Genomic DNA, 72,089 nt, shown 5'->3' on the forward strand with positions numbered 1-72,089 from the left:
CCAATCTGTCCCCTCCGGGTCCTGGTTCGACGGGCAACCCGAGTCCTTTTATCGGTTTACCCCCTCTGGGAGTACCGCTGAACTCTGTGTCTGTTGCTGCGTCCGGCCCTAGTGAAGCTGATATCACCTCACGTTTTTCCGGTTGCTGTATTATATATAATGAATACAGCCACGGATCCGGTATCCGTCTTTGCGCCTGTTCTGGGTAGTGATTAATGCTACCCGGTTCTCACAATGTCCTTTTTCTCTATCCCTCTTCTCCTCAGGCCGGTGATTTAGGCCTGGTAACAGTCACAGGGCTGTTAGAGATTCAACTGTATGACCTCTCACTTTCAGCTCCTTGGCCCAACTGCCATTTCTTCTCTCAGACCAGAATGGATCAAGGGGAGTCTCTGGAGCTCCCCCTTCTGGCCGGAGGTGGTAGTGCAGTCTTGCTATTTTAGTATTTGTACTTACTGTCAGTAACTATTTTTGTGGCAAATACCCCTAGGGGTGCCACATTCCCCCTTAGTTAAGAACAGTACTCCGGGACTGTGGGACAATAACATTTTGAAATAACAATTAATATGTACAGAGTCTTAAAAATGAAAAGTTACAAAAACCACTCAAGGAAACAAAAATAGAGTTCTGTAAAAAGTCACTTCAAATAGCGTCCATTAATACAGTTCTATCCTTGAAGGTATTAGGAAAGGCACTGTACTTAGTGTCCAGGAATTTAGTTCCATTTTTCCAACGGAGTTATCAATATAAAGTCTAAAGAAAGTTCAAAAAGAGCAAAAAGCAAAGTTCAAAAAGCAGTCTTTCCGAAGCTTTGATTTAGTGCCTCCGGGCTGATAAAAAGTTCAAGAATATGCAATAAGTTCATACAGACAAGTCTCTGTAGGCACTGGGCTTAAACGTTGCAGACTGATAACAATGACTATACTACATTTTCTGTTTAACTATATACGGCATAACATATATACAATTCACATTATGAGCTTTATAGTTGGTAATCTGCATACCTGGCCGGTAATTGACCCTGGGTACTACGCTGTGATCTACGTAATAGCGGTGTCTCTTCATGTGGTGTACTACTGTCTACTGCGGATGTAGTATCTGCCCGCTCTGCTAAAGATAATTCCACGACTATGGAGTTGGCAAGTCCACCGTGAATGGGATTACTCTGACCAGGAATCTGTTCTTCCTGGCCTGGAACCTCCTGTAGTACGGGGTCAGCCTCTTCCTGTCTTGGGACTTCTGGTATTGGGTTCGGTGTTGGGTAAAAGGCCACCATGGGAACCACTACTGCACCATGGTATGTTAGTAGGGTTTTGGGAAAGTCTCCTATACAGGTGTGATACACTTCCTCTTCTTTTTCCTTTACTGGTTGAACCTGTATGGGTTGAATAACTTCTGGTTCTGGCTGGACAACGTCTGGCTCTTTCAATGCTTCCGGACATAATTTAAGATTGTCTCTTGACACTAGTACAGATGTTAAGCCTCCGTTTTTGCTAATGAGACACATTTTAGGATTATCCACTCTTGTTGGTAAAACTGTGTAGGGTACGGCTTCCCACTGATTGTCCAGTTTATTGGTTCGACGATTTCTCTTGAGCACTTGGTCACCCGGTCTTAATGGGGTCGCTAGAGCATTCTGGTTGAAAGTTCGCTCTTGTCTTTCTCTAGTTTGCTGAAGGCTTCTTTCCACACTCTCTTGCACTTGGCGATACTGCTTTTGCCGTATGATATCCCAATTGGAGTCTTGAACTTCTGCGTCTGGTTTCAGAATTCCCATTTCTAGATCGATTGGTAATTGGCCGGGTCTTGCACGCATAAGGTAAGCTGGGGTGCAGTTGGTGGAGCTCACCGGGACATGATTATACAGATCCACCAAGTCAGGCAATTTCTCTGGCCATTGATTCCTTTCTGTCTCAGGTAAAGTCTTTAGTAGGTCTATTACAATATGGTTCATCTTCTCGCATAAGCCGTTTGTTTGTGGATGATAGGCCGTCGTCCGGATCTTTTTGCAACCATACATATTACAGAATTCTCTGAAGATCTCTGATTCAAAGGCTGTACCTTGGTCGGTGAGAACCTGTTCCGGATATCCATGGGGTCTACAAAAGTACGTTTGGAAAGCTTTGGCTGCTGTTTTTGCTGTCAGATCTTTTACGGGTACTACTACCAAGAAACGTGAATAATGGTCCACGATGGTCAAGGCATAGACATAGCCGGACCGGCTTGGTGTCAACTTCACGTGGTCCATGGCTACAAGTTCAAGTGGTTGTTTGGTGATTATGGGCTGCAGTGGTGCTCTTTGGTTCTTTTGATCGTTTCTTCTGAGGTTGCACGGGCCACAATTTCTGCACCACTGTTCGATTGATTTTCTCATCCCGACCCAATAAAATCTTTCTCTTAGAAGTACTTCTAACTTTTTCCAACCGAAGTGACCAGCACCATTATGGTAAGCTTCGAGGACCATCTTCACATCTTGTTTAGGCACAATAATCTGCCAAACCAATTCATGTGTTTTCGGATTGGTGTATCTTCTACAGAGCTTCCCTTGATACAGGAACATTTTGCCTCTCTCTTTCCAGAGTTGATGCGTCTCTTCTGGGGCATCCTCATCGGGATATGCACTTTGCTCAGCCAACAGTTCCTTCACCAACTTCACAGCCGGATTGCTGTCTTGGGTGTCAGCCCATCTATGGTGTGCTAACGGATTAAAATTCACCTCTTGTTGTTTCTGATAGGTACTTGACTGATGATGTTTTGCCTTGGGACGATGGAAGGCTGGTAGTTCAATTTCTTCAAGCTCCCCCGTTTCCTCTTCTACATCTCTCAAGTGTGGCATCCGGGATAGGGCATCGGCATTTCCATTCTTGCGACCTGCTCGATACTTGATTATGAAGTTGTAATTAGATAACCGGGCTATCCATCGCTGTTCTAACGCACCTAATTTGGCTGTGTCCAGGTGGGTCAACGGATTGTTGTCAGTATAGACAATAAATTTTGCAGCGGCCAGATAGTGTTTGAAACGCTCCGTCACAGCCCAAACTACTGCCAGTAGTTCCAATTTGAAGGAGCTGTAATTTTCTGAATTTCTTTCAGTAGGCCAGAGCTTTCTACTTGCAAAGGCGATGACTTTCTCCCGACCTTCTTGCTTTTGTGACAGCACCGCTCCTAGTCCCACATTACTGGCATCGGTGTAGAGGATGAAAGGTTTATGGTAATCTGGGTATGCCAGAACCTCTTCTCCGGTTAGTGCCTTCTTTAGTTGTTCAAAGGAGTCTTCCCTTTCGTCGTTCCACTGAAAAGGAGGGTTTCGGTTTGAAGGTTTCTTCGTCTGCCCTACCAAGGTGTCTTGCAAGGGTGCTGCCAACTTGGTAAATCCTTTTATAAATCTGCGATAGTAACCCACCAATCCCAGGAATTGTCTCACTTCTTTTGCGCTGGTAGGTCTTGGCCAATCCCTTATGGCGCTTATTTTCTCGGGATCTGGTGCTACTCCCTCCGAACTCACGATGTGTCCCAGGTACTGTACCTTTGGCTTGAGAAGGTGACATTTGGATGGCTTGACTTTCATGCCATACCTGGATAAGGCTTCGAACACTTCTGCCAGGTCTATTAAGTGTTGTTCGTAAGTCTTTGAGTAGACGATCACATCATCTAGGTACAGGAGGACGGTCTCGAAGTTCTTGTGTCCGAGGCAGCATTCCATCAGCCGCTGGAAGGTACCGGATGCGTTGCAGAGTCCGAACGGCATGCGATTAAATTCACATAGACCCATTGGTGTGGTGAATGCCGTCTTTTCCTTATCTCTCTCAGCCACAGGGACTTGCCAATACCCGCTTGTTAAGTCTAAGGTGGAAAAATAATTAGCAGATTTCAAAGCAGTTAAGGACTCTTCTATCCTAGGCAAGGGGTAGGCGTCTTTATGGGTGATGTTATTAATCTTCCGGTAGTCTACGCACATTCTCATGGTTCCGTCCTTTTTTTTGACAATCACTAGAGGGGCCGCCCAGGGGCTACAGCTGTCTCTTATTACCCCGGCCTGTTTCATTTCCCTCAGCATATCTTTTGCACATTGATAGTGAGCGGGCGGTATGGGTCTATATCTTTCTTTTATTGGGGGATGGTCACCTGTGGGGATTGTGTGTTCTACCCCTTCTATCCGTCCGAAGTCCAATGGGTGTTTACTGAAGACTTGTTCATATTCCGTCACTAGCCTATACACCCCTTGTTTTTGATGGGTAGGTGTTGAATTTATGCCCACGTGTAGCTGTTGGCACCAATCCTCAATTTCTCCATCTGAGCCATTGCCTTCCACCTGACAGGTTGGTTCTAAGGGCTCAATGGTTGTGATGGCATTGTTGTCAACAGTATATAGCTTTGCCATTGTAGCATACCTTGGCAAAGTGACCTCTTCCTCTCCACAGTTCAAAAGTCGTACCGGTACTCGTCCCCGGTGTACCTCGACTATCCCTCGTGCTGTGAGTATAGTGGGCCTGCTGTCGGTGTACACTGGTTCTATTAAGGCTTGATAATCTCGTCCCTTAGTACCAATGGCTGCTCTACACCATACCAGCATTTCTGTTTTTGGTGGGATTACAATAGACGTTGCATCACTTACCCTCACACTGCCGATTTCTCCACCTGCAACTTCTACCTGTTGCCTTAACATCAATACTTTTATTTCCCTCCGGAGAACTTTCTGCTGGCAGGATTGGGCAGTTTCAGCAATTTGCTGTAAGACAGAAATGACTTCGGAAAAGCAGTTCTCTAACACATTCATTCCTATCAATACAGTTGGTTCACAGTTCCGCCGGTCAACATCAACAACAATTATACCCTGTTTCTTCAGTTCTACTTTACCAATCTTTATGGTCATCTCCCTGAATCCTAGTTTCGGTACCAACTTACCATTACTGGCCCATATATCTAGTTCAACATCAGAGGGCCCTTTATCAATATTTGCATCAGCCCAGTACCTCTTATAAAGGATATACGGTATAGATGAAATCTGGGAACCTGTGTCCAGCAAAGCGTTGAGGGGAATTCCGTCCAGCACGATAGGGATAATGGGTCGTCCTCCGATGTACCTGTCGTGCCAGGGTGTTGGGCCTTGAAAGTTCATCCCTGCGAAGCGGCCCGCATTCCCAGGGGATTCCCGTTTAAATCACAATCTCGTGCAAAGTGGCCCGGCTGCTGGCAACGGCGGCAAATGGGCTGTCCATCCGGTTGGTAGCGGTCGCGGGGTCGTCCTCTCCATGTCCGGTATCTCCGGGGTCTCATCCATGGAACATCCTCTCTACAGTTTGCCAACTCCATCTTGTGTCCTCTCATCTCCTGCATGGTTTTAGCCATTGAAGCAACAACATCAGCTAAAGAGTCAAGCTTTTGTTGAAGAGCCTCATTAGTACTGGGCCCCAGGGGCTTAGCAATGGCCCCAGACATAGCTGATGTCACTGGCACTCCCTGTTGTTGAGGTGCCTCTGCCATGGGTTGCGCAGGATCCTGATCCCGAGGTGCCTCTGCCAGCTGGAGACGTATAGCGCTCTCCTTTAATTGGGCAAATGTCAATTCAGGGTTCTTAAAAACAAGCATGCTCACATGCCCCCGGTGAGAAGGGGTGTAGAGTCCCTCAATAAATTGATCTCTTAGCAGTTTATCCGCTCCGGTGTTAAAAATGGGTTCAGCCAGTGTAAGTGATTTAAGGGCTTCCTGCAGGTTTAAGGCAAAGTCTCTCACGCCCTCATTAGCTTTTTGTTTGCAATTAAAGAATCGTATTTTAGCTTTGCTGCTGGCCGTGGTTTCAAATGTAGCTTTTAATCCAGCAAATATGCGTTCAACAGTGCCTTTTAGATCAGCTGCCCATGCTGTGACTTCTCGCTTAGCATGGCCACTTAACTGCATCATCAGGAGACTAACACGCTGAACTTCACCCACAGGGAACATGTCAAAATGGGCCAGCATCTTTTCTCTGAAATCGTCAAGGGTATTAGGCTCACCTTCATACATTGGAAGCCATGGGCCACCCGGGGTATATGGCATCAGTATCGGCATGATGGGTGCCACTCCTTGCACCGCTGCGCTGCCGGACTCTCTATTGACACTCTGTTTTTCAGCTGCATTAGCGTTGCCGGGTGCTGCGGCGTCTCCGTGCTGCGACATACTGTGCCCCCTTAGTTCTGATGTCAGAGCGCTCAGCTTGGTGCCGCCCACAATGACACGCCCCCTGCTGCTCCCACCCACCGCGCTCTGTAATGGCGGATTCTGAAGTTTTTCAGTTAGACTGGGGCTCAGGTGATGGCGTAGCTCAATTAACAGTCTCGTGCCTAACGGTTATGAAGTGATTACCTCAGGGGATGGCGGCCATCTTTACTCCATTATAACCAATGGGGAAAAGTCACTTTCAATAGTTTTCAATGGGGAATGGATTTTTCTTTAATAAAGTCAATTTTCAAGATTTTTCATCCCAGTTTTCACAGTTTTGGGCTCCAATCACGGCACACAATACCCGGTATACGGGCTGGCTAGATCCTGTTCGTGACGCCAATTGTGACGCCCAGGAGACCGGGATACCCAGCACCGGACCAATGGAGTCTGTCTCTTGAGGGGGATGTCACGGGTGGCTTGACCCGGTGCTGTGGCCTCAGGCAATGCACAGTGTAAGGGGTATCATGAGGGGACAGGCACTTACTTGATCAGCAGCAGGTTCTCCCAGCGGTGACGATCCCAATCCTGGATAGATGGCTATTGTCCAAATGAAAGACTGAGGCACTGAAACGTTTAACCAGTTTACTTTAACATAAAAGGATTTACAACCAGTCCTGTCACCGGAGTCTGTATGGGAACTCTGAGTTACTTTGACCCTGCCGGGGTCTTCGCCTCTTATTGTGCGCAATTTCTGTGTGGCCCTGCTGCTGTATGTGAACTGGCTGCCGGCCCAATCTGTCCCCTCCGGGTCCTGGTTCGACGGGCAACCCGAGTCCTTTTATCGGTTTACCCCCTCTGGGAGTACCGCTGAACTCTGTGTCTGTTGCTGCGTCCGGCCCTAGTGAAGCTGATATCACCTCACGTTTTTCCGGTTGCTGTATTATATATAATGAATACAGCCACGGATCCGGTATCCGTCTTTGCGCCTGTTCTGGGTAGTGATTAATGCTACCCGGTTCTCACAATGTCCTTTTTCTCTATCCCTCTTCTCCTCAGGCCGGTGATTTAGGCCTGGTAACAGTCACAGGGCTGTTAGAGATTCAACTGTATGACCTCTCACTTTCAGCTCCTTGGCCCAACTGCCATTTCTTCTCTCAGACCAGAATGGATCAAGGGGAGTCTCTGGAGCTCCCCCTTCTGGCCGGAGGTGGTAGTGCAGTCTTGCTATTTTAGTATTTGTACTTACTGTCAGTAACTATTTTTGTGGCAAATACCCCTAGGGGTGCCACAAGTACCTGAGCATGTCACCCCTGACCTCCACCTCCAATGAGAGGTCTTACATTGGGCATGCTCAGAAGGGAAAAAGCAGGACTTCGTGCCAAAGATGTCTGCTCGCTGCTGACCAGTACTGGCTACAATGGCTCAGCCTGGGAAAGCAGCAGAAACCATCCGCACAGTATCAGGCATAGCCAGACGCTGGGACCGAAGTCTCCGCTGAGCAGGCTTCACTGCGGCTGGAGAAGAATGGGAGACCGCAGTGGAGGTGGTTCGAGATTCCCCTTGTGCAGAGGCGGGAACTCGACCCCTAACAGGGCCTGAGAGGACCGTGGGGAGTCCACGGTGTGCACCCCAAGGAGAGATGGTAACCCAAAAGGGGTGGAGTCCCAAAAGGGGCAGTGACCCAAACAGGGATGGTTGCCCCAAAAAAGGGTGGTGACCCACACAGGGATGGTTGCTCAAAATGGGGTGGTGATCCAAATAGGGGTAGTGGACCAAAAAGGGCCTGTGGCAAATATGCCGAGGGACTGTTGCCAGGAGCATTGGTCGAACAGCGCGTGTCTGGTATCCTGTATCAGTTATACATCTGACAAGACATCACAAAGGTTCTCGGTGGAAGTCAATGGAGAAAGTGTGTCGGACTTCTAGACTTAGGGAGCCCGGTGAGCGCCACACTCCCTGTCTATCTGATCCCCAGAAGGAAGATGGACATCCACTGCATCCATGGTGTCCCTAGGGACTATCCAATGTCCAGGATCATTGAGACACCCAAGATTTTTATCAGCCATGACATCCCTGTAGTCCTGGACTTGCTCTACCCTATTGTAATAGGCCGGGACTTTAAATGGTTTTGGGACTTGTGGGAGGAGGTAGCGCCCCCTAAGATCGATGTCCCAGAGTTAGGGGTAACCGGGGAAAAGTGTCGGTCTCACCAACTTGGGGACTTAGAGGTGACCAACAGTGTGACCGTTAAAAACGGGGTAGTTCCAGGAAAGGGGTCCGACACCTGTTTATGTGGGGACTTGTTCCAGGGTGAAAAGCGGTGACTCCCATTCAGACTGTGACACAAGGGAAAAAGAGTGCGGCAAGGTAGACTCGAGTACAAATGGAAAGTCTTCCTCTTGTTGCCGGGGACACGCCGGCCGCAGAAAGGCAGGACAGTCTAGACCTTGAGAAGAGGGGTGAAGACAGGGTGAGGGGCAAACAAGGTTAATGTCCTTGATAAGGAGGTCACTTTACCACTGACAAACCCCAGCACAGAGGTAGTCGATGATGTGCGGAAAATAAAACTGACCCAGGGTGGTGGTAGGGATCCAACAGCTAAAATCGAAGTTGGAGAAGAACTCCGATGAAAAACAGAGAGCCTGCAGGAGCTGTCCGAATCGACCGCTGCCACCTGACAATTTGATCCTCTCATCGACAAACTGACAAAGGAAATGTACACGTGGGAAGAGCGAGTCGACCGTTTCTGCCAGGAGAAAAAGAGCACAACGAGGTCTGTCAACAGCTGGTGAACGAGAGGTTGAAGGTGTCAAGTATGGAAGCCGCCAACTCTGCGCAGCTGGATCAGGTGCGTCCCATGGAGTTTAAGCTTTCAGCAGCCAAGGCTCAGCTCGGAGAGAAGGAAGCGCAGGGGCAGAAGTTGCTTCATACCATCAGCTCCACCGAGAAGCTGCACTCTGCTCGGCAGGAAGACACAGAACACGTGTCTCAGCTGAAAATGACCTGCTGCAACAAAGCACAGGAGTTCTAGGACCTCGCCAAAAAAGTTTTCTCATGAGAAGCAAAAAGTGGAAGATTTACAGGCCGAATTAAAGCGTTTGAAAAAAACAGAAAACCGAGGACATCGTGTCTTTGGAGTAAAAAATATAGTTCTTACCGATAACGGTATTTCTCTGAGCCCATGACGGCACCACGGAGAGAGGGGATCCGCCCACCAAGGACAGGAAACCTACGGATAAAAAGGCGGTACCACTCTCCTGCATCAGTTGTTTTACATAGAGAATGATGGGAGACTACTAAAACATTTGTAAATTTTAACTGTTTATTATAACAAGATACCGCGTGTTTAAAGACTATGAATAGACTATGGCACTAATTTGATGTGCACACCCATAAGTGAAGGGAGGGAATGTACGGGTGCCGTCATGGGCTCAGAGAAATACCGTTATCGGTAAGAACTATATTTTTCTCTGATCGCCCATGACGGCACCACGGAGAGAATTGCATAGATAGTACATTCAGGGAGGGACCACTGCCTCCAGAACCCTTTTACCGAAAGTAAGGTCTGAAGAGGAGATTAGGTCCAATCTATAGTGCCTATAGAATGTGGATGGTGAAGACCAGGTAGCAGCTCTACATATCTGGTCTATGGAAGCTCCGGCCTTCTCGCCCAGGAAGTCGCTACTGCCCTTGTTGAGTGAGCCTTAACCTCCCCGGGAACGGACATCCCACTTGCCGAGTATGAGAGACTGATGGCGTCCGTGATCCATCTTGCTATGGTGGCTTTGGATGCTTTTTTCCCCTTCCGGGGACCCTGGAAACACACAAACAGAGAGGGATCCTCCCTACTCTCTCTAGTGGCTTCTAGGTAATGTGAGAGACACCTTTTTACATCTAGTGTATGTAATGTTTGCTCCTCCTTATTTTTAGGGTTGGGACAGAAGGAGGGGAGAGATATCTCTTGGGACCTGTGAAATTTTGAAGCCACTTTCGGTAGATATGCTGGGTCTGTTTTTAAAATGACTCTATCCTCTAGAAATTGTGTGTAGGGAGGATTAGCTGAGAGAGCCTGTAAGTCGCTAACCCTACGGGCAGAAGTGAGGGCGACTAACAGAGCAGTTTTTAGAGATAGATTTTTCAGTGAAGCTTCGCGTAATGGTTCAAATGGAGTACTAGTCAGGGCTTTAAGGACCAAGTTTAAGTCCCATTGAGGAACAACTTTTACTGGAAGAGGCCTCGATCTTCCTGCTGCCCTAATAAATCTAGAAACCCATCTGTTTGAAGCTAAGTCAAAATTGAATAGGGCTCCCAAAGCTGCCACATGAACTTTTAAGGTACTAGTGGCTAACCCCATCTCCAACCCATTTTGTAGGAACTCCTTGTCACCTCCTCCACGCACCCTTGAGGCCTACTAGCCCCCAGCGGTGGTGCCTCGGGTCACCACCCCAGCCGAGGCAGAGGGACCCCAGCTGCCTGAATCAGACTGGTTGGCCCCGGAATTCCAACGCTGACTGGTAAGTCCGTAGGTCTCCCATCAAGGACAGGAAACCAACTGATGCAGAAGAGTGGTACCGCCTTTTTATCCGTAGGTTTCCTGTCCTTGGTGGGCGGATCCCCTCTCTCCGTGGTGCCGTCATGGGCGATCAGAGAAAAATAAGTTCAATGCAAAAAGAGAGGACACAAAGGGAACAAGCCCTCCAGGAACTGTCCGCAGACTTGGAGGAGAAGAACGCATTTATCAGAGAGGCCCATGAGAAGCATCAGCAGGAGCTTCTCCAGACAGAGGACAAGTGGCACTGCCTGGCAGGGAAGCGGGATAAAGTTCTCCGAGAGCTCAAGATCGAGCAGGAGGCTAAGGCCCAGCTCCAGAAATAAGTGGATGGCCGCAAAAACGAGTTCTTCACTCTACAGAATGAACTGTCGCGCTCTCTCGATCTCATCACAATGAAGGAGAGTGACCTGGAGTGACTGACCAAAGAAGAGGCCTCCAGGGAGGAAGAACTCTAGCAGGGAAAATGCCATGCAGACGGCCTCACAAGGGAGGTCGACGTATTAGAAAACCGCTCTGACTCTCAGGATGAGAAGATCAAACACTATATGCAAGGAGGTGAGACTTCGCTCTTCCAGTGCATGGTAGAGGTACCCGAGAATGTCCAGGAAGCTTGTGCCAGTGAGGCCGTGCATGAGGCATTTAGAAAGGCAGTGGAAGTGTGTAGAGTGAACTGGGCGCCAGAGTCAAAGCAGTTATACTGTCCACTAGGGAAGTCACGGTGAAGCGGGTGGCTATCCCAAGTGACATGCACCTACATGGTCTTTGCACGAAACGTTGGATCTTGAGGAATGAGGAAGCCGCTTGACATCTGGAGCATGCAAAGAAAGCTCAAGGTCGGTTGGAATTGGTGGAGGGCATCGTTCAGGTGCCCAGGAATCTGGTGAAAAAAATCATTGGAAGACTTGGAAAAATAATGCAGGAGATCGTCGATAACCCTGGTGTGGCGAGTATGAGGATTCTGGCTGATGACCAAGCCCAGGTAGCTGGTGAAGATGGGACGGTTCCATTCTTCGTTATAGGATCCATGGAGAGCCTTAAGAATATCCTAGTACTCCTTGAATATCGCATAGCGTACTTAACAGAAGTAGAGCAGCTAAGACGTGACAGGTGGCAGATCAATAAACAGCTGCAAGAAATGCGAAGAAGATGGCTGCCACTTTGAACCCGAGGTCTGGAGAGACGAAGGGGTTCCCTAAAGGATGGAATAGTTAGAAGCAGTGACTCCTCTGTTAGCTCAAGGCTGAGTGCCCTAGGCAGGAGACCCTGTGGGATATGTGGGAACAGAGTCAGACTTCAGTCCCAGGGACTGTGCACTGCACGCAGGTCTCCTGGGAGAGTGCTTACGGCACGTGCATTCCCTGCTTCTTAAAAAGGATGTAAGCATGCTTCTAAAAATGCCCCCAGCCAATGGATGGAGACCATGTACAGGTCCTTCTCAAAAAATTAGCATATAGTGTTAAATTTCATTATTTACCATAATGTAATGATTACAATTAAACTTTCATATATTATAGATTCATTATCCACCAACTGAAATTTGTCAGGTCTTTTATTGTTTTAATACTGATGATTTTGGCATACAACTCCTGATAACCCAAAAAACCTGTCTCAATAAATTAGCATATTTCACCCATCCAATCAAATAAAAGTGTTTTTTAATAACAAACAAAAAAACCAACAAATAATAATGTTCAGTTATGCACTCAATACTTGGTCGGGAATCCTTTGGCAGAAATGACTGCTTCAATGCGGCGTGGCATGGAGGCAATCAGCCTGTGACACTGCTGAGATGTTATGGAGGCCCAGGATGCTTCAATAGCGGCCTTAAGCTCATCCAGAGTGTTGGGTCTTGCGTCTCTCAACTTTCTCTTCACAATATCCCACAGATTCTCTATGGGGTTCAGGTCAGGAGAGTTGGCAGGCCAATTGAGCACAGTAATACCATGGTCAGTAAACCATTTACCAGTGGTTTTGGCACTGTGAGCAGGTGCCAGGTCGTGCTGAAAAATGAAATCTTCATCTCCATAAAGCATTTCAGCCGATGGAAGCATGAAGTGCTCCAAAATCTCCTGATAGCTAGCTGCATTGACCCTGCCCTTGATGAAACACAGTGGACCAACACCAGCAGCTGACATGGCACCCCACACCATCACTGACTGTGGGTACTTGACACTGGACTTCAGGCATTTTGGCATTTCCTTCTCCCCAGTCTTCCTCCAGACTCTGGCACCTTGATTTCCGAATGACATGCAAAATTTGCTTTCATCAGAAAAAAGTACTTGGGACCACTTAGCAACAGTCCAGTGCTGCTTCTCTGTAGCTCAAAAGTGGCTTTACCTGGGGAATGCGGCACCTGTAGCCCATTTCCTGCACACGCCTGTGCACGGTGGCTCTGGATGTTTCCACACCAGACTCAGTCCACTGCTTCCTCAGGTTCCCCAAGGTCTGGAATCGGTCCCTCTCCACAATCTTCCTCAGGGTCCGGTCTCCTCTTCTCGTTGTACAGCGTTTTCTGCCACATTGTTTCCTTCCAACAGACTTACCATTGAGGTGCCTTGATACAGCACTCTGGGAACAGCCTATTTGTTGAGAAATTTCTTTCTGGGTCTTACCCTCTTGCTTGAGAGTGTCAATGATGGCCTTCTTGACATCTGTCAGGTCGCTAGTCTTACCCATGATGGGGGTTTTGAGTAATGAAGCAGGCAGGGAGTTTATAAAAGCCTCAGGTATCTTTTGCATGTGTTTAGAGTTAATTAGTTGATTCAGAAGATTAGGGTAATAGGTCGTTTAGAGAACCTTTTCTTGATATGCTAATTTATTGAGACAGGTTTTTTGGGTTATCAGGAGTTGTATGCCAAAATCATCAGTATTAAAACAATAAAAGACCTGACAAATTTCAGTTGGTGGATAATGAATCTATAATATATGAAAGTTTAATTGTAATCATTACATTATGGTAAATAATGAAATTTAACACTATATGCTAATTTTTTGAGAAGGACCTGTATTTTAGGCAACTTTCCCAAAAGGCACACTTCAGTATCCTCTGTGTTACCGGTTTCCTCATTGTATCGGTGTTCTCTGAATCCGATCCAGTCTGTACCTAATCCTGCCTTCCCTCTCTGAACCTGACCCAGTTTGCCCTGCCTGTACCTGACCCTGCCTGCCCTATCTGAACTGGTTCCTGTCCGTGCTGCATCTACCAAGTCGAGAACCTGGTCCACCTTGTCAGCACCCATCACCGAACACCAACCTGTCCCAGTAGCCCAGGAAAGGGTTGGCATACTAAGGCATGCAGGCCATGCTTTTGTAAATAAAAAAACATTGAAAACAAAAAAATTGTGTGAAGACAAAAGTGGAGCAAATCGAGTATTAGATCACAAACATGGCTGTCCCCGTTGCTAGTACCCAGAAAGAAGCGGACAACCTCAAGACCATCCTCATGTTTAATACAGGTATATAGAGATTCAACATCCGCTGTTAAGATAATATCCAAAAGTCGTTGTATAACTTCCGGCTGTCTTGACAACTATGGTCTCCAAGCAATTGCAGATAGGGTGAGTGAGGGAGAGAGATCCCCCTCACAAATTGCTAAATGTCACAACCGCTTTTGATGACAGTCTTTGAAAAGGTTAAACAGCCAGGGGCAGGGCTGGATTCGGCCTTGAGCCTCTCATTTTCCAATTATTATTGCTTAGACCATCAGGGTTGGAGAACCACGATGACCTTTTCTGCAGCCCCAGCATTTCCTATGTGAAGTAAATGCATTATAAAATTCATCACAAGGGGTTGACTGCGTTCCAGACCACCAATGTAAAACTGGAAAAGCAGTTGTGAGAATCAACATGTTCATTATCACCTAACATCACAGCAGCACCAAAAAGAAGCAGCTCCAGCCGTCACATAATGGGTGAGTCAATTGTTTGACCAATTATAGCAGGGTCATTATCAAGTTGATAATTTTCTGTGGCACCCGAATGATGGTATAAATATCCAAATGGCCCCTGGCAAAAAAAAAGGTTCCCCACCCCTGCTTTATATAATGCAATAGTATTGTAGTATACAATGTATATCTCCTTCTCCTTTGAAGTTCATTAGCTAGCTGAGCTTCAGAGGGGTAAAAGGATGGCAGCGATGGGGGCTTTAGGCAGGTAGTAATCAGCACCTCATAATTGCATCGCAAGGTGCTGGTAAGTGGGAGCAGCGGTGCGGGTTCCATTTAAATGAAACCGTCAGATTTATATTTGGCATTTAAATAGTTAATATCCCTGAACAATGTTCACCTATGGCCGCATCTGTTGAGACAAATGCTAGCTAGTTAATATAGCTGGTATTTTTAGTGTGCGGAGGGAGAGCAGCTCCTAAGCCCTCTTATTATTAATTATTATAGTGCCATTTATTCCATGGCACTTTACATGTGAGGAGGGGTATACATAATAAAAACAAGTACAGTACAAGTCACAATGGTACAGGATGGAGGATCCTGCCCAAGAGGGCTCACACTCTACAAGGGTTGGGTGAGGATACAATAGGCGAGGGTAGAGCTGGTCGCGCAGTGGCTTGGTCGAGTGGTGGTAACTGCAGGTTGTAGGCACACCCGATCACCAGCTTAATCACGTACATATATGTGATTAAAGGGTTAAGCAATGAATAAAACGCTAGCGATGTTTGAATTGATAATGCTAACAAAACACTCAAAGATTCAGGAGTTTTCTGAGCTTTTTTTAGTCTTCACATTGACTTCTATTGTAAAGTATGGGGCATCTTTCTAGCAGAAAACACCCGAAGAATGGACATCACTTTATTTAAAACCCATTCACCACCTTGGGGACTTCCATTTATGAATTTCTGCTAACCTTTTCCCCAGAGCCATAACTTTTCTATTATTATGTCAATATGGCCGTATGAAGGTTTGGTTTTTTTGCAGGACAAGTTGTACTTTTAAACGACACCATTGATTTTACCATAAAGCATACTGGAAAACGTGAAAAAAATTCCAAGGCGGTGAAATTGCAAATAAAGTGGAATTCCATGACATACCTATAAGTCATAGGTCATGAAGGAGTGAAATATTTGGAGTTTTTAAAAGTCTGAATCATTTAAAAGATGCTCAGAGCCTAATACTATGTACAGCAAGTTGTTGCATAGAAATGAATAGGAAGAATGTTTTGCAAGCGTTTTTTTCCAGTGAACCTATTCAAGTGCTGGAAGAAAAAGCGTAGCGTCAACCTAGCCAAATAGATACAAAATATATAATTGTATGTGTGTATAATTATATATTTTACATATCAATAAATTAAAGATAAATATGCTTGCAATAGAAATCCGACATTGAGAATATAGACTTTCATGATGTTCACCTTATTAGAATCTACAGGAAACTTACTGTATATACTTGAGTATAAGCCGACCCGAGTATAAGCCGAGGTCCCTAATTTTGCCACAAAAAAACTGGGAAAACTTACTGACTCGAGTATAAGCCTAGGGTGGGAAATGCAGCAGTTACTGGTAAATTTAAAAAATAAATACCAATAAAAGTAAAATTATCGTAATTTTTGGACCATAAGACGCACCCGAAATTTTGGGGTGGAAAATAGTAAAAAAAAAACAAAACGATTTTTATAAGATGGGGGTCTGTCTTATCGTCCAAATTTAAGGCATCTTACCTTAGGGCAGACGGTGGTAGAGCGGGGTCACAGGAGACACAGTCCCTTCCTCAGGAAGCCGTCAGCGGCAGAAGTAGGGCAATGCTGCAGTCCCGGGGTATCCCAGCAGTGCGATGCTGCGGGTCCGGTGTCGGGGGTGAGGCAGAGCAGAGCATGGAGCATGGAGCAGGGGCCCTTCCTCAGGATGCCAGTGGCAGAAATGTGGCGATGCTACAGCCCTATGTCCATGGTGAGCAGAGCCGAGTGCATCATTGGTTTCTCGGCGGCCATTTTCCTGAAGCCGAGGGCCGCCGAGATCTAAATCTGCGCACATGCGGCCTTCGGCAGTCATTTTCCTGAAGCTGAGAGCCACCTAGATCTAAATCTGTGCAAGCGCAGCCTCCGGCAGCCATTTTCTTGAAGCCCACAGGAAAATGGAGTGCGAGAGGCCAAGTCGAGATCTCAATCCACGTATGCACTGCCTCCAGCGGCCCACGGCTTCAGGAAGATGGCTGCAGCGAAAATGATGATGCACTCTGCACTGCTCACTGCTGACTCCGTGCTTCAGCATCGCCACACTTCTGCCCCCGCAGGTTCCCTGAGGAAGGGACGCTGCTACATCACTGCCGCAACCCCCAGTAAGCCGGTAAAAAGTGCGTCTTATAGTCCAAAAAATATGGTAATTGAGACATCAGTAGGTTAAATGTTTTTGAATATCCATATTGAATCAGGAGCCCTATATAATGCTCCATACAGTTCATGATGGGCCCCATAAGATGCTCCATAAAAAATACGCACCATATAATGCTCCATAAAGTTCATGATGGGCCCCATAAGATGCTCCATACAAAAAAATATGCCCCATGTAATGCTCCATAAAGGTTGATGGCCCCATAAGATGCTGCTGCTGCGATGAAAAAAAATATGACATACTTGCCTCTCGTCGCTGGGGACCAGGTGCTGGTGTCCTGAGTAGGCAGGGACACCGGCACGCTATGGGGGCCAGGTGCCGCTGACTCAGGCCCCCGGCACTTGCGATATTCACCTGTCCCCATTCCACCGCCGCGCACTAACCACGTCATCGAGCCACCTGAACATCACAGCCAGAGGACATGGCCCGGTGGTGGAATATGGACAGGTGAGTATCGCATGGCTCACCCTCTCCTGTCATACTCACCCTCCTGGCACAGTCTCTGCACTTCCCTGCTTCTCCGTTGTCCCGGGCGGCAGCTCCTTCCAGTGCTGAGCGGTCACGTGGTACCGCTCATTAAAGTAATGAATATGCGTTCCACGCCTATGGGCGTGGAGTCACGTGCATATTCATTACTTTAATGAGAAGCACAATGTGACCGCTGAACACAGGAAGAGCTGTTGACGCCGGAGACCATCTGAGAAGCAGGGAAGTGCAGAGACCGCGCCAGGAGGGAGTAAGTATGATGTGTCAGGTACCGACTCCTGGCGCTCCTCCTCCCCCGCTGACCCCCTGGGACAAGCAAGTATAAGCCCAGAGGGGCACTTTCAGCCTAAAAAAAAAATGGGCTGAAAATCTTATACTCGAGTATATACGGTAATTATGGAACTGGAGTACGTAATTGGCTATTTACAGATTAAAGAAGAGTAAAGAACGTGAGAGACTCCTGTGATAAGGTTGTGATTTGCAAATTCCAAAATAAGGAGTAAAATTGGATATTCACTCTGAAGTTTGGAAACTGAAGCATCATCAGACAGTCCCATCCATTTGAGCAATAAAACTTTCATTGCATTGGGAAATAAGGCAGCAACCAATTCCTCAGCAGGCGGCAAGTCTGAAATGTGGTCAATATGTTTCCTTTTAAACTCCTCTACCTGATGACTGATGTGATCATTCTCACTGCGATATCGGCTTCCTAACCAGCTGCTAACCTCAAACAACAATTGGTTGTCATAGACATTGGATGCCTCCTTCTGTGGATTGTCGTTTACGCGACTTACAGCTTCCAGAAGTTCCATAATGCTATTAACCGTCTTATCCAAGCAACTGTGTCCACAGAATATTTGTCCTACAACATCCAACAAAGCCATGACGGTCTTCAGCAGTTGGTTCTCTAGGTTAATCTCCAAACTTGAACACAAGTCCAAGAGAGATTTAATCCGCAGGATAATTAAATCGCTGCCCGCCGTGTCCTGTGGTGAACGCACATTAGATCCACTTGGTCTGGTCATGCAGTAGTTGTGCTCTGAGAACCTACAGGGGACTTTAAGAATCTCACCAATTTGTGAAGAAGCAGAGACTGCAAAGTTTTCATGGATTCCATGTTCCTTAGCCTGGTTACATAACGGAACTACGTAATTTTTGCTTTCCAGGCAAGTACTTAGGTTGTAACTTTTCTTTAGAGGCTCATCTTTAAGGCGGGATTTCCACAGCTCCTAGAAACAAGAAACAGAAACAAGGGCAGATATTGATACTGAAGTATCATAAAAGCATATCAATTGCAATTTTATAAACTGGATTGTGAGTCGGTGCTGCTCCTAAAAGTGTGGGTCTACAATCCCTTATATTCTTGGTTTAAAAATGGTGTAATATGCGCAATCCCCCCGAAATGACACAGGTACATCTAATTAGACTGAAGCTATTAGTTAGATAAGGTACATGTAAAAAACATTTGATAGCCTTGGATCTCAACAGCTGATATATTATGCATGTTATAATATTACTGGAAGAAGGTCGTCAACCTCTTACCGGCATATGACGTACTATTACGCCATATGTCAGGTTCCTGTCCTTCATGTACGCTCAGTAATTAATCCCGCATCATTCCAAGCAGATACTGGCTGTGTTATTAAGTCATTATCTGCCTGTAACAGCAGGTGTAGCACAGCAGCCATTAAACACTTCAATTTTGTTGCAAATCTCCAACTGTGACATTTACAGTGTGGTCTGGTGGGAGTGGCACACAGTTCCATGTGGCCGTCAGCCTCGTTGTGACGAAATTGCATGGCGATGATGGGTTGATATTGCAGTCAGAGGTATACTGAAAACCCTGTGCTTGCCACAACAGTGCTACCATGAAGACCAGCTTGTGGCTGTTGATAGGAAACCTTGATTTTCACTATATACTGCAATACTCTTACTCAGGCATACACATTTCTTCAGACCTCTAATATCAACCATTTGATAAAGCTCATCCTAATTGGGTGACTGATCTACTCAACCTTCCAGAAGAGAAATGGAAGGAGATTGAGGAGAAAAACTACACCTTGGTTATGAGTGATGAGACATTTAGTTTGGAACAAAAAATTCCTAAACGGGTCTATCACACCCCTAAAAGACTGAAAGGGGTTGTCCGGCCTTGGAGTACAAGTCTGCAGAGTACACAGTGCACACGCTGTGAGAATTCGCAAGTATGCAGTCTCAGAGGGACTGCAGATTTGTAGCCTAAGATCGGACAACCCCTTGCCAGACAGGAGGACCAGGAAATGGTGCTGTCTTTGCCAACAAAAGAAATCAAGGCGCAGAAATTTCAGGTTGCTTGTAGGTACAATTTTATTTGAACTGATAAAAACTACCATATATACTCGAGTATAAGCCGACCCGAGTATAAGCCGAGGCACGTAATTTTGCCACGGAAAACTGGGTAAGCTTATTGACTCAAGTATAAGCCGGGTATGTATTGTCCCCTCTTCCCTGTCGTGCAATGTGTGGCTCCCCCCGTCCTGTCCTGCTCTGTGTGGCTCCCTCTGTTGTATGCATGGCTCCCCCCTGTCCCATCTTGTATGCATGGCTCGGCTCCCCCTGTCCCATCCTTGTATGCATGGCTCGGCTCCCCCCCGTCCCATCTTGTATGCATGGCTCAGCATCCTCCCCCTTGTATGCATGGCTCCCCCCTGTCCCATCTTGTATGCATGGCTCAACTGGGCTCCCCCCCGTGCTCTCCCGTCATACTCACCCTCCTCGCACGGTCACTGCACGTCCCTGCATCTCCGTTGTCCCGGCGTGGCAGCTAATCCTGTGCTGAGCGGTCATGTGGTACCGCTCATTAAGGTAATGAATATGCGTTCTATGCCTATGGGAGTGGAGATGCGGGAAGGGTGAGTATGATGTCACAGCCACTGGCTCCTGCCGCTGCTCTGCCGCTCCCCTCCCCCTTTCTGGACCATGACTCGTATATAAGCCAAGGGGTCACAATTACATCTATTTATGCATGAGCAGTTTGAATTTCCCAGAATCCTGTCTCCCCAAGTCTGCTTACTTGTTCTTGTACATGAGGTAGCATCCGGATCATAGGATGGGCTATTTTTTTTAGATTTATACTTTTATGTGCATGAAAATTATGGCCTGGAAACCACTCCAAGTGTAATATACTGGATAACGTCAATAAATATGTTACAATGTGTAAGACACTTTACCCCAATATGCAATGTACCCAAATTTGAAAACTTGTAGGGGGTAAAAAGCCAGCTACTGTGGATACCGCATTTACAAACAGAAAGGACCTGCGAATACAATGAATGACGTAGTATGTTGTATCTGGCGCGAGGGCTTGGGAGGAGGGCTGATGGGGATCGGGCGCTTGGAAGGTTGTATTATTATTATTATTTATTTATATAGCACCATTGATTCCATGGTGCTGTACATGAGAAGGGGTTACATACAAGTTACAAATATCACATACAGTAAACAAACTAACAATGACGGACTGATACAGAGGGGCGAGGACCCTGCCCTTGCGGGCTTACATTCTACAGGATTATGGGGAAGGAGACAGTAGGTTGAGGGTTGCAGGAGCTCCGGTGTTGGTGAGGCGGTAGCTCCGGTGTTGGTGAGGCGGTAGCTTCGATAGTGATGAGGCAGCAGCGGTGTCAGTGCAGGCTGTAGGCTTTCCTGAAGAGATGAGTTTTCAGGTTCCGTCTGAAGGATCCGACTGTGGTTGATAGTCGGACGTGTTGGGGCAGAGAGTTCCAGAGGATGGGGGATATTCGGGAGAAGTTTTGGAGGCGATTGGATGAGGAGCGAATAAGTGTGGAGGAGAGAAGGAGGTCTTGGGAGGACCGGAGATCACGTGAGGGAAAATATCGAGAGATTAGTTCAGAGATATATGGAGGAGACAGGTTGTGGATGGCTTTGTAGGTCAGTATTAGCAATTTGAACTGGATACGCTGAGGGAATGGGAGCCAGTGAAGAGATTTGCAGAGGGGGGAAGCGGAGGAGTAGCGAGGAGAGAGATGGATTAGTCGGGCAGCAGAGTTAAGGATGGACTGGAGAGGTGCAAGGGTGTTAGCAGGGAGGCCACAGAAAAGGATGTTGCAGTAGTCAAGGCGGAAAATGATGAGGGCGTGCACAAGCATTTTAGTAGATTGGGGGTTGAGGAAAGGACGGATCCTGGAGATATTTTTGAGCTGGAGGCGACAGGAGGTGGAAAGAGCTTGGATGTGTGGTTTGAAGGACAGGGCAGAGTCGAAGGTTACTCCGAGGCAGCGGACTTCGGGTACAGGGGAAAGCATGATGTCATTGACTGCGATAGATAGGTCAAGTAAGGAAGATTTGTGGGATGGAGATTTGTAGTAAGATTTAAATCTAATATCTGCACGTGTATTTACTCTTGCATACGATCTTTGTAGTATCATTAACTTTTGCAGCTTGCACTGCTTGATTTGAGTAGAAACAATGTTCCAGTTACTTATATGCTTTGTTGTAAGCCTGACCATATAATTTGTTTAGATGAATGAAACTGATACAATGTTGTATTGATGAACTGATTTATACAGTGTTGAAATTGCATAAATAAATCCTTTAAATAACATGCCCATGAGAGGGTTAAGGCTACACGATATCCCAGTCATCCAGCTAAACAGGACATTTGGAGAAACTTTGCAAAGTGCAATCTCTTAGCCAAATAACATTGATGAGATTTCTCCAGGGGATTCAGGTTAGCCTTTAGAAGAAGACTTAAAAGCAGCTGATAAAGTTATTTCGACAAGAGCTTGTCAGCTAAATATAGGGAGCAATATTCTGGTCATAAGAACCATCAAGTCAGTGCTCCAATCATTCAATAGTTTAAAGGGAATCTGTCATCACATTTGACCTATCTAAACTATTACTATGGGCATATAGGGTATAGGTTGATGAAAATAGTCCTCCCTGTGTGTTTCATATCAGATGTGTTGTTGCTGAGAAATCCTCTTTTATCACGTTATACAAGTGACCTCTTCTAGGCTTTGCGGTGGACGCTGCCTGGGAGATAACTCTGCCTCCAGAGCTTATTTTACATGACGGGCAGTTACCAGTGTGATGTGTAATGGCCGCTCTCTGCTCTTCTGATCTCACTGCAGAGTAGTGTGCAATTATAATTAACACATCTGCAGATTCCCCTAAGCTCCAGCTTCCATCTCACAGGCAGACAGGGCTGCAATATTGTTGAAATACAGCAGAGCTGAGAGAGAAGCAAGAAATATGTTTGCAAGAAGACAAATTTCATTTCTCCTGTTCTGTGTTCGTTACTTGTCTCACACAGGGAACTCCCCTTCATGTATAATAATCTCTGGGGGCAGAGTTATCTTCCCGGCATCATCCACCCCAGAGCCTGGAAGGGGTCACATATATAAAGTGATAAAAGAGGATTTCTCAGCAACATTGCATCTGATATGAGGCACACAGATTGTTCGGTAGTCTAAAGGTACCGTTACACTAAACGACTTACCAACGATCACGACCAGCGATACGACCTGGCCGTGATCGTTGGTAAGTCGTTGTGTGGTCGCTGGGGAGCTGTCACACAGACAGCTCTCTCCAGCGACCAACGATCAGGGGAAAGACTTCGGCATCGTTGAAAATGTCTTCAACGATGCCGAAGTCCCCCTGCAGCACCCGGGTAACCAGGGTAAACATCGGGTTACTAAGTGCAGGGCCGCGCTTAGTAACCCGATGTGAGGAAAATGTATATCATAAGTTAGTTTTCTTGCTAGCCTGCGTGGGCTAAGCCCCCCTTCTTGGAGTGATACTGCAACAGTTTGTAGCTGCAAATTCCTGGCTTTCCTTCTCAGAGAGTGTGGGGGTTAGGAGAGCCAAAGGTATTTACGGCCGGCATTTCCTGTGTAAGCTCTTGTTCAGCTATAAGTGAAGTAGAAACTTCGAGGATCCATGAAAGATTCTTTGTTTAGTTTTTGTTAGATATTAGGCAAACGATTTAAGCTTGAAATACGAAAATATATATTCTTATTCTCACTCGGTGTATCTACCCATCCCGCGAAACACGGGCTTCTAACTCCATCTGGTAAAGAAGTAGGGATTTCTCTGTAAATATGTATCCCAGATAGGACATATTTGATCTCATTAGAATGCTCACGTTAATCCGAGATGAATGATGGATTTGTTAGGACTATAACATGTTTTGTAGCGGAGTTATCGAAATTAGATATAGATTAGAAAAAAAATGAGTTAACTGAAGAGGTAGGAGGGACGAGGTGATCCAACCCCTTTCTGGGATGTTACAGGCTTAAGCTATAACTGTCTGCACACATCCCCAGCTTGCTTCTTGTCCTATTTTCCTGGAAGAGCTGAGTACATCCCATGAGCTGGGACGTATGGAAAACTGCCCTAGCCTGGTTGCCTGTCATGCTTTGAACATGTGAGTGTTACTTTTTCTCATTTATTCCCTTTATGTTATAATTACCCTTGTACATATTTGCAATTGTCTCATTTGTAACATCTTTATAAAATATTTTTGATAAAGCACTGCCTAATTTTTTTAAGGGATATAATATTTAATATTAGTTCGTTCTCCTGTTCTAAACCGTACCCTAGGTCTTCTGAAGGGTAATACGCTACTGTTACTGTTGTGTTGGGTTAGCTTCGGACCCGTTTAATCGAAGCTGGTGGCAGCGAGAGTGTGCTGACTGTTGAGTGATGCTGTAGCGACTGCGGCGTTGATAATTATTGTTCCTGCCTGAGTGGGAGTAGTTATCGCGTCGCTGCAGCGTGCCCAATAGCCAGTACATAGCAGGCAGCCTGTCTGGCGACTAATTACCCTAGGTGCAGTACCTAATCTGACCTGAGAGTAAGGGGGGCGCCAGAGAGCTGCAAGTGTTAAGTGGAACTGTAAGCGGGATATACATAAATCCCTGCAGTTCGTGGTATATAGAAAAGCAGTGGGATACCTAAAATAAGCCCCTGCTGTAAACTAAGAGGTCAATAGCCTTGTGTGTGGTTTTTCATCACATCGTGGAGTGGAGGGATAACTAAGATAAGCCCCCCTGCACATGTGATAGCCGTCTGTTGGCCTAAAGTCACCTCAATCCGTGACGTAGGGGTGACGGTCACGGTGTGAATCCTGACCAATTGGTGACAGCGGTCAGGGGAATCGTGACATTTGGTGGCAAGGCGGTGGGATATCTTAGAGCATTAGTGATTTGGTTTGAGTAATCATTCCTCTCACTAAAAACTTGCAGAAAGTTCTTGCGAGGACTCTGCGCAAATAAGTTTGGAGAATGAACTCAGTGTTTTATTAGTCTTGAGACAATTGTGTACTGGTAATTATCCCCTCCCTTCCTCTTCGTTTTTCTATCCTATCTTTTATTTGGCAACCATGGCTGCGAAAGGGGAAGCCTGGTACAACCAGCAGAAGAAGGACATTCTTGCTGGGATATGCATGTACCATGGCCTGAACCCCCAGGACAAGTCCAAGGCTCAAATGGTCGCTGACCTGGTGCAATTCGAAGCAGACCAAGCCAGGTCACAGAGCCCAGAGGCCGCAGAAGCCAGCACCAGCGAACATGGTGCTGCAGCAGAGGTCCAACCACTGAATGCCGGCCCTGTTAGCAATCCGGGCGAATTGGACCCCCACCTGCAGGCGGCCTTGAAAGAATTCCCCACTGACGACCATGAGGGACGCCGGCAGCTGATTCAGAAATACCGGCAGGAGGCCCAGGCCCAGCAAGCCGAGAGAGAGGCCCGAGCTGAGAGAGAGGCCCGGGCTGAGCGAGAGGCCCAGGCCCAGCGAGCCGAGTGGCAAGCGGAGCGGGAGTACCAGCTGCAGATGGCCCGACTGCAAATGCAGGGGTCGTCCCAGTCCAGCCGTGAGCCCAGCAGCGCTCAGATGCCTAAGCCCCGGCCCGATCACTTTCCTGTTATGGAGAAGGACGGAGACTTGGACACGTTTCTGCGGGCCTTTGAGAAAGCCTGCAGACAGTATCGGCTGCCTACAGATGAATGGGCCCGATACCCGACACCAGGGCTGAGAGGCAAAGCTCTGGAGGCGTTTGCTGCCCTCCCTCAAGAACAAGATGGTGACTATGAGGCCATCAAGTAGGCTCTGATAGCCAAGTACCAGCTTACACCCGAGGTGTACCGTAGAAAGTTCCGGACCCTCCAACGTGGCCCACACAACAGTTACAGTGATGTGGTGCATGGACTGGGGACCCACTTTGACCAGTGGCCCCAAGGACTGTCAGTGACCACCTTTGCACAGCTGCGAGACCTGATGATCAAAGACCAGTTCTTTCATCTTTGCCCAGCTGAGGTGCGACAGTTCGTGATGGACAGAGAACCCAAAGACGTGACGAAAGCAGCGCAGATTGCCGATGCCTATGAGGCCGTAGATCGGAAGTGTGGAAGCCAGTCACCACCAGCTGGAGGGGGTAAGCCTGCAACCAACGCCAGTATCCCTGCCAGCCAGCACTCCAGAGGTCCTGTCCCCGTAGCCAACAGCACCAGACCTACCACCAAACCTTGCAAGTGTTTCACCTGCCATCAGACTGGTCATATCAGTCCCTCCTGCCCAACCAAGCAGAAGAACACCCCAGCCAAGGCCCCAGGGCCTAATGCAGCAGTTCTTTTGGTGGGTGGTGTGGTTGGGAGGGTGTGTGACAACGTACAGCACTGTGGGAGGCCATGTTGCTACAGGCCTCAAGGACACCGGGGCTGAACGAACCCTCATCCGACCCGAACTGGCGGCCCCTGAAGAAATCATTCCGGGGAAAACCCTAACTGTCACTGGGATTGGGGGCATCAGCTGTCCCTTACCGATGGCCCGGGTTTTTATTGATTGGGGTGCCGGGAGCGGGGTGAAAGAAGTGGGGCTGTCTGATAATTTGCCCACTGATGTTTTGTTGGGGACTGATTTGGGGAGGATGGTTGCATACTACGTCCCTGACACCCCTCCCCAATCTACTAATGAGGGTAACGTTAACCCTGATGATGATGATGATGGGAAATCGCATGTGTTACCTGACCATGCTTTATCTTATAATGATGCATCTAATAACCATTTTTTCCCTAGGATTGATGGTAAAAATGTTGTACCTGTGCCAGCTGAACCTGATAATGATTTTTCTGTGAAGGTTAATGTGTCCATAAGTACAGGCGTGCCCAGCCACGTCGCTCTGTGGAGTGAGACGGCTGAGGAACCCCTAACAGGGGCAAGTGTCGGTGCTACAGGAAATGGGGAGATGCATGGGAACCGTGAGAAAGGTGATGCCATGAAAGTGACCAGTGCCACCGAGGAAGGTAACTGGCCCATAAGTAGCACTGCCCCTGGAGTGTTGGGGGTGGATGGGGAGGTAGAGCCCATAACAGCGCCGGCTGATGGGTCTGAAGAAACCCCCGGGGAGACAGCCTACGTAGCTGCTGTCACCCGCAGTCAGAGTGCCCGGAACGCAGATAACTGTCTGCCTTCCGGACCCTCCTCAGTCATTACTGTGACTGAACCAGAGGTGGACCCAGAGCAGGTCCAAGAGGGTTCCCGTGGGGAAGGGACCCTGACGTCGCTTTTGGCTTCCGCTAGCCAGGAGTTTCAGGCCGCTCTGCACACAGATGCGAGCCTAGAGAGTTTGAGACAACTTGCCGGGACGCTCTTCTCCGAGGCTGATAAGGAGAAGGTGTTCTGGGAACGAGGAAGGTTGTACCGGGAGACAGTACCCGGAGAATCACAAAAGGAGTGGTTGAGGGAAAGACAGCTGGTCGTCCCGCAGCAATTCCGGGGTGAGTTGTTGCGGATTGCCCATGAGATCCCGCTAGCTGGACACTTGGGGATCAGCAAAACTAAGGCCCGGCTGTCTCAACACTTCTATTGGCCTAAGATGGGGACAGATGTGTCAAACTACTGCCGCTCCTGTATCACTTGTCAAAGAGTGGGGAAGGCGGGGCCTGCTCTTAAGGCTTCCCTGATCCCTTTGCCAGTGATAGAGGAGCCTTTCCAGAGGATCGCTGTGGACATTGTAGGCCCGCTGGCCATGCCCAGCAGCTCTGGAAAGCAATACATCCTTACTGTGGTAGACTACGCTACCCGGTACCCAGAGGCAGTAGCTCTGTCGTCAACTAGGGCAGATAAGGTGGCGGATGCCCTGTTGGCCATCTTTTCACGTGTAGGGTTTCCCAGGGAAATGCTTACTGATCAAGGGACCCAATTTATGTCTCGCCTAATGGAGGCTCTCTGTAAGAGAATGCAGGTGAAGCACCTGGTATCGAGTGCGTATCACCCACAGACCAATGGCCTGTGTGAACGCTTCAATGGTACCCTCAAACAGATGCTACGCATGCTCGTTGAGGCTCAAGGGCGCGACTGGGAGCGGTACCTCCCACACCTGCTGTTCGCTTACCGAGAGGTTCCGCAGGCCTCGACGGGGTTCTCCCCCTTCGAGCGCCTGTACGGCAGGCGAGTCCGGGGACCCCTTGGGTTGGTAACAGAATCCTGGGAAGAGGAGCCGAACCCTTCTGAAGTGTCCATAGTGAAGTATGTCATGCGCTTCCGTGACAAGATGCAGACCTTGACGCAGTTGGTGCATGACAACATGACGCAGGCTCAGGCTGATCAGAAGCACTGGTACGACCAGAACGCCAGGGAGCGGACCTACCACGTGGGTCAAAAGGTGTGGGTGCTGGTCCCCGTACCAACGGATAAGCTTCAGGCAGCCTGGGAGGGCCCGTACGTCGTCCACCAACAGCTCAACCCGGTCACTTACGTGGTCACGCTTGACCACGCTCGGGGTAGGCGAAAGGCCTTTCACGTCAACATGATGAAGGCTCATCACGAACGTGAACCTTTCGTCCTACCGGTCTGCAGCTTGCCCGAAGACGGGGAGGAAGACACCCTCCTGGACATGCTGGCCCAAGCCAAGGCCAATGGGTCCATCGAGGACGTGGAGGTAAGCGCCTCGTTAACTGAATCCCAGCGGTTGCAGTTGCAAACCACACTGGAACCCTTCCGGGTCGTGTTCTCCAACCGACCTGGGAGGACTCAGTTAGCAGTCCACGAGGTGGACACCGGGAATCACGCCCCACTACGGCTAACACCCTATCGAATCTTTGACCAGGTGCAGCAGATTATGCGCCAAGAGATTGATGAGATGTTACAGCTGGGGGTGATTTGACGGTCAAAGAGCGCGTGGGCATCACCTGTAGTTCTCGTGCCAAAGAAGGACCGGACCACCCGGTTCTGCGTGGACTACAGGGGGCTCAACGCCATCACAGCCTCGGATGCGCACCCAATGCCGCGCATCGAGGAGCTGCTTGAGAAGTTAGATGCCGCAAATTACCTAACAATAATGGATCTGAGTCGAGGATACTGGCAGATTCCCCTGAGCCCTGAGGCACAGGAGAAGTCCGCCTTTATCACACCCTTTGGACTGTACGAGTCCACGGTCATGCCCTTCGGCATGAAGAATGCCCCTGCCACTTTCCAGCGGATGGTCAACCTCCTGCTTCAGGGACTGGAGGAGTACGCCGTGGCGTAATTGGATGACATTGCCATCTTCAGTCCCTCCTCGAAGGAACACCTGCAGCATCTCAAGGAGGTGCTCAGGCGAATTCACCAAGTAGGACTGACTATCAAGCCGGGAAAGTGTCAGATGGGCATGAGGGAGGTTCACTACCTGGGGCACCGGGTAGGCGGGAACACCCTGAAGCCAGAGCCTGACAAAGTGGGAGTGATAGTGAACTGGCCCACTCCCGTGACCAAGAAACAGGTGATGTCCTTCTTGGGCACTGCAGGGTACTATAGGCGCTTCGTACAGCACTATAGTAGCCTGGCAAAACCTTTGACGGACCTCACCAGGAAGAAGCTACCCCACATCGTCAACTGGCCGGATGGCTGTGAGGGGGCCTTCCAGGCGTTGAAAACCGCACTGTGCAACGCCCCTGTGTTGAAAGCAGTCGACAGCAGTCGACCGTACTTGGTGCAGACCGACGCCAGCGAGTTTGGCCTTGGTGCTGTGCTCAGCCAGGTTGACTCGGAGGGCCAAGAGCACCCCGTGTTATACCTGAGCCGGAAGCTTTTGCCGAGGGAAGTGGCCTACTCCACCATCGAGAAGGAGTGCCTGGCCATAGTCTGGGCCCTGCAGCGCTTGCAGCCCTACTTGTATGGTCGCCCCTTCACTGTGGTGACCGACCACAACCCTCTGCGCTGGCTAAACGTCATGGGTGGAACCAACGGCAGGTTGCTAGGCTGGAGCCTTGCCCTTCAGCAGTTTGACTTCACCATTGAACACAAAACGGGCAAAGAGCATGGGAATGCAGATGGACTCTCCCGCCAGGGTGAACCTACTGAGGTGCCCATGGAGGCATACCATCAGGTCCTGCCTCCCTAGCGCACACCTGAAGGGGGAGGTGTGAGGAAAATGTATATCATAAGTTAGTTTTCTTGCTAGCCTGCGTGGGCTAAGTTCCCCTTCTTGGAGTGATACTGCAACAGTTTGTAGCTGCAAATTCTTGGCTTTCCTTCTCGGAGAGTGTGGGGGTTAGGAGAGCCAAAGGTATTTACGACCGGCATTTCCTGTGTAAGCTCTTGTTCAGCTATAAGTGAAGTAGAAACTTCGAGGATCCATGAAAGATTCTTTGTTTAGTTTTTGTTAGATATTAGGCAAACGATTTAAGCTTGAAATACGAAAATATATATTCTTATTCTCACTCGGTGTATCTACCCATCCCGCGAAACACGGGCTTCTAACTCCATCTGGTAAAGAAGTAGGGATTTCTCTGTAAATATGTATCCCAGATAGGACATATTTGATCTCATTAGAATGCTCACGTTAATCCGAGATGAATGATGGATTTGTTAGGACTATAACATGTTTTGTAGCGGAGTTATCGAAATTAGATATAGATTAGAAAAAATGAGTTAACTGAAGAGGTAGGAGGGACGAGGTGATCCAACCCCTTTCTGGGATGTTACAGGCTTAAGCTATAACTGTCTGCACACATCCCCAGCTTGCTTCTTGTCCTATTTTCCTGGAAGAGCTGAGTACATCCCTTGAGCTGGGACGTATGGAAAACTGCCCTAGCCTGGTTGCCTGTCATGCTTTGAACATGTGTGTTACTTTTTCTCATTTATTCCCTTTATGTTATAATTACCCTTGTACATATTTGCAATTGTCTCATTTGTAACATCTTTATAAAATATTTTTGATAAAGCACTGCCTAATTTTTTTATGGGATATAATATTTAATATTAGTTCATTCTCCTGTTCTAAACCGTACCCTAGGTCTTCTGAAGGGTAATACGCTACTGTTACTGTTGTGTTGGGTTAGCTTCGGACCCGTTTAATCGAAGCTGCTGGCAGCGAGAGTGTGCTGACTGTTGAGTGATGCTGTAGCGACTGCGGCGTTGATAATTACTGTTCCTGCCTGAGTGGGAGTAGTTATCGCGTCGCTGCAGCGTGCCCAATAGCCAGTACATAGCAGGCAGCCTGTCTGGCGACTAATTACCCTAGGTGCAGTATCTAATCTGACCTGAGAGTAAGGGGGGCGCCAGAGAGCTGCAAGTGTTAAGTGGAACTGTAAGCGGGATATACATAAATCCCTGCAGTTCGTGGTATATAGAAAAGCAGTGGGATACCTAAAATAAGCCCCTGCTGTAAACTAAGAGGTCAATAGCCTTGTGTGTGGTTTTTCATCACATCGTGGAGTGGAGGGATAACTAAGATAAGCCCCCCTGCACATGTGATAGCCGTCTGTTGGCCTAAAGTCACCTCAATCCGTGACGTAGGGGTGACGGTCACGGTGTGAATCCTGACCAATTGGTGACAGCGGTCAGGGGAATCGTGACACCCGATATTTACCCTGGTTACCATTGTAAAAGTTAAAAAAAAACAAAAAAAAAACCAGTACATACTCACATTCCGATGTCTGTCACGTCCCCCGGCTGACGTCACCGCTGTGCTCTGCTTTACGGCCGGCCGGCGCTGACACAGTCACTGTGGGAAGCTGACGCCGGGGGACGTGACAGACATCGGAATGTGAGTATGTACTGGTTTTTTTTTTTAACTTTTACAATGGTAACCAGGGTAAATATCGGGTTACTAAGCGCGGCCCTGCGCTTAGTAACCCGATATTTACCCTGGTTACCAGTGAACACATCGCTGGATCGGCGTCACACACGCCGATTCAGCGATGACAGCGGGTGATCAGCGACCAACGATCTCCCAGCAGGGGCCTGATCGTTGGTTGCTGTCACGCATAACGATTTAGTTAACGATATCGTTGCTACGTCAAAAAAAGCGTGACGTTGCAACGATATCGTTAACGAAATCGTTATGTGTGAAGGTACCTTTAGTCCTATAGCCTGAATTTCCATATTAACCCCTTTCTGTCCTCGGATGGAATAGTACGGCCGAGGACAGAACCCCCGCTTTGATGCGGGCTCTGTCGATGAGCCTGCATCAAAGCCGGGACATGTCAGCTGTTTTGAACAGCTGACATGTGCCCGCAGTAGGCGTGGGGGGAATCGCGATCCGCTCACACCTATTATCCAGTTAAATGCCGCTGTCAAACTGTGTTAACTAGTGCTTCCAGCCATCGGGCCAGAAATGCACGCATCGCCGACCCCCGTTGCGTGATCGGGGCTCAGCGATGCTTTGGCATGACAACCAGAGGTCTCCTGAAGACTTCAATGGTTGTTGATGCCAGATTGCTGTGAGTGCCACCCTGTGGTTGGCGCTCATAGCAATACTGTAATTCAGCTACATAGGAGCGATCTGATCATTGTTCCTATGTAGAAGAGCCGATCAGGTTATGCCAGATTTAAAAAAAAAATATATATATATATATATATATATATATATATATACATACATACATACACGTACGTACATATATATATATATATTCAAATCACCCCCCATTCAAAATAGAACAAAAAAAAAAAAAAAACATACACATATTTGGTATCGCCACGTTCAGAATTGCCCGATCAATAATAAAGAAGGATTAACCTGATCGCTAAACGGCGTAGCGAGAAAAAAATCAAAACGCCAGAATTACGTTTTTTTTGTCGCTGCGCCATTGCATTAAAATGCAATAACGGGCGATCAAAAGAACGTATCTGCACCAAAATGGTATCATTAAAAACGTCAGCTCGGCACGCAAAAAAAAAAACCCTCTCCCAACCCGAGACCTCAATAAGTGGAGAAGCTACAGGTATCGGAAAATTGCGCAATTTTTTTTTTTTTTTTTAGCAAAGTTTGGAATTTTTTTTTACCACTTAGATAAAAAAAAAAACCTAGACATGTTTGGTGTCTATGAACTCGTAATGACCTGGAGAATCATAATGGCAGGTCAGTTTTAGCATTTAGTGAACCTAGGAAAAAAGCCAACCAAAAAACAAGCGTGGAATTGCACTTTTTTTTGCAATTTCACCGCACTTGGAATTTGTTACCGTTTTCTAGTGCACGACATGCTAAAACCAATGATGCCGTTCAAAAGTACAACTTGTGCCGCAAAAAATAAGCCCTCACATGGCCACATTGACGAAAAATAAAAATAAGTTATGGCTCTGGGAAGAAAGGGAGCGAAAAACAAAAAAAGCTGGGGTCATTAAGGGGTTAATATTTTAGATCTGTCACCACATTTGACCTATTTCCTTTATACCCTAAAAAAAACTTGAACCTGTCAAAAGTTTTAGGATAGGGTTCCCCCACCTAGCGTTACCATCATAGGCTGGATTGATATCTGTTCTGCGCTGCTGAACTGTCATATAAACTACCGAAGCATGCAATCCTACGAAATGTATGTGTCCCAAAAAGGCATTATAGAAATTGAAAAAGACAAAGGGAAAAAAAAAAACAACAAAGAAGGGGTATGTATGCCAGGACAAAATTAGTCATATCAATAAATAATACTTTATTAAAGTGTAATAAATGTGGATAATCAGTTTTACTAAGATCACCCTCCAAAAACCTAATGCGCATCTCACAAATGCTTCCTCAGGGCCAGGAGACTGATGAAGCATTTGTGAAACAGGCATCGGGTGTTTGGTGGGTGATCTTAGTACAACCGATTATCCACATTTATTACGCTTTACCTCCCTGTGAGCTACACCAGCTTTTCTTGGTATATATTTACATATTCTTGAATAGTGATTCATATTTACTTTTGTTCTATATTTATCTATGAATTATACATTGTATTAATGGGGTTCCCACATGCGCTTATCCACTAATTTTAATCTTTGTCTATAGCACCAGATTTATTTGTACTTTGTTGTTTTTATCAATTACGCTTAATAAAGTGTATTAGATTTTAACTATTGATCTGGCGAATTTTGTCCTGACACATCCACTTCTTTGCTTTCTTGAACTGTCATGTAGCAGCACTGAACGAATTTTAACTGAGCCTTTGGGACTGGCACGTGGCTGAAAATAATGCAAAGGATCGGTGCACTGGCCATGAGTGATCCCACCATCACTCACATAAACATTTAAAGTTGACATTTTAGTGATGCAATATTCCTTTGTGGCCAGGAAGGTATGCTTGAACTTGTCTATTACTAATTAATAGAATTATTGAGCTGATAATACAGGTTTCCTTTAAAGAGCATTTAATAGACTTTCTTATTTACAAATGCATCATTAATGTATCATTAGATAATATTTAATTTAAAAACTCCTTTAATCTCTATGATTAACACCACATACATTATATAGACAGTAAATGCTACTAAGGCCGGGTCACACTTGTGTGTGCAATGTGAGTCTCACGCATCAATACCCGGCACTGCCGCCGGCACTCGGGACCGGAGCGTGTGGCTTCATAGAAATACATGCAGCCGCACGCTCCGGTCCCAAGTACCGGGTATTGATGCGAGTTTCTCGCATAGTACACGCAAGTGTGACCCCGGCCTAATACTTATTTACCAATAGCCATAGAGCAGGTACCTGAAGACTTTCAATGACTGCAAGCTGCTCCTCTCTGCTGTACAAATCAAAGGCCACTTTAAAAACTCCCTGGATACTATAAAACCAGAGACTGTTCAATCCGGCAGGCAGCCGCAGCTTGTCAAACTTAAAATCTGCAAAGAAACAAAACATCTGTTTAACAAAATAAACCTTTGCACTAATGGTACAATAATAATAATAAAACGTGAAATATAACATTTATTTATTCAAGTGTTAACTGCAAGATGATCACCTTTCCTCTGCTTAGGGACTTAGGTTTAACTAGAAAGGAGCAGGGAGAGTAAAGCCAGCATCGATGGGCCGCAGGGATTATGACACAATGTCAGGCGATCCCTTAGAGGCAATGCCGACACCGCTGGAATGGCACCGGAAGAGAGTATAGGTGTTAATATTTTACAAGGGGGAAACCTAAGGACTGAGAAGGGGTTATCCGAGTAGTGGACAACCCCTTTAATTGCGGAGATTTGAAGTGCTAATTATAATTGACCAGGAGGAGCCTGTTGTTCAATGTGATTCATTATAGAAACAGCCATGGAGTACAAGCCTTTACATACAATGACAGTGGCATTCCCTTTCACTGGCAGAATTCTGGGGGTATCTGCGGTCTATATTTCTAGGTATTAAGGATCAGCAGCTGACTGTAAAAGAACCGACAACAGTTACCGGGGCTGAAGTTCAGCCTTGCAGCCAGACCCTTCTTTGCAAACTTGGCATGGATTTTAGGATGATTTTCGGTTCGAATTCCAGTCCGTGAAACAACATCACTACCCAAGAAGACGGGGATCATGTCATCCTGTGAAACAAACATAAAGTTACCGTAGATTCAAAAACACTTTTTACAGGTTTTATATATTTTTCCCACTCCCTTAGAAGTTCCAGTTAAAATAGTGTAGTCTAAGGATTAGTCTTGTTGTCAAAAACACTATGCACTCCAACTACAGTCCTCAAGGTCCACCAACAGATCATGTTTCAGGATTTCCTTAGTATGGCAGGGGGGATAATTCCATCAGCTGTACAGTACTAAGGAAATCCTTAACACATGATTTGTTGTTGGGCTTTGAGGACTGGTGTTCGAAAACACTGCCTTAGGCTGGTTTCACACGTCCTAATATTTCCGGTATCAGAGATGTCAGTGTCCGTGTAATACTTGTGGCACACGTGTGGCTCCCGTGTGCCGCATCAGTATCACACAGACGGGAGCCAGGGAAGAAGTGGTACAGTAAGTGCTGTTCCCCGGCGCCGGGTGCTGAAGATGCCTTTTATCATTCTCCCCTGCTGGTGATCAGCATGAATGATGAGAGTTGTATTCAAGTGAGAACAATGACAGCAGGTGGCGCCTGATGGTACTATTACTCCCATCAGGCTACACCTAATGCTGCTAATAACAGTAGCAGCAGCAGCTGATGGGAGTATTCCTCACCCACCGCCTGCGCTATAAATATTATAAATGAAACATCCGGTGTGGGTTCCCCTATATTTTTTTTTTAACCAGTCAGGCAAAACTCACAGCTGGGGGCTGCAAACCTCAGCTGTCAGAAAACCTGGTTATCAAGGATAGAGGGCTCTCCGTGCTGTTATATTTAAATGATTAAAAAAAATGGTGTGGGGTCCCCCTATTTTTGACAATCAGCCTTGCTAAAGCTGACAACTGGGGGCTGGTATTCTCAGACTGGTAAGGGGCCATGAATATTGCCCCCTCAGCTTAAAAATAGCAGCCTCGCAGCTGCCCAGAAAGGGCACATCTATTAGATGCAGCAATTCTGGTGCTTTGCCCGGCTCTTCCCACTTGCCCTGTAGCGGTGGCAGGTGGGGTTCATATTTGTGGGGTTGATGTCATCTTTGTATTGTCAGGTGACATCAAGCCCACTGGTTAGTAATGGAGAGGCATCTAAGACACCTATCATTTACTAATCCTATAGTTATATAGTAAATACACCGCCAGAATAAAGTCTTTTATTAGAAATAAAACAAAACACAGTTTTCCATTTTTATTTAAAAATAAACAGTTATACTCGCCTAACTCCTCTGAATCCCTCATCCTCTGCAATAAAAAAAGAAGTAAAAAACAACAATAGGTCTCACCTATCCAACTTTCTGTCCAATGCCGTAATCCACATCTGGGGGATAAATAGACGGTGATTGAACTGCTGTGAGAGCAGCATCACTGACCAGTGGTGACATCATCGAGGTTACCTCCAGTCACTGAGGCTGCGTTCCTAGTAGTGCAGAACTGCAGTGACCTCAGCACCATGGAAAAAAGTCAGTGATGAGGTTGCTGCAGTTCAAGCTCAGTATCTTCACAGCAGATCATGTGAGAAAAAGGCAGAAAAGTTGCAGGCTCATTGCTGGAGCCCATAAACAGGGGGGGGTGACCTTTGATGTATCTATACGTCCAAAGTCTTAAAGGGGATAATTTATAGAGGTTTTCCCACGAACAAAGTAAATTTTAAGTAACATTTTAATCAATAGATCTTGGAATAATAATTATCACAATTGGATTTGTTTACATTTTTTTTTTCCTGTGCGGAGATAATCTTATAATTGTGCCCCTGCTGTGTACTGTGTAGTGTCTGTGTCTGACCGTGAAGGAACCTGGTCTGATCATAGCACAGCTCCTGGGAAGGGTGGGGAGAAAAAGAGTGTACAGACCGGATAACAGAGGATCACAGCCGATTCTTTCCTTGAGGTAAAACATTACTTAAACAGGCAGCGAAATGTTTTGCCTTACAAAAATAATCAGCTGTGATCCCCTGCTGTAATGTCTGTATACTCTTCTGCTTCCTCCCCTGCCCAGGAGCTGTGCTATGATCAGACCTGTTCCTGTATGGTCAGACACAGCCATTACACAGTACACAGCAGGAGCACATTTATAAGATTATCTCAGCACAGGAACGTTTTATTTAGACACATCCAATAGTGGAAATTATAATTATTACAATATCTATTAATTAAAACGTACTTTGTGGGAAACCCCTTTAAGTCAATGAAATTAATTTAAAAAAAACAGTGAGATCTGTTTAGGTGCCGAACTAAAGCTTGGCCGAGCGTTCAGGTCTCCTCTAGAGCGAAGAGGGACCTGCAGTTAAACCACTGCCAAAGGTGTCACCAGTAACATTACCTATAGACATAGGGTTAATCTGCTGGTTAGCAGTGTTCCAATGCTGTCTGGCCCAGAATCACTGCACCAAGTACAGGCCCTCGGTGCTGCATGGAGGGGCCAATCCTTTAAATACACCTTCCCTCCCGCTTGGTTTCCCTCTCGGACGGCGGCTGCTGCAGGTTCACCTGTATGATTGAAAGCTGGCGGCTCCCAGCACGAATAAAGGTCATTTTCGCCTGGTAGCTGCACTTTCAGTGAGGTGCTGACAACATTGTAACACTACTTAGGGTACTTTCACACTGGCGTTTTTTTAATACGTCGCAATGTGTCGTTTAGGGGAAAAAACGCATCCTGCAAAGTTGTTTGCAAGATGCGTTTTTGCCCCATAGAGTAACATTACCGACGCATTGCGAAGTATTGACACACGTCGCAACCGTCGTTAGACGGTTGCGCCGTGTTGTGGCGGACCGCCGGGAGCAAAAAACGTTAAATGTAACGTTTTTTGCTGCCAACGGACCGCTTTTTCCTACCGCGCATGCACGGCCGGAACTCTGCCCCCACCTCCCCACACCTCACAATGGGGCAACGGATGCGCCGGAGAAATGCATCCGCTGCACCCGTTGTGCGGCGCATCAAACGCTAGCGTCGGAATCTCAGCCCGACGCAATGCGACGGGCCGAATCTGACGCTAGTGTGAAAGTATCCTTAGCTGCACAGTAACCCAGTATCTGCAGATTTGGGGACATGACCGGTCCTTGAAAGAGTTACAGTTCACAGGTCTGTGACTCTGGGGGATTTCACCCGAAGTAGAAAGTGACACTGCCTCGTTACAGTGAATGGCTCCATTGGGGGAGGGGGGGTTCTGTCCAAATCCCATTATTCATGGCTACAGGCGTTAAGCTGGAGTCACACATAACGATTTCGTTAACGATATCGTTGCAACGTCACGCTTTTTGTGACGTAGCAATGATCCCGCTAACGATCTCGTTATGTGTGACAGCGACCAACGATCAGGCCCCTGCTGGGAGATCGTTGGTCGTTGGGGAATGATCAGGACCTTTTTTTGGTCGCGATCACCCGCTGTCATCGCTGGATCGGCATCACCAACGACCACACAACGACTTCCCAACGATCACGGCCAGGTCGTATCGCTGGTCGTGATCGTTGGTAAGTCGTTTAGTGTGACTAAAGCATTAGTCCTGATGGAGCCCCTGATCTGTGGCCTGAATACAATCTGATCTTAGCCTAAAGCTTTAGTCACACTTAACGACTTACTAACGATCACGACCAGCGATACGACCTGGCCGTGATCGTTGGGAAGTCGTCCTGTGGTCGCTGGGGAGCTGTCACACAGACGGCTCTCTCCAGCGACCAACGATCAGGGGAACGACTTCGGCATCGTTGAAACTGTCTTCAACGATGCCGAAGTCCCCCTGCAGCACCTGGGTAACCAGGGTAAACATCGGGTTACTAAGTGCAGGGCCGCGCTTAGTAACCCGATATTTACCCTGGTTACCATTGTAAAAGTAAAAAAAAAAAGAAACACTACATACTCACATTCTGATGTCTGTCACGTCTCCCGCCGGCGTCCACAGGGTTAAAACTGTTTTCTGCAGGAGCGCTGCTAATGCACGCGCTGCTGCCGATAGCTTCCCTGCACTGACTGTGTCAGCGCCGGCAGTAACAGCGGTGACGTCACCGCTGTGCTCTGCTTTACGGCCGGCGCTGACACAGTCAGTAAACGGAAGCTATCGGCCGGAGCGCGTGCATTAGCAGCGCTCCTGCAGAAAACAGTTTTAACCCTATGGACGCCGGCGGGAGACGTGACAGACATCAGAATGTGAGTATGTAGTGGTTTGTTTTTTTTTTACTTTTACAATGGTAACCAGGGTAAATATCGGGTTACTAAGCGCGGCCCTGCTCTTAGTAACCCGATATTTACCCTGGTTACAAGTGAACACATCGCTGGATCGGCGTCACACACGCCGATCTAGCGATGACAGCGGGTGATCAGCGACCAAAAAAAGGTCCTGATCATTTCCCAACGACCAACGATCTCCCAGCAGGGGCCTGATCATTGGTCGCTGTCACACATAACGAGATCGTTAGCGGGATCGTTGCTACGTCACCAAAAGCGTGACGTTGCAACGATATCGTTAACGAAATCGTTATGTGTGACTCCAGCTTAAGGGTAGAAGGCTGTATGAACTATATAGTCATTGCCCAGGTTCTTCTTCATGAAGCTGATTATTGTACAATTTTTAAGTCATACACCCTGTAAGTCGCCTCAAAGTATCAGTGACTGTAAGCAATTGTCCCACACAATGTAGCAGAGGAAAGGAAGGACCCCAGTCTGCAGCCCCCAACAGTCAGGGCAGAATAACAGCATTGTACTAGCTGGGGGCGATCCCTGCAGGAGCTGCGGATACAGACCTCTGCCTTCTGGCCATGCTGCAGCCGGAACGAGCAGGGAGGACATATATACAGGTACCGAAGCCGCCGCTTTCCGGTCTCCCACTCGGGAAACTGCACTTTCCTGCCTTCGGGCGACATTTCCAGGTAAGCGGCAGCGCCAAAACCAAACAGGACAAAATATTTATAACGCGTCTGTAGCCAGTGCTTGTCACTATAGACACAGACTAATAAAGTTATCCGAACTGCCTTGACTTTCCCTGCCCTCCTTCCGCCAAAAGAGGAACGTGTACGTCGGAAACATCCGCCCAGAGATGCAGAGGCGGCCATGATAACTACTGGCAAATCCGAGCTGCGAGAGAAGAAATTTAATCAAGTGCAATTAGCGGTTAATGCCGCAAGGGGGCAGCGCTTCCCAGTCAGCTGCGTTTTGCTAATGGCGGCAATGACATTTGAAAGGAACTCTGACCCTGAAGACTACGAATTCACTCCACTGTCCTGTCTGGGGAGAGGTGTCATTTCAAGGTGGACAATGTTAATACACAGGCGTGGGATACACGGGCGCACAGTTGGTTTGTGTGTGTATCTACTATATAATTGTCTAAGGGTCCATACCTCCCAACTTTTGAAGCTGGGAAAGAGGGACAAAGTGCGCCGCGGCAAGTTTTAGACCACGCCTCTCACCACACCCATTCACTAGTCACACCCATATCCACGTCTCAACCACACCCATTTAGCACTGCTGATCACACTGATTCAAGATTCAAGATTCAAAGAAGCTTTATTGGCAGGACCAAATACACATCAGTTTTGCCAAAGCAAGTGTATAGAGGCAATAGGGATAGGGACTGAGGGGATGTTGGGTAGGGGCTGTGGGGGGAGGTGGATGGGGCAGATCCAGGGTGGGGGCTATAGTCCATGGCATAGGGGAGGTGGATGGGGCAGGTCCAGGTTGGGGGCTATAGTTCACAGTATACACTGTTCATAAAGAATAATTATAAACAAAAAAATATGGCCACACAGTGCTCCATACTGTATAATGGCCACACATGATGCTCAATACTGTATAATGGCCACACATGATGCTCAATACTGTATAATGGCCACACATGATGCTCAATACTGTATAATGACCGCACATGATGCTCAATACTGTATAATGGCCGCACATGATGCTCCATACTGTATAATGGCCACACAGTGCTCCATACTGTATAATGACCCCACACGATGCTCCATACTGTATAATGGCCACACATGATGCTCAATACTGTATAATGGCCACACATGATGCTCCATACTGTATAATGGCCACACATGATGCTCCATACTGTATAATGGCCGCACATGATGCTCCACACTGTATAATGGCCACACATGATGCTCCATATTGTATAATGGCCGCACATGATGCTCCATACTGTATAATAGCCACACATGATGCTCCATACTGTATAATGGCCGCACATGATGCTCCATACTGTATAACGGCCGCACATGATGCTCCATACTGTATAATAGCCACACATGATGCTCCATACTGTATAATGGCCGCACATGATGCTCCATACTGTATAATAGCCACACATGATGCTCCATACTGTATAACGGCCACACATGATGCTCCATACTGTATAACGGCCACACATGATGCTCCACACTGTATAATGGCCACACATGATGCTCCATACTGTATAATGGCCCCACATTACACTCCATACTGTATAATGGCCCCACATGATGCTCCATACTGTATAATGGCCCCACATGATGCTCCATACTGTATAATGGCCCCACATGATGCTCTATACTGTATAATGGCCCCACATGATGCTCCATACTGTATAATGACCGCACATAATGCTCCATACTGTATAATGGCCCCACATGATGCTCAATACTGTATAATGGCCCCACATGATGCTCCATACTGTATAATGGCCCCACATGATGCTCTATACTGTATAATGGCCCCACATGATGCTCCATACTGTATAATGACCGCACATAATGCTCCATACTGTATAATGGCCCCACATGATGCTCAATACTGTATAATGGCCACACATGATGCTCCATACTGTATAATGACCGCACATGATGCTCCATACTGTATAATGGCCGCACATGATGCTCCATACTGTATAATGATCGCACATGATGCTTCATACTGTATATTGGCCGCACATGATACTTCGTACCGTATAATGGCCACACATAGCTACTCCTACACACGCGGCTGCGCTCCGTACACTTTGCATACACGGCTCCGCTCCATACACACGGCTCCACTCCATACATCTCAAACACACACGGTTCCGTTCCGTTCACCTCGTACACAGTCAGCTCCGCTCCATACACCTCATACACACACGGCTCCGCTCCATACATCTCGTACACACGGCACTACGTACACCTCATACACACACCGCTCCGCTCCATACACATTGCACACACTGCTCCGCTCCGTATACCTTGCACACACATGGCTCTGCTCCGCACACCTCGTACACACGTGGCTCTGCTCTGTACACCTCGTACACACGTGGCTCCACTCCATACACCTTTCACACTCTGCTCTCATCCGAACACCTCTTACACGACTCCGCTCCGTACACACGCGGCTGTGCTCCGTACACCTCGTACACACGACTCCGCTCCGTACACCTTTCACATGCTGCTCCGCTCCGTACACCTTGTACACACGCGGCTGTGCTCCGTACACCTCGTACACATGGCTCCGTACACCTCTTACACACCACTCCGCTCCGTACACCTTTCACACGCTGCTCCGCTCCGCACACCTCGTACACACGCGGCTGTGCTCCGTACACCTCGTACACACGCGGCTGGGCTCCGTATACCTTTCACATGCTGCTCTGCTCCGTACACCTCATACATACGCGGCTGCGCTCCATAAACCTCATGCACACGGCTCCGTACACCTTGTACACACGCGGCTGCGCTCCGTACACCTCATGCACACGGCTCCGTACACCTCGTACACACGCGGCTGCGCTCCGTACACCTCGTACACACGGCTCCGTACACCTCGTACACACGCGGCTGCGCTCCGTACACCTGATGCACACGGCTCCGTACACCTCGTACACACGCGGCTGCGCTCCGTACAGCTCATGCACACGGTTCCGTACACCTCGTACACACACGGCTGCGCTCCGTACACCTCATGCACACGGCTCCGTACACCTCGTACACACGCGGCTGAGCTCCGTACACCTCATGCACACGGCTCCGTACACCTCGTACACACTCGGCTGCGCTCCGTACACTTCATGCACACGGCTCCGTACACCCCTTACACACACGGCTCAGCTCCATACACCTCGTACACACACGGCTCTGCTACATCCACCCTGTAAACACCTCCTGACCTCACACATACGCTGCCTTACCCTCCTCCGGCGCCATGGCAACCAGCAAAGTCCTGTACAGGAAGGTCCTCCTCCCGAATCCGATCATGTGACCACTGACTCCTCCCATCCTGTGACCTCATCACAGGTCCTGTGCACAGAGCAGCCATTATGTGCTGCTGTGCTGGCCGGGTGCAGGGAGCTCTCAGCTGACCGACCGGGTGATTCACATACCTCCCAACCAGTGCGGGACAATTAATGTCCCGCCCGGGATCGCGGGGCTGACTGTCAAAATCAGGACAGTCCAGCTGGATCCGGGACGGTTGGGAGGTATGACTTCCGTCTTTCTGTCCTTCTGTCTGTCTGTCTGTCACGGATATTCATTGTTCGCGACCTCTGTCCTGGAAATCCAAGTCGCTGATTGGTCGCGGCAAAACAGCCACGACCAATCAGCGACGGGCACAGACCGGAAGAAAATGGCCGCTCCATACTCCCCACAGTCAGTGTCCCCAGCGCTGCTCCATACTTCCAGCTCCATACTCCCCACGGCGCAGTCAGTGTCCCCGGCGCTGCTCCATACTCCCAGCTCCATACTCCCCGCGGCGCAGTCAGTGTCCCCGACGCTGCTCCATACTCCCCGCGGCACAGTCAGTGTTCCCGGCGCCCGCTCCATACTCCCCGCAGTCAGCACTCGCTCCATACTCCCCTCCGGTCACCGCTCACACAGGGTTAATGCCAGCGGTAACGGACCGTGTTATGCCGCGGGTAACGCACTCCATAACCGCTGCTATTAACCTTGTGTGACCAAGTTTTTACTATTGATGCTGCCTATGCAGCATCAATAGTAAAAAGATGTAATGTTAAAAATAATAAAAAAACAAAAAACCTGCTATTCTCACCTTCTGTCGTCGGATGATGCGCTCGCGCTGGCCGCCATCTTCCGTTCCTAGAGAGGCATTGCGAACTTACCCAGAAGACTTAGCGGTCTCGCAAGACCGCTAAGTCATCTGGGTAATTTCGCAATGCATCCTGGGAACGGAAGATGGCAGCCGCATCGCACAGCTTCGCTGGATCCCAGGGGTGAGTATATAACTATTTTTTATTTTAATTATTTTTTTAACAGGGATATGGTGCACACACTGCTAAATACTGCGTGGGCAGTGTTATATACCTACGTGTCTGGGCAATATACTACGTGACTGGCCAATATACTACGTAACTGGGCAATTGTCATGATTCCAATGGCAGGGAATCACAAAAGGACAAGCACCAACGAGCTCTAGGGTGATGGAACCTGAGCTGACCGCGACCCTAAACCTGAACACACAAATAACAATAGCCGGGGAACGTGCCTACGTTGATCCTAGACGTCTCGCACCAGCCGAAGATCTAACTTCCCCTATTAGAAGAAACACAGACCTCTCTTGCCTCCAGAGAAATACCCCACAGAAATAGCAGCCCCCCACATATAATGACGGTGAAATGAGAGGAAGGCACATACACAGTATGAAATCAGATTCAGCAAAATTAGGCCCGCTAAAACTAGATAGCAGAGGATACAAAAGTAAACTGCGCGGTCAGCAAAAAACCCTTCAAAAAACCATCCTGTAATTACTTGAACTCATGTTCCAACTCATGGAACATGAGGAGCAATTACAGCCCGCTAGAGCAACCAGCAGCAAAGAAACAATTATATGCAAGCTGGACAAGACAAAAATAAATCAAAACGTGGAACAAGAAAATCAAAAACTTAGCTTGTCCTGAAGATTACTGAAGCCAGAAGCTGAGGTAACAAAACACTCTGATAACCTTGATAGCCGGCGGGGAAATGACAAGAAAGCCCGGTTAAATAGGAAACTCCCAAATCCTAATAGAACAGGTGGACACCAGAGACAGCAGAACACAAATCACCCAGTACCATCAGTAACCACCAGAGGGAGCCCAAAAACAGAACTCACAACAGGCAATATACTGCGTCGCTGGGCAATATACTACGTCGCTGGGCAATATACTACGTTGATGGGCAATATACTAAGTCGATGGGCAATATACTACGTGACTGGCCAATATACTACGTGACTGGCCAATATACTACGTCGCTGGGCAATATACTACGTGACTGGGCAATATACTACGTGGCTGGGCAATATACTATGTGACTGGGCAATATACTACGTCGCTGGGCAATATACTACGTGGCTGGGCAATATACTACGTAACTGGGCAATATACTACGTGACTGGGCAATATACTACGTGACTGGGCAATATACTACGTGGCTGTGCAATATACTACGTTGCTGGGCAATATACTACGTGACTGGGCAATATACTACGTGACTGGGCTATATACTACGTGGCTGTGCAATATACTACGTGGCTGGGCAATATACTACGTGACTGGGCAATATACTACGTGACTGGGCAATATACTATGTGACTGGGCAATATACTACGTGGCTCTGGGCTGACTACTAGGTCGCTGGGCAATATACTACATCGCTGGGCAATATACTACGTGACTGGGCAATATACTATGTGGCTTTGTGCTGAATACTACGTCGCTGGGCAATATATTATGATTAGGTGGCCTTGGAGCAGCATGAAAACCTTCACTGGAGTAGGTGGTAACTATACTGACCGCAAACCCTGATCTTATCACCGCAACTAGAAGTAGCCGTGGGGTGTGCCTAACAAAACCTAGACACCTCGACACAGCCGGAGGACTAAATACCCCTAAAGATGAAAATAGGAAAATTATCTTGCCTCAGAGAAGACCCCCAAAGGATAGGCAGCCCCCCACAAATAATGACTGTGAGTTGGAGAGGAAAAGACACACGCAGGCAGAAAACAGGCTTAGCAAAGGAGGCCACTTCTAGCTAAATAGAAAAGGACAGGACAGGATACTAAGCGGTCAGCATAAAAATACTACAAAAATATCCACAGCAGAAAATACAAAACTCCACCACCTAACTAAAGATGTGGAGAGTATATCTGCAACTCCAGAGAATTCAACCAGACAGAGAAAAACAACTGACACAGTCTAAGCTGGACAAATAGAAACAAAAGATCAGCACTGAAAATAAGCACACAGCATGTGTACTTCAGAAAAAGAAACAGACACTTATCTTTGCTGAACCGGCAGATAAGCAGGAGAGGCCAGGCAGAGATCCAATACTTCCAAAGAAACATTGACAACTGGCCAGGACTAAAGAGTCCTGCAAAGCTAAATAGCCCAGTCAGAATTGCAATTAGCGGATACACCTGTCCAAGACTGCAGCCCAGAGACAACTGCATTACCATCTACAACCACCGGAGGGAGCCCAAAAGCAGAATTCACAACAGTACCCCCCCTTCAGGAGGGGTCACCGAACCCTCACCAGAGCCCCCAGGCCGATCAGGATGAGCCAGATGAAAGGCATGAACCAAATCAGCGGCATGGACATCAGAGGCAAAAACCCAAGAATTATCTTCCTGGCCATAACCCTTCCATTTGACAAGATACTGAAGCTTCTGCCTCGAAAAACGGGAATCCAAAATCTTCTCAACAACATATTCCAACTCCCCATCAACCAACACAGGGGCCGGAGGATCAACAGAGGGAACAACGGGCTCCACATATTTCCGCAATCAAGATCTATGGAAGACATTATGGATAGCTAAAGAGGCCGGAAGCGCCAGACGAAAAGACACCGGATTAATAATCTCAGAAATCCTATAAGGACCAATAAACCGAGGCTTAAAGGGAACCTGTCACCCCGTTTTTTGAGATTGAGATATAAATACTGTTAAATAGGGCCTGCGCTGTGCGTTACTATAGTGTATGGAGTGTACCCCGATTCCCCACCTATGCTGAGAAATACAATACCAAAGTCGCCGTTTTCGCCTGTCAATCAGGCTGGTCTGGTCAGGTGGGCGTGGTGACATCGCTCTTATTTTCCCCAGCTTTCCGTTGGTGGCGTAGTGGTGTGCGCATGTCCAGAGTTCCGAATCCCCTGCGCGCACGTGAAGCAAAAGCGCGCGTTCTGCGCTATTGCCCCTGTCATCGGTGGGGGCGGCCATCTTCCTGGGGCCACGCGTGCGCAGATCGAGTGCTCTGCTGCACGGGGCTTCAGGAAAATGGCCGCGGGATGCCGCGCGTGTGCATTAGAGATCGCGGCGGCCATTTTCCCAAAGCCGAGATGCAAACTCGGCTTTGGGAAAATGGCCGCCGCGATCTTGCTTCACGTGCGCGCAGGGGATTCGGAACTCTGGACATGCGCACACGACTACGCCACCAACGGAAAGCTGGGGAAGAAAAGAGCGATGTCACCACGCCCACCTGACCAGACCAGCCTGATTGACAGGCGAAAACGGCGACTTTGGCAATGTATTTCTCAGCATAGGTGGGGAATCGGGGTACACTACATACACTATAGTAACACACAGCGCAGGCCCTATTTAACAGTATTTATATCTCAATCTTAAAAAACGGAGTGACAGGTTCCCTTTAAACTTAGGAGAAGAAACCTTCATAGGAACATGACGGGAAGACAAGCAAACCAGATCCCCAACCCGAAGCCGGGAACCAACACACCGACGACGGTTAGCAAAACGTTGAGCCTCCTCCTGAGACAACACCAAATTGTCCATCACATGAGCCCAAATCTGCTGCAACCTGTCAACCACAGAATCCACACCAGGACAGTCAGAAGGCTCAACCTGCCCAGAAGAAAAACGAGGATGAAAACCAAAATTACAAAAGAAAGGCGAAACCAAAGTAGCCGAACTAGCCCGATTATTAAGGGCAAACTCGGCCAATGGCAAAAAAGTCACCCAATCATCCTGATCAGCGGACACAAAGCATCTCAAATAAGTCTCCAAAGTCTGATTAGTTCGCTCGGTCTGGCCGTTTGTCTGAGGATGAAATGCAGAAGAAAAAGACAAATCAATGCCCAGCTTGGCACAAAAGGCCCGCCAAAACCTAGAAACAAACTGGGAACCTCTGTCGGACACAATATTCTCTGGAATACCATGCAAACGGACCACATGCTGAAAAAACAACGGAACCAAATCAGAAGAAGAAGGCAATTTAGGCAAAGGCACCAAATGAACCATCTTAGAGAATCGGTCACAAACAACCCAGATAACCAACATCCTCTGGGAAACAGGAAGATCGGAAATAAAATCCATAGAAATATGCGTCCAGGGCCTCTCAGGGACCGGCAAAGGCAAAAGCAACCCACTAGCACGGGAGCAACAAGGCTTGGCCCGCGCACAAGTCCCACAGGACTGCACAAAAGAACGCACATCACGCGACAAAGAAGGCCACCAAAAAGCCAACCAAGTCTCTGGTACCAAAAATGCCAGGATGACCAGCCAACACGGAACAGTGAACCTCAGAAATCACTCTACTAGTCCATCTGTCAGGAACAAAGTTTCCCCACAGGACAACAGTCAGGTTTGTCAGCCTGAAATTCCTGAAGAACCCGTCGTAAATCAGGAGAAATGGCAGAAAGGACCACCCCTTCTTTCAGAATACCGACCGGTTCCAAGACCTCAGGAGAATCAGGCAAAAAACTCCTAGAGAGGGCATCAGCCTTAATATTCTTAGAACCCGGAAGGTACGAGACCACGAAATCAAAACGAGAAAAAAACAAGGACCAGCGAGCCTGTCTAGGATTCAACCATTTGGCAGACTTGAGGTAAATCAGATTCTTATGATCGGTCAAGACCACAATATGGTGCTTAGCACCCTCAAGCCAATGTCGCCACTTCTCAAACGCCCACTTCATAGCCAACAACTCCCGATTGCCGACATCATGATTGCATTCAGCAGGCGAAAACTTACGGGAAAAGAAGGCACACGGTTTCATTAAGGAACCAACAGGATCCCTCTGAGACAAAACAGCCCCTGCCCCAATCTCAGAAGCGTCAACCTCAACCTGAAACAGAAGAGAAACATCCGGTTGACGCAACACAGGAGCAGAAGTAAAACGACGTTTAAGTTCCTGAAAGGCAGAGACAGCCGCAAGGGACCAATTCGCCACATCAGCGCCTTTCTTCGTCAAATCAGTCAAGGGTTTAACCACGCTGGAAAAATTAGCAATGAAACGGCGGTAAAAATTAGCAAAACCCAAAAATTTCTGAAGGCTCTTCACGGATGTGAGCTGAATCCAATCATGAATGGCCTGAACCTTAACCGGATCCATCTCTATAGACGAGGGAGAAAAAATAAAGCCCAAAAAGGAGACCTTCTGCACCCCAAAAAGACACTTAGACCCTTTCACAAATAAGGCATTGTCACGAAGGATCTGAAATACCATCCTGACCTGCTGCACATGAGACTCCCAATCATCGGAAAAAATCAAAATATCGTCCAAATATACAATCAAGAATTTATCAAGATAATTCCGGAAGATATCATGCATGAAGGACTGAAAAACAGATGGAGCATTAGAGAGTCCGAATGGCATCACAAGGTATTCAAAATGGCCTTCGGGCATGTTAAACGCAGTTTTCCATTCATCACCCTGCTTTATACGAACAAGATTATAAGCCCCCCGAAGGTCAATCTTAGTAAACCAACTAGCTCCCTTAATCCTAGCAAACAAATCGTAAAGCAAAGGTAAAGGGTATTGAAACTTGACCGTAATCTTATTCAAGAGGCGATAATCAATACAGGGTCTTAAGGAACCATCTTTTTTAGCAACAAAAAAGAACCCCGCTCCCAACGGTGAAGAAGATGGTCGAATATGCCCTTTCTCCAAAGACTCCTTAATATAGCTCCGCATGGCGGCATGTTCAGGTACAGACAGGTTGAAAAGTCGGCCCTTAGGAAACTTACAGCCTGGAATCAAGTCAATGGCACAATAACAGTCCCTGTGCGGTGGAAGGAAACTGGACTTGGGCTCATCGAATACATCCTGAAAATCAGACAAAAACTCCGGAATTTCAGAAGAGGAAGAAGGGGCGATAGACATCAGAGGAACATCATTATGAACCCCCTGACAACCCCAACTAGTCACAGACATGGACTTCCAATCGAAAACAGGATTATGTACCTGCAACCACGGAAAACCCAGCACGATAGCATCATGCAAATTATGCAACACCAGAAATCGACAATCTTCCTGATGGGCTGGCGCCATGCGCATGGTCACCTGTGTCCAAAACTGGGGCTTATTTTTAGCCAAGGGTGTAGCATCGGGGCGTGGCCTGAGTGTCCATGTGAACGGACGTGCGGCAGAGAGCTCCCGCTGCTGTACATACAATAATCCTGCAGAGCCGCTGCTGATCGGTGCCTGAGGGGGCTTACCGGCTGCGGGGAGACTTGGAGAGTCCGGCGGTGCTGAGCGGTAGCGCTGGAACCGGAGACCATGACCAGGAGAAGGCAGAAGGACGCGGGAGCCGGAGATGCAGGCGCAATCCAAGATGGCGCCGATACAAGGGAGAAGGCGGACAAGGAGAACGCCGCATGTAGGAAGCGCATGGAGGTGGCGGCAAAGCTCCAGCAGTTTGCGAGAGCGGAGGCCGCAGAGGAGGGAGCCGGAGCTGATACCGAGGAGGAGGAGGAGAGCCCAGCAGGAGAGCATGAGGTACAACAGGGGAGAAAGGAGAGCAATATGGCGGTGGCAGAAGGGGGACCTGAGGAAATGGCGCCAGAAGCTGAGCCTACCTTAAGAGACGTTTTTGCGCTGGTTTCTTCATGTAAACAGTCTCTGACCTTACAGATACAGGAGGTTAAGGGGGACACAGCCCAGATAAATGCAGCCATGCAGAAGATTGATAAACGTGTGGGGGAGGTAGAGGAGAGAGTGAGCACTGCAGAAGATCATATAGTGCAGCTGCAAAAAGCAGAGAAGAAGTTCACTCAAGCAATAGCTGAATTGGCGGCTAAAAATGAGGACCTTGAGAACAGGTCCAGAAGAAATAATATACGCATAGTGGGCATCCCTGAAAAAGCTGAAGGGAGGAATCCAATGGAGTATATTGAAAACTGGCTGTTAGAGACTTTTGGAGATATGGCGCTAACAAAAGTGTTCGCGGTAGAAAGAGCGCATAGGGTCCCACCGAAACCACCTGTCCCTGGAGCGAATCCCCGTACCATGCTTGTCAAAATTCTAAATTATAGAGACAGAGACATTATCCTGAGGAAGGCTAGAGACATGACGGATCTGACAGTTGAAGGCCAAAGGATTGCTATTTATCCAGACTATTCTGCTCTGGTGCAAAAACAACGGATGATGTTCACGGGTATCAAGAGACGGCTGAGGGAGCTGGGAGTGCAGTACTCCATGATGTTTCCAGCAAGACTGAGGGTGGTGGCGTTTGATAAAATTCACTTTTTTCAGAAGCCGGAGGAAGCTACTCAGTGGATCGATATTAATGCTAAAAGGCTTAAAGGAAAAGGAGACTGAAACTGTGGGAAGAGTCTGAATTTGTTTACTTATCTGTCAGTTGGAAAAGAGTCTTGTGATTGACAATTCAGGGGGTATGGGTGGTGAAGAAGGGAGCTGGATTGTAATCAGTTAAAGTTAAAGGGATGTTGTAATGGCTGTTGAGAAAGGGGGAGGAAGGGTAAGCGGCATATTATAAGTGTATGCAGGTTTCTTGCGTGTGAAGATAATTCTATGTTAAAAATTTTGAGACATGTTGTTTTTCAAAATGTATGGAATCCTGTTATGTACAGTGGTGGGAGGAGGGTTGGGAAGGCAATGCCAACCGGAGTGTTCGCTATGGGCGATGATGCCCCACTCTTGCAAAGAGGTGGAATGGTTAGTTGTGAGGGGGGAAGGGTGGGAGGGGGAGTTGGGAGAGGGGGGGTGAGGGAAGTTAGACAGCTCGTGCTCAAGAATGATGACACTCTTAGTGAAGATGAGTCAATTGATGGGGACCCGTTTTTAGATTTTGTGCTGGAATGTGAGAGGCCTAGGGGAGAAATCTAGACGTGCCGCGAGTTTGCAATATGCAAGAGACCAACGGGCCTCAATGATATGCTTGCTGGAGACGCATTTGGTAAGGGAAAAGGTGGATGTCCTAAATAGACGTTGGATTCAGAAGGGATATCACTCTACCTTCTCCACGTATGCAAGAGGAGTCTCAATTTTGGTTCCAGCGGGAGTTCAGTATGAGGAGGTGAAGGTATATGTGGATGTGGATGGGCAGTACGTACTAATACAGTGTATATTGTATGGAGTGATGATGTGTGTTGCTGCGGTGTATATTCCGCCTCCCTACTCTAGCAGAAAGATTAGAGAAGTAATGGAGCGAGTGGAAAGATGGGGGCCGACACCGTTATTGATTATCGGGGATCTAAATAACATCTGTGATGATTATTGGGACAAAAATAAAAATACTCAGAATAGGTCGGAGGGACACATCACAACATTTGGCACCTATATACAGGAGATAGGTATGATTGATCTTTGGAGGGTCAGACATATTGGGGAGAGAGGGTACTCATGTTATTCACCAGCGCATGCCACGCGCTCTAGAATCGATATGGCTCTGGGTAACAGGATCTTAGACACACTGGTTGGGGAGGTGAGATATCTGCCAAGGGCCTTATCGGACCATAGTCCAATTGAAGTGGAGGTTAGATTGGAGGGGGCACGTTCGCTAAGTGGAAGAGAATGGAAGATTCATCCTAATTGGTTACAGAGTATTGAGTTGGAAAGTATAGGACGGGAGGTGGCGGAGTTCTTTGTCTTAAATGATGGAAGCACAGACGCTCTTACGATTTGGGATGCAATGAAGGCGTGTCTGAGGGGACTACTGTTTAGGGACATTAGTAGGTGTAAGCGGAGGACGAGGGAGGCAGAAAAGGCGGCAGTTGAGGAGTTGAAGGAGGCAGAGGATGGGATGGCTACACTGGGAGCTCCTGAGGCAGGGAGAAGGATGAAAAATGCACAAAATCATTTGGAAAAAATTCTGTTGGACAAAGCTGAGAGGAAGCGGGAATTTCAAAGAGTGCTGTTTTATCAGGAGAGAGAAACAGTGGGGCATATGCTGTCGTTGGTGGCTGCTGCTCAGAGAGGTTCTTCATATATACACTCGTTGGAACCTGTAAGTGGAAGTAGAATAACGGAAACACCTGAGATTTTGAGGGCTTTTGCGGATTTTTATGCAGACTTATATTCCTCCCGGATTGGTGAGTCGGTCGAGGATACATTGACTTTCTTGGAGGGTCTGGATCTGCCGAGACTGAATGAGGCAGATAGGGAGAGCCTTGAGGCCCCTATCACTGAGGAGGAATTGAGTCGGGCATTGATGTCCATGGCTAATGGGAAGGCGCCTGGGGTTGATGGGCTACCCTCTGAGATCTATAAAGGTTTGGCAGAAGTGTTGATTCCTAGATTAAAAATGGTACTGGAGGAAGCTAGGTCCCGAGGGTGCTTGCCAGCCTCTATGAGAGAGGCCATAATAGTGGTTATTCCAAAGGAGGATAAGGATTTGGGGAAACCGGAGTCATACCGCCCAATTTCCTTACTAACTATTGATGTCAAGCTTCTGGCCAAGGTGTTAGCTCTCCGTCTTTCTAATGTCATTACGGGTCTGGTGCATCCGGACCAGTCGGGCTTTATGCCTGATAGGTCAACGGCGATTAATTTGCGGAGGTTATATGTAAATTTACAGGTGGAGTCTGACAACTGCGGTCGAAGAGTGATTGTGTCGTTAGATGCCCATAAGGCGTTTGACAGTGTTGAGTGGGGATATCTCTGGCAGGTGTTGGAATGTATGGGGTTTGGTCCGCAGTTTGTGGCCTGGATACAGCTGTTGTATTCATTACCGACGGCCAGCATTAGAGTGAACGGGGAACTGTCTCAACCTATAGAGCTGGCTAGGGGCACTAGGCAGGGATGCCCGCTCTCACCCCTCCTGTTTGCTTTGGCGGTAGAACCTCTTGCTGCTAAGATTCGGCAATCTGATAGGGTCCCTGGGTTTAGGTATGGGAAAGTTGAGGAAAAAATAGCGCTATACGCAGATGATGTTTTGCTGTTCCTGGCTGATCCGGATGATTCACTGAGAGGGGCCATTGAAATTGTTGAGAGATTTGGTACCGTGTCGGGACTAACAATTAATTGGGGTAAATCGGTTCTTTTTGGGGTGGATGACGTAGGAGAGAATGTGAGTGAGGCTGTTGGGGATGAGAGGCTTAAGGTGGTATCTCAATTTAAATACCTTGGAATATGGATTTCGGTGCCAATTGCGGAGTTCCTACAGAGGAATTTGACTCCTGTTATGGGGGTACTCAAGGCGAAGGTAGATGCCTGGAATAAGCTACATCTATCGGTAGTCGGAAGGGTTAACCTTATTAAAATGGTCCTGATGCCTAAAATTCTATATGTTTTACATAAAGCGCCAATTTGGATCCCTCGGGGGAAGTTCCGGCAGATTAATGCCCTCTTTAGAAGTTTGATATGGGGGAGACAATATCCAAGTATTAGCCTGGAGACGCTTCAGCGACCCAAGGAAGATGGTGGTTTGGCTTTGCCCAACCCGGAAATATATTTTCTTGCAGCCCAGAGTCAGCATTTGAAGGGCTGGGTGTGAGAGGCGTCATCCAGTGCAGTACAACACCTGATGGAAGAGGTGACAGGCCGACGACCTGTGGTTCAATGTTTGGAAGATGGCTCCTTGGGTGCTTTAGGGAAATTATATCCAACCCTGTTCCTGATTCGTAAATTATGGAACAGACTGAGGCAGATTCGTGGGGTTACAGGGCTGACTAAATTCACACCGATATGGTCTAACAATAATTTAAAGGAATTTGAGGCTCTGGGAGGATTGATGGAGTGGCAGACTAAAGGAATTTGCTTTGTTCACCAGATAATCCAGCAACAAGCATTAAAACCCTTTTCCCAATTGCAGGTAGAGTTTGGTCTGAGATCCACAGGGGAATATCAGTATGCGCAGATGAGACATGCCTTTGGAGCTCAAAATAAGAAAGCTGACATCAGGATTCAAGATGATATAGTATTGGAGTATGTGTGTGGTGACGGGACTACAAGGGGAGTTATTTCCACACTATATAAGGACCTTATGCACACATTTCTGCTAGATTTCCCTATAAAGGCGAGAGCTAAATGGGAGAGGGACGTGGGGCCGATGGAGAATGAAACCTGGGAATCGGTGATGGAGTGGGTTCCGCGACTATCCTTGAGTGAACCATACAGGCTCTCGCAGCTATATATTTTGCACAGAGTATATAAATCTCCGGAAGTGCTACACAAAGCGGGGTTGCGTGCTAACTCTGAGTGCCCGAGGTGTGCGAGTGAGAATGCAGGAATATATCACATGATGTGGACGTGTCCTAGGCTGGCTGCTTTTTGGGTGGTGGTTTTGAGCCGGGTTGGAGTAGCGTATAAGTGTAGAGTTCTTAGAGATCCGATAATATGCTTGCTGGGATATGTGGAAGAAATCGAAGTTGACAACTCCTGGAAGATTGCAATCGCTAGGCTACTATATATGGCTAGGAAAGTGATAGCACGGAATTGGATAAACGCAGAAACACCTGCGAGGAGGGAATTTCTCCAATATGTACAAAATGGTCTAAAATTGGAAAAAGGGGTGTACAAAAAAAGGGGGAAAATAGAAATGTTTAATAGAATGTGGTCTCCATGGCTTGAGCTGGGTTGAGGAGTAATAAAAGTCGGGAATCTTAAGACTTGGATAAGGGTAAATTACTTGAGGCAGAGATGGCCTCAGAGGAGTGTAGATTGGGGATGAGCTGTCTTATGGGGGGGGGGCTGTTGGGGTAATGTTGGGGTTTATTAAAATAAGAAAATGTGTATGTAACATATTGCAATGTAAATGGTAATCTGATGTTCTTCTTTATATTGTTAATAAAAATCTATTTAAATCAAAAAAAGGGTGTAGCATCAATGCCCCTTAAAGGAATAGGGTTCTGCAAAGGCTGCAAGGGAAAACCACAACGCCTAGCAAAGTCAAAGTCCATTAAGTTCAAAGCGGCGCCTGAATCCACAAACACCATGACAGAAAATGATGACAATGAGCAGATCAAGGACACAGATAACAGAAATTTAGGTTGTACAGTACTGATGGTAAATGAACTGGCGATCCTCTTTGTCCGCTTAGGGCAGACAGAAATGATATGGGAAGCGTCGCCACTAGAGTTGAGCGACCTTGACCTTTTTAGAGTCGAGCCGGGTTTCGCGAAACCCGACTATCTCAAAAGTCGGGTCGAGTGAAATCGGCCGATTATGACGTAAAGTCGGGATCGACCGAAACACGAAACCCAATGCAAGTCAATGGGGCAGCATAGTCGGCAGTGAGTGGGGTCCAGGAAAACACCTACACTGCCCATTTTAATGGCAAAAACATCCATTCTTGTTACAGAAGCTTGTCAATCGTAATTTACCTTATAATAATAGGAAGGCATTTGAAATTGGGGTTCATTTGGCTAAAGTTGTGGTGGGTAGGGCTGGTTCAAGTAATTAGTGGGCCCAGGAAATCTGGACCACGTCACGGCAGTGGAGCAGGGAGAGGTATTTCAACTTTGCAAGTGCTGTGAACCTGAGCAAGCAGGGGGGGGCCCACTCGTTGGCATTGGCACTGGCACAAGGCCCCTCAAAGTACAGCGGTGTGTTTGCACGGCGGGGGCGCCTCCCACCGGCAGCAACACTTTTGCGTACTATGAGAGGCCCTGTGCCAGTGACGTCGCCAACTAGTATTCCTCCCCCCACCTGATGAAGGAACCTGCACTTTCATCTGCACCTTCCTGTTTGTCCCCGTGTAAGGTGGTATGGTATGCGGGAAGGGGGACCTGACTTTCAGCAGGGTCACAATCTTGCAGTGTAGCGTGCACGGGAAATGTTGCGTTATGGGTCAATGTACCAGCAGACTCATCTATCACTGGCTGGGCAATGGGCAGGATGAGGAGAAAACACAGATATAGGCCCAAAGAATAAAGTGGGCTAAATGCAGTTCAAAATTGGTAACACAGGACTAATCAGGGGGCATTGCAGTGGAGGACAACTGGAATGAGAGGCTGACACAGAGAGTAGGCCCAAATCAGTAAGTAGTCGAAATGCAGTTCAAAATTGGCAACAGTAGTAAACAGGCGGCACAGCTTTGTTCAGTGGAGGAGAACAGCAAGGAGTGGCAGACACCGATAGTAGGCCCCAACCCAACTAGTAGGCCAAATGCAGTCTAACATTAACAACTACTTAACGAGCGCCTGAAAACGGAATTTCAGGACAGGAAACCAGGAGAACAGCAAGGAGCGGCAGACACCGATAGTAGGCCCCAAACCAACTAGTACGCCAAATGCAGTTGTTCCGTTTAACCACAATTTAATGAGAGCCTGAAGATAGAAGTTCAGGAAAGGCAACCTGGAGAACACCTTGGAGTGGAACACACCATCTCTCTACACCCCATACCCAATTTGTAGGTCTAATGCAGCGTAGTTTCCAACAACTACTAAACAAGAGCATGATGATCGAAGCATTGGCGAGGAAACCTGGGGAACACCTTGGAGTGGAACACACCATCTCTCTACAGTGGAACACACCATCTCTCTACACCCCATACCCAATTTGTAGGCCTAATGCAGCGTAGTTTCCAACAACTACTAAACGAGAGCCGGAAGATCGAAGCTCAGGAAAGGCAACCTGGAGAACACCTTGGAGTGGAACACACCATCTCTCTACACCCCATACCCAATTTGTAGGCCCAATGCAGCGTAGTTTCCAACAACTACTAAACGAGAGCCGGAAGATCGAAGCTCAGGAAAGGCAATCTGGAGAACACCTTGGAGTGGAACACACCATCTCTCTACACCCTATACCCAATTTGTAGGCCTAATGCAGCGTAGTTTCCAACAACTACTAAACGAGAGCCGGAAGATCGAAGCTCAGGAAAGGCAACCTGGGGAACACCTTGGAATGGAACACACCATCTCTCTACACCCCATACCCAATTTGTAGGCCCAATGCAGCGTAGTTTCCAACAACTACTAAACGAGAGCATGATGATCGAAGCATTGGCGAGGAAACCTGGGGAACACCTTGGAGTGGAACACACCATCTCTCTACACCCCATACCCAATTTGTAGGCCTAATGCAGCGTAGTTTCCAACAACTACTAAACGAGAGCATGATGATCGAAGCATTGGCGAGGAAACCTGGGGAACACCTTGGAGTGGAACACACCATCTCTCTACAGTGGAACACACCATCTCTCTACACCCCATACCCAATTTGTAGGCCTAATGCAGTGTAGTTTCCAAGAACTACTAAACGAGAGCCGGAAGATCGAAGCTCAGGAAAGGCAACCTGGAGAACACCTTGGAGTGGAACACACCATCTCTCTACACCCCATACCCAATTTGTAGGCCTAATGCAGCGTAGTTTCCAACAACTACTAAACGAGAGCCGGAAGATCGAAGCTTAGGAAAGGCAACCTGGGGAACACCTTGGAGTGTAACAAACCCTCTCTCTACACCACGGAAGGGCTGATTCTTAGGAAGGAAGGCTGTCGGAAAGAAGCAGGGCGCGTCCGAGGGTGATTATATTCTTATTAGGCATATACTCACCCTCGGACGCGCCCTGCTTCTTTATTTGTAATGAATGTTTATTTGCAATGTGGTTTTGACTTACTCTATTTTTTTGGTAAATAATGATTTTATTATTTTCATTGTTTTGCATCTTCTTGGCAATAATATAAAGAAGACGCGACAGGACAACACTCGGTGGATGCCATATCTGTGTTTAAAATTGAAAAAACCTTTCAGTTAACTACTTGCAGGAGAAAATTATTGTAGCTGGTGGCCATTTTTAGTACTGTACCAGATTTTTGTTGTATGTGTTTGTTTTTAATGTTAAAATGTCTGCATTTGATATCTCTCCAGTATTTTCTTTTTTTATAAGCAAAATACTTATTTTTATATTTTCTGATGTTGGTTCCAGGGGTACACGTGCAGCAGTGGTGTGGTCAGTGGAGGACTAGTGGAAGGAGTGACCGCAGACAGCCATCGAAGGCCTAAAATAATAACACATGGCTGTAGGCAATTTTAAATTGGTTCCAGGGGTACACGGGCAGCAGCGGTGTGGTCAGTGGAGGTCTAGTGGAAGGAGTGACCACAGACAGGCATCGAAGGCCTAAAATAATAACACATGGCTGTAGGCAATTTTAAATTGGTTCCAGGGGTACACGGGCAGCAGTGGTGTGGTCAGTGGAGGCCTAGTGGAAGGAGTGACCGCAGACAGGCATCGAAGGCCTAAAATAATAACACATGGCTGTAGGCAATTTTAAATTGGTTCCAGGGGTACACGGGCAGCAGTGGTGTGGTCAGTAGGGTTGAGCGAAACGGGTCGTTCATTTTCAAAAGTCCCCGACTTTTGGCAAAGTCGGGTTTCATGAAACCCGATCCGACCCCTGTGCGGGGTCGGCCATGCGGTACACGACTTTCGCGCCAAAGTCGCGTTTCAATGACGCGAAAAGCGCCATTTCTCAGCCAATGAAGGTAAACGCAGAGTGTGGGCAGCGTGATGACATAGGTCCTGGTCCCCACCATCTTAGAGAAGGGCATTGCAGTGATTGGCTTGCTGTCTGCGGCGTCACAGGGGCTATAAAGGGGAGTTCCCGCCGACCGCCATGTTACTGCTGCTGATCTGAGCTTAGGGAGAGGTTGCTGCCGCTTCGTCAGAAGCAGGGATAGCGTTAGGCAGGGTCCATTAACCACCAAACCGCTTGTGCTGTAGCGATTTCCACTGCCCAACACCACCTTCGGTGTGCAGGGACAGTGGAAGCTACATTTTTTTTTTTTCCCCCTCAGCGCTGTAGCTCATTGGGCTGCCCTAGAAGGCTCCCTGATAGCTGCATTGCTGTGTGTACGCCGCTGTGCAAACCAACTGCTTTTTTCAAAGCACAAATCCTCTTGTTCCTTCCTTTCTGCACAGCTATCTTTTTGGTTTGTACACACTTTTTATTTAATTTGTGCATCAGTCCACTCCTTATTGCTGCCTGCCATACCTGGCTGAGATTACTGCAGGGAGGTAGTAATTGAAGGACACTCCCTGTTTTTTTTTTTTTTTTTTGTGGGAGATTAAGATTGACATTTCTGCTAGAGTGCCATCCCTGTCTGTGTCATCTCTCACTCAGTGGGCCATAGAAAGCCTATTTATTTTTTTGCTTGATTTGGGTTATAAAATCTACCTGAAAAAATCACTACATCAATCAGTGGGAGAAAAATATTGGCCTCAGGGCTTGTGTGCCACTCTTGACTCCTGTGTGCATCATCACTCACTCAGTGGGCCATAGAAAGCCTATTTATTTTTTTGCTTGATTTTGGTTCTAAAATCTACCTGAAAAAATCACTACATCAGTGGGAGAAAAATATTGGCCTCAGGGCTTGTGTGCCACTCCTGACTCCTGTGTGCATCATCACTCACTCAGTGGGCCATAGAAAGCCCTTTTTTTTTTTTTTTTGCTTTATTTGGGTTCTAAATTCTACCTGAAAAAATCAATAAATCAATCAGTGGGAGATTAATATTGGCCTTTGGGCTTGTGTGCCAGTCCTAAGTGTGCCATCTCTCTCTCTCAGATAGTGGGCCATAGAAAGCCTATTTATTTTTATTTTTTTTTATTGGGTTTATAAATTTTCCCTGGAAAAAAAAAAAAAAAGTGGGAGATTAATATTGGCCTCTGGGCATGTGTGCCAGTCCTGAGCGTGCCATCTCTCTCACAAATAGTGGGCCATAGAAAGCCTATTTATTTATGTTTTTTTGGTTTTATAAATTCTCCCTTAAAAAAAAAGGGAGATTAATATTGGCCTTTGGGCTTGTGTGCCAGTCCTAAGCGTGCCATCTCTCTCTGTCTCTCAGATAGTGGGCCATAGAAAGCCTATTTATTATTTTTTTTATTGGGTTTATAAATTTTCCCTGGAACAAAAAAAAAAAAGTGGGAGATAAATATTGGCCTCTGGGCTTGTGTGCCACTCCTGACTCCTGTGTGCGTCATCTCTAACTCAGTGGGCCATAGAAAGCCTTTTTTTGTTTTATTTGTTTTCTAAATTCTCCCTGAAAAAATCATTTTATTTTATTTGGTTTCTAAATTCTTCCTGAAAAAATCATTTTATTCTATTTTTTTTTCCTAAAGTCTCCCTGAAAAACAAAAAAACAAAAACAAATCAGTGGGAGATTAATATTGCCCTTTCTGCTTGTGTGCCAGTCTTGACTCCTGGGTGTGCCATCTCTCTCTCTCTCTCCAATTGTGGGCCATAGAAAGCCTATTATTTTTTTTAGCTTGATTTGGGTTCCAAAATCTACCTGAAAAAATCACTACATCAATCAGTGGGAGATAAATATTGGCCTCTGGGCCTGTGTGCAGTGGCGTAGGAAGGGGGATGCGGGGGGGGCGGTCCGCCCCGGGCGGCACAATACGGGGGGCGGCCGGCGCTGCAGGAGAAGAAAAAAAAAAAAAAAAAGACGCCCCTTTAAATCTTCGGGCGGCGCCGTCCGCCGCCACGACCAGGGCCAGCTCCCCCCACCACCGGACCCCGCCCCCCGCTCTATACTCACCTCTCCTGGTTCCTGCGGCGCCGGCAGCTGCAGCGTCCTCTGACTCTGCGACGTCTCAGAGCAGAGGGCGCGATGACGTCACTACTGTGCGCGCCGCTCTGCCTCTCTGTCCTGAGCGTCGCAGAGCCGGAGAGACGCTGACTGCACCGGACCTGCGCTAGGAACGGGAGAGGTGAGGATTTTACTTTTTTTTTTTTTTCTTTATGTCTGACTGTCTGGGGCTGGGGCAATGCTGGACACACTGGGGCAATACTGGAGACCATGGGGCAGATTGCTGGACACACTGGGGCAGTACAGGAGACTATGGGGCAGATTGCTGGACACACTGGGGCAATACAGGAGACCATGGGGCAGATTGCTGGACACACTGGGGCAATACATGAGACCATGGGGCAGATTGCTGGACACACTGGGGCAATACATGAGACCATGGGGCAGATTGCTGGACACACTGGGGCAATACAGGAGACTATGGGGCAGATTGCTGGACACACTGGGGCAATACTGGAGACCATGGGGCAGATTGCTGGACACACTGGGGCAATACAGGAGACCATGTGGCAGAATGCTGGACACACTGGGGCAATACAGGAGACCATGGGGCAGATTGCTGGACACACTGGGGCAATACAGGAGACCATGGGGCAGATTGCTGGACACACTGGGGCAATACAGGAGACCATGGGGCAGATTGCTGGACACACTGGGGCAATACAGGAGACCATGGGGCAGATTGCTGGACACACTGGGGCAATACAGGAGACTATGGGGCAGATTGCTGGACACACTGGGGCAATACTGGAGACCATGGGGCAGATTGCTGGACACACTGGGGCAATACAGGAGACCATGTGGCAGAATGCTGGACACACTGGGGCAATACAGGAGACCATGGGGCAGATTGCTGGACACACTGGGGCAATACAGGAGACCATGGGGCAGATTGCTGGACACACTGGGGCAATACAGGAGACCATGGGGCAGATTGCTGGACACACTGGGGCAATACTGGAGACCATGGGGCAGAATGCTGGACACACTGGGGCAATACTGGAGACCATGGGGCAGAATGCTGGACACACTGGGGCAATACAGGAGACCATGGGGCAGAATGCTGGACACACTGGGGCAATACAGGAGACCATGGGGCAGATTGCTGGACACACTGGGGCAATACAGGAGACCATGGGGCAGATTGCTGGACACACTGGGGCAATACTGGAGACCATGGGGCAGATTGCTGGACACACTGGGGCAATACTGGAGACCATGGGGCAGAATGCTGGACACACTGGGGAAATACTGGAGACCATGGGGCAGAATGCTGGACACACTGGGGCAATACAGGAGACTATGGGGCAGATTGCTGGACACACTGAATACTGGAGACCATGGGGCAGATTTCAGGACACATTGAGGCAATGCTGGAGACCCTGGGCAGACTTCTGGACATACTGGGGCAATACTGGAGACCATGGGGCAGATTGCTGGACACACTGGGGCAGTACAGGAGACTATGGGGCAGAATGCTGGACACACTGAATACTGGAGACCATGGGGCAGATTTCAGGACACATTGAGGCAATGCTGGAGACCCTGGGCAGACTTCTGGACATACTGGGGCAATACTGGAGACCATGGGGCAGATTGCTGGACACACCGGGGCAATACTGGAGACCATGGGGCAGAATGCTGGACACACTGGGGCAATACAGGAGACCATGGGGCAGATTGCTGGATACACCGGGGCAATACTGGAGACCATGGGGCAGAATGCTGGACACACTGGGGCAATACTGGAGACCCTGGGGCAGATTTCTGGACACATTGAGGCAATGCTGGAGACCCTGGGGCAGACTTCTGGACACACTGGGGCAATGCTGGACACTGGGGCAGATTGCTGGACACACTGGGGGTAATATGCTGGACACACTGGGGCAATGCTGGACACTGGGGGTAATATGCTGGACACACTGGGGCAGACTGCTGGACACACTGGGGAAAGGCTGGACACTGGGGCAGATTGCTGGACACACTGGGGGCAGTGCTGGACATACTGGGGCAGATTGCTGGACACACTGGGGGTAATATGCTGGACACACTGGGGCAGATTGCTGGACAACATGGGGGTAATATGCTGGACACACTGGGGCAGATTGCTGGACAACATGGGGGTAATATGCTGGACACACTGGGGGCAGGACTTGAGGCATGGGCAGAATGTAGATACGGGGCATGATTGGAGACACGGGGCAGGATTGGATCATGGGGCAGGACGGATACGATGGAGGCTGGTGGGGCAGGATGTGGAGATCATATGGGGTAGAATGGATACTCATGAGGGCAGGATGCGAGAACATATGGCTGGAGCCAGGAATGAGAAACGGGGCCAGGGTGGGGAATATTATTACCATAGGGGCTAATTAAGGGATATTATTACTGCAGTGATGTATTTATTTTATTTTTTGAGTATACTGTTTTAAATGGGGGGCAGGCCTGTTACTGTGCAGAGTGACACTATATCACCTTTTTTTCTTCATGTGATGTAATGTAGAAGTTGTGAAAAATTAAGTAATGTGTTCTGCAAGCGGAGCTCGAGATAACTGTGTTATTTCCTGCAGAAACGAGTCCTGGCTGGAAGGAATGATGGCGGTCTGTGCTGGATGAAAGATGAAGGACTTCACCTAGAGACGTCACTGGTGAGTCAGTGTTACCTATACACTGACACTATACACTGTATACTATATAGAGGTCCTGTGTATAATGTCACCAGTGATCTCTGTATTACCTCTACACAGACACTGCATACTAAGTACAGATCTCCTGTGAATACTGGCACTTATGGTGATAGTATTGTGTTTTTTTTTTTATTACTGATCAGTATTGTAGTATTCAGTCACTATGTGGTGGTAATATGTGGTCTGGAAATGGTGTTGTGGTATTTGTCCCTTGTATGTAGTATTATTCGGTCACTATGTGGCCTGGTCATGGTGTGGTGGTATTAAGTCACAGGTGTGGCATGTGGGGGTGACACCATTAGGCCCAGTTTAAGTTCTACAAAACAGGAAAACCGTTTTTGGTAACCTTTGTGTGTATTGAGCCGGGGGGGGCGCCAAACTCGGGAACAGCCCCGGGCGGCAAAAGCTCTAGCTACGCCTCTGCCTGTGTGCCACTCCTGACTCCTGTGTGCATCACCTCTCACTCAGTGGGCCATAGAAAGCCTTTTTTTGTTTTATTTGTTTTCTAAATTCTCCCTGAAAAAATCATTTTATTTTATTTGGTTTCTAAATTCTTCCTGAAAAAATCATTTTATTCTATTATTTTTTTTTCCTAAAGTCTCCCTTAAAAAAAAAAAAAAATCAAATCAGTGGGAGATTAATATTTACATTTGTGCTTCAGTGACAGTCCTGCGTGTGTGGCATCTCTCTCATTTGTTGCCACCAACAATAGAGTGTGTAACATTGTGCCTGATTTTCGTTGTGGTCTCACTCACCTGTAAAGGGGTAGCTAAATCATACTGAAGTTATAGCTCACCGTGTAATTTGTGTGACAGCAACAAATACCGTTAGTTTGTTTACGTTTTTAAAACAATGAGGAAGTATGGTGGAAGAGGTCGTGGCCGGGGGCGTTCATTGTCAGCTGGTAATGAGGGTAGTGGTAGTGGTGGAGCATCAGCTGGTCGTGGGAAAAAAAATATTGCACCTAAGTCTGGAGCTGTGGAGCCAGGTTCGTCGTCTGGCTACACAAGGCCTCGAACGCTCCCTTTTCTGGGAGTAGGAAAACCGCTTTTAAAGCCGGAGCAGCAAGAGCAAGTTTTGGCTTATCTTGCTGACTCAGCCTCTAGCTCTTTTGCCTCCTCTCGTGAAACTGGTAAATGTCAAAGCAGCGCGTCGTTAGTGGATGTTCACGGTCAGGGACAAGTCGCTTCCTTGTCCTCTTCAGCAAAAACAACAACAGAGAAGAATGCAGCAGGCGACACAACGGGTTACTCCATGGAGCTCTTTACACATACCGTCCCTGGCTTAGAAAGTGAAGCAGTTAACAGTCCATGCCCATTACAAGTTGAATCTGACATGGAGTGCACTGATGCACAGCCACAGCCAGACTACTATGCTGGTCCTTTGACTCAGACCACAACATTGCCCTCGCAGGGTGCTGATCAAGAATCAGACCCTGATGAGACTATGTTGCCCCATCACGAACGCTATACCACCGACCGACACGGTGACACAGACGAAGTTGCACACGAGCTACAAGAAGAGGTAATAGATGACCCAGTTCTTGACCCCGATTGGCAGCCATTGGGGGAACAGGGTGCAGGCGGCAGCAATTCTGAAGCGGAGGAGGAGGGGCCGCAGCAGGCATCAACATCGCAACAGGTTCCATCTGCCGGGCCCGTATCTTGCCCAAAACGCGTGGCAAAGCCAAAACCTGTTGGAGGACAGCGTGGCCATCCGGTTAAAGCTCAGTCTGCAATGCCTGAAAAGGTATCCGATGCTAGAAAGAGTGCAGTCTGGCATTTTTTTAAACAACATCCAATTGATCAGCGCAAAGTCATCTGTAAAAAATGTTCAACTACCTTAAGCAGAGGACAGAATCTGAAAAGTCTCAATACAAGTTGCATGCATAGACATTTAACCACCATGCATTTGCAAGCCTGGACTAACTACCAAACGTCCCTTAAGGTTGTAGCACCCTCGGCCAATGAAGCTAGTCAGCAACGCAACATCCCTTCCGGCAGTGTAGGGCCACCATTTTCCGCACCACCTGCAGTATCTGTGCAGGTTTCTTTGCCAGGCCAAAGCAGTCAGGGTCAGGGAATCACCAGTTTCGTAGTAGGAAACACTGCATCTAGGGCACCGGTGGCAACAATACCATCTCCCACCGTCTCTCAGTCTGCCATGTCCACCGGCACCCCCGCTAGTTCCACGATCTCCAGCTCTCCAGTCCAGCTCACCCTACATGAGACTATGGTTAGAAAAAGGAAGTACTTAGCTTCGCATCCGCGTACACAGGGTTTGAACGCACACATAGCTAGACTAATCTCGTTAGAGATGATGCCCTACCGGTTAGTTGAAAGCGAAGCTTTCAAAGCCCTGATGGACTACGCTGTACCACGCTACGAGCTACCCAGTCGACACTTTTTTTCCAGAAAAGCCATCCCAGCCCTCCACCAGCATGTTAAAGAGCGCATCGTCCATGCACTCAGGCAATCTGTGAGCACAAAGGTGCACCTGACAACAGATGCATGGACCAGTAGGCATGGCCAGGGACGTTACGTGTCCATCACGGCACACTGGGTAAATGTGGTGGATGCAGGGTCCACAGGGGACAGCAAGTTTGGGACAGTTCTGCCAAGCCCACGGTCTAGGAAACAATTGGCTGTAGCCGTTCGCACCCCCTCCTCCTCCTCTTCGTCCTCCTGCAGAAGCGAGAGCTCGTCCACAGACCGCAGTCGCACAACCACTCCATCCGCAGCTGCCACTGTTGCACACCAGGTCTCCCATTATGGGGCAGCTACTGGCAAACGTCAGCAGGCTGTATTGGCTATGAAGTGTTTGGGCAACAACAGACACACCGCAGAAGTTCTGTCCGAGTTCTTGCAGAAAGAAACGCAGTCGTGGCTGGGCACTGTAGATCTTGAGGCAGGCAAGGTAGTGAGTGATAACGGAAGGAATTTCATGGCTGCCATCTCCCTTTCCCAACTGAAACACATTCCTTGCCTGGCTCACACCTTAAACCTGGTGGTGCAGTGCTTCCTGAAAAGTTATCCGGGGTTATCCGACCTGCTCCTTAAAGTGCGTGGACTTTGCTCACATATCCGCCGTTCGCCCGTACACTCCAGCCGTATGCAGACCTATCAGCGTTCTTTGAACCTTCCCCAGCATCGCCTAATCATAGACGTTGTAACAAGGTGGAACTCAACACTGCACATGCTTCAGAGACTGTGTGAACAGAGGCGGGCTGTTATGTTTTTGTGGGAGGATACACATACACGGGCAGGCAATAGGATGGCAGACATGGAGTTGTCAGGTGTGCAGTGGTCGAAGATTCAAGACATGTGTCAAGTCCTTCAGTGTTTTGAGGAATGCACACGGCTGGTTAGTGCAGACAACGCCATAATAAGCATGAGCATCCCCCTAATGCGTCTGCTGATGCAAAGTTTGACGCACATAAAGGATCAGGCGTCTGCAGCTGAGGAAGAGGAAAGCCTTGATGACAGTCAGCCATTGTCTGGCCAGGGCAGTGTACAGGACGAGGTAGCGGGCGAAGAGGAGGAGGAGGACGAGGAGGATGATGGGGATGATTATATTTTTAATGAGGAAGCTTTTCCGGGGCCACTGGAAATTGGTGGCGCGGCAAGGCCGGGTTCTGGTTTTTTGAGGGACACAAGTGACGTGGATTTGCCTGAAACTGCCCCTCAACCAAGCACAACCGCAGATTTGAGAACTGGAACTTTGGCCCACATGGCGGATTATGCCTTACGTATCCTCAAAAGGGACACACGCATAACTAAAATGATGAATGATGACGATTACTGGTTGGCCTGCCTCCTTGATCCTCGCTATAAAGGCAAATTGCAAAATATAATGCCACATGAGAACTTGGAACTAATATTAGCAACCAAACAATCAACTCTTGTTGACCATTTGCTTCTGGCATTCCCTGCACACAGCGCCCGTGATCGTTCTCACACGAGCTGCAGGGGCCAGCAGACCAGAGGAGTTAGAGGGGCAGAAATCAGAAGTGGCGTTGGCCAGAGGGGTTTTCTGACCAGGTTGTGGAGTGATTTTGCTATGACCGCAGACAGGACAGGTACTGCAGCATCAATTCAAAGTGACAGGAGACAACATTTGTCCAGTATGGTTACAAACTATTTTTCATCCCTTATCGATGTTCTCCCTCAACCGTCATTCCCATTTGATTACTGGGCATCAAAATTAGACACCTGGCCAGAATTGGCAGAATATGCATTGCAGGAGCTTGCTTGCCCGGCAGCTAGTGTCCTATCAGAAAGAGTATTCAGTGCTGCAGGTTCAATACTAACAGAAAAAAGGACTCGTCTGGCTACCCAAAATGTAGATGATCTAACCTTCATTAAAATGAACCACAAATGGATTTCGAAATCTTTTGCCCCACCTTGCCCGGCTGACACCTAGCTTTCCTATGAAAAGGTCTTGCCTGTGGACTATTCTGAATGCCTTTTCCAATCTCGTAATTTTCTGCACCTGATTGTCCAGCATACGACATGTTTACACCTCACTAAATGGCCAAACTCCCCACACGGGGCCGTGGTATCGACACTTGGCGACAGCACCCGTGAGAGTGCAGTTTGTCTGAAGAGGTGGGTGAGCCCGCTTTTGGTCGACGGCACTGCCACTGGGTCCCTCCTAGTACAATAAAGTGTCTCTGGCGGTGGTGGTGCGCACCCAACGTCAGACACACCGTTGTAATATGAGGGGCCCTGGGCCTGTACCGCCGGCCACAAGACAGTTTCCCCCCCACCCAGCTCAAACAGTGCTCTACCAATTGCAAAATTATCTCACAGCTCCACCAATGTTTAGTCTATGCGCTGACATCCTTCAATGCCTGCCACTGACAATACCATTGTATTGACATTTTTGTTATGTTAGGCCTTCGATGCCTGTCTGTGGTCACTCCTTCCACTGGGCCTCCACTGACCACACCACTGCTGCCCGTGTACCCCTGTAACCAATTTAAAATTGCCTACAGCCATGTGTTATTATTTTAGGCCTTCGATGCCTGTCTGCGGTGACTCCTTCCACTAGGCCTCCACTGACCACACCACTGCTGCCCGTGTACCCCTGTAACCAATTTAAAATTGCCTACAGCCATGTGTTATTATTTTAGGCCTTCGATGCCTGTCTGCGGTCACTCCTTCCACTAGGCCTCCACTGACCACACCACTGCTGCCCGTGTACCCCTGTAACCAATTTAAAATTGCCTACAGCCATGTGTTATTATTTTAGGCCTTCGATGCCTGTCTGCGGTCACTCCTTCCACTAGGCCTCCACTGACCACACCACTGCTGCCCGTGTACCCCTGTAACCAATTTAAAATTGCCTACAGCCATGTGTTATTATTTTAGGCCTTCGATGCCTGTCTGCGGTCACTCCTTCCACTAGGCCTCCACTGACCACACCACTGCTGCCCGTGTACCCCTGGAACCAATTTAAAATTGCCTACAGCCATGTGTTATTATTTTAGGCCTTCGATGCCTGTCTGCGGTCACTCCTTCCACTAGGCCTCCACTGACCACACCACTGCTGCCCGTGTACCCCTGGAACCAATTTAAAATTGCCTACAGCCAGCCCAATTTTTTTATTTTAGGCCTTCGATGCCTGTCTGCGGTCCATTCTTTCTACTACTACTACACTGACCAGGGCACTGCTGCCCGTGTACCCCTGTAACCAATTTAAAATTGCCTACAGCCATGTGTTATTATTTTAGGCCTTCGATGCCTGTCTGTGGTCACTCCTTCCACTAGGCCTCCACTGACCACACCACTGCTGCCCGTGTACCCCTGGAACCAATTTAAAATTGCCTACAGCCATGTGTTATTATTTTAGGCCTTCGATGCCTGTCTGCGGTCACTCCTTCCACTAGGCCTCCACTGACCACACCACTGCTGCCCGTGTACCCCTGTAACCAATTTAAAATTGCCTACAGCCATGTGTTATTATTTTAGGCCTTCGATGCCTGTCTGCGGTTGTAATGACCAGAGGTCCGAATAAGATCCAGTGAGTCACAAACCAAGACCAAGGCAGAAATCTCCAACGGTATTTACTCAAAGGCAAAATAATCAAGGTAATATGGAGAATATTAAGGCAGATGCACCCCAAAGATACACTAATTCAGCAGCAGCTGAAATCACTGTGCCACTCAAAGGTCTCCTGAGAACTGTATACTACAACAGACTAGTAAGAAATTTACCTAACAGGCAACTAAAAACAGGAACAAGTGTAAATTGAATGTAGTGTTATTAAGGGAGCCCCTGGAATGGCACATTGAGTATAACTTACACAACTCTAATATAAGATACACCTCTAAAGTAACAACTTAACACTCTGAGCAGAGATACCCGGGTATCTATAACTATGGTACCGTATCCTGAGATGGATTTCCTCTCAGGCAGGAATCCGCACAGGCTGCAGCCAGTTCATATTTTCAGCGCCAATAAGTTACAGCAAGCTCCTCTTGTCTTGTCGGCCGATGCCGAGCCCAAACGCCGGGGACTTAGTTAGTGGTCTCACGATGTAGTCTCTGCTTCTGTAGCTCCTAGGAATGCTTCCACGATAACCCGTCCGTCTCTGTATCAGCCGTCTGTCCAGACTTGGTTCTCCACTCAATGCACAGGGAATCCACAGACTTCCAAATACGTACTGGGTTCTTAGTAAAGTCTCAGTCTTTTGTTAAATAAAGGGTTAACTCCTCTCCAGGAAACGTTAGCGACACAAGTCTCTCACAGAGTTAAACAAAAGGTTAATTCTTCTCCAGGGGAACGTTAGCAACAAAAAGTCTCTCAAAAGCTTCTTTTCCTCCAAAAACACTTGCAGTAAATCCACACAGTCTCTCTTTAAGATATCACAGCAGCTTCTGCCTTTGCTTCCCGCCTTTTTCTCTCACAGCTCTCACTTCCTAGTTTCACTTTACACCCGAGACACTAGACCCCACCCAGCAGCACACATTGTCTCTGGGAGTTTTGCACGGTCCGTTCTCTTCTGCAATAGGCAAAAACCACAGGGTCCTAGTGCCCTCTCAGTGGGACTACAGTTCACCCTCTTACATGCCACCCCACTAGAGGTTGGCGTCCTCGACATACCTTCCCACTCAAATTCATCTTGAGCATATCGCTGAGGCGGTATTCCTGCCGTAGATCGTGTAGTTCTCCTGAGTCCTACATCAACAGGTGCGACCTTAGAGGGAGCTAGAGTCTCTTCCATGGTCGTGTCAGTGGGCGTAAGTGGAGTTGTCTCCTCCTGCGGCTCGATGTCCTGTGATACAGCGTCAGGACTAAGCAGTTGACCTGATGCACTCTCCTCAACAACATCCTCCATATCCCCAACATTCTCATCACCCGAGGCCAGATCGGTCACAGGGGGCAAATAAGCAGGCGCAGGAGTAAGCACACCATCAAACTCAAGATCATTCAGAGCTTCCGCCCCTTGAAACATGGCCT

At 47.8% G+C, this 72,089-nt stretch overlaps 1 protein-coding gene across 1 annotated transcript; it reads right to left on the bottom strand.

Annotated features, from left to right (window-relative positions):
* Positions 1–14,125: 14,125 nt before the first annotated feature.
* Positions 14,126–40,258, bottom strand: LOC138667337 (uncharacterized). Its single transcript, XM_069755573.1, has 4 exons — positions 40,013–40,258; positions 35,143–35,272; positions 34,459–34,592; positions 14,126–18,744 (listed from the first exon to the last, which is right to left on the bottom strand). Exons 1-4 carry the CDS (start codon positions 40,130–40,132, stop codon positions 17,935–17,937), a joined length of 1,194 nt encoding a protein of 397 aa, XP_069611674.1. The 5' UTR covers positions 40,133–40,258; the 3' UTR covers positions 14,126–17,934.
* Between the last annotated feature and the right edge of the window lie 31,831 nt (positions 40,259–72,089).

Source organism: Ranitomeya imitator, chromosome 1, assembly GCF_032444005.1.
Source record: "Ranitomeya imitator isolate aRanImi1 chromosome 1, aRanImi1.pri, whole genome shotgun sequence".
Classification (NCBI taxonomy): Eukaryota; Metazoa; Chordata; class Amphibia; order Anura; family Dendrobatidae; genus Ranitomeya; species Ranitomeya imitator.

Coding starts and splice junctions, on each gene's coding strand:
- LOC138667337 (XM_069755573.1), bottom strand. CDS start 40,132: ATGTCGCCCGAAGGCAGGAAAGTGCAGTTTCCCGAGTGGGAGACCGGA. Junction 35,273..40,012: donor AGCATGGCCAGAAGGCAGAG/GTCTGTATCCGC, acceptor TTTGTTTCACAG/GATGACATGATCCCCGTCTT. Junction 18,745..34,458: donor CAGTCATTGAAAGTCTTCAG/GTACCTGCTCTA, acceptor TCTTGTTTCTAG/GAGCTGTGGAAATCCCGCCT.